This window comes from Poeciliopsis prolifica, unplaced genomic scaffold (assembly GCF_027474105.1).
Source record: "Poeciliopsis prolifica strain line A6 unplaced genomic scaffold, Auburn_PproV2 SCAFFOLD011, whole genome shotgun sequence".
Lineage (NCBI taxonomy): Eukaryota > Metazoa > Chordata > Actinopteri > Cyprinodontiformes > Poeciliidae > Poeciliopsis > Poeciliopsis prolifica.
The window spans coordinates 10576096-10648184 of NW_026562386.1; the positions used below are offsets into that span (position 1 = coordinate 10576096).

Genomic DNA, 72089 nt, shown 5'->3' on the forward strand with positions numbered 1-72089 from the left:
GTCTACACCAACAGTCTGAGTGTTCGCTCGTTTGGCCAAGTCTGTCACAAATTTGTTGATAAGCCAGGTATCCGCAAGCTCCAAACAGCATAAATCCTGTTATTATGAATAAATCCAGGGTGAATAACACCGAATGTGTTCCTGCAAGACAAGAGGGCTCTCCTAGGCCTAATCATCTCGATGAGAAAATTCGATAGATTGTATTGAGAGACCGGTTGACCAGATCCATAATTTGTAGATTTGGAGGCTGTGCAAAGAAAGGCTCCAGAAATATAAAAAAAGACAGGACAAAAACAGCATCCGCCTTTACCGAGAGCAAGAGAGGAAAATTATGTATTACAGAAATAGTGCAGATGAAGGATGACAACATGCATTAAAAGTAAAAAGCTTTTTTTAGGTTTTGGATAATTAGAAAGTTCATACTGTCAATATGAGCAGCTTTAGAGGCTTTGTAATACATAAATTATTATATTATCCACCACTTTTGCCTTTTTAAAAACCTTTTCACATTTACTTTTACAGTTTGTTGTTATAGCCAGTACGTTGACATCAGGAGGCCTGAAATATGATGACTACACCTTCCCTTATTGGGCCAACATTTTGGGCTGGGGAGTAGCCATGTCATCCATGCTGTTTGTTCCCTTTTACGCTATCTACAAATTCTTCAGTGTACCTGGAACTTTGAAAGAGGTTCGTATTTAAGCATATTTATGTAACGATAATGAGTGAACATTTACACTAACTAAAGATATTGAGAAAACATATGTAACTAAATACTCAAAACTTAACTATGTTTGTTGATATATGATCAGGGAAAGAACCTGGCTTAAACACATGGAAATAGCTTGTGGACATATACAGTGTCTCTCCTCAGGTCTCTTCAGAGCACTGAGAGTTTGTGGTCATATATAATATATACCGTTTATATATATATATATATATATATATATATATATATATATATATATATATATATATATATATATATATGTATGCGCACAGGTTTTTGGTCTGAAAGGTTACTGGGTTGTAAAGGGTCCAGTATATTTCAATTATTTTTATGTCTTTTAGAGACAATGCTTTAGGTTTCCGTATGATGTTTTCTTATCACCTGTTTTGCAGAAAATAGCCTACTGTATCACTCCAGAACATGAACATCACATGGTGGCCAATGGAAATGTGCGGCAATTCAGAGTAAGGGCAACTTCCTTAACTTTCTCCGTTATTTTTAGATGTAAAGTACTCCATAGGATCCCTGGAGAGGTCTCCTATGCTGCATTAAGAGACTGTTGGAGCAACTAGTAGATGTGTAGTGAAGTTACTCCAACTGTTTTGAGGTTGCACAAAATATCCTTTGTGGGAACATGGCTGTTAATCATAATTTTGACATCATATCCAGGCCCCAGGTGCAATTTGGTGGAAATGAGTAGGATCAGTGTTGTCTTACTATGTAGGGTGACAAACACCCCCTTGTGTGGTTTGGTTTTCAGAAAATTTGAGGTGGGATTGGGCACCTTTAAAGCAAAATCCGCAAACTCGTCACACCCATACTTGACTGGCGTTCCCCAAAGGAGCCCAATTTATTGAGCTATGGGGCCCTGTATCAACACGTGTCAACAAAAAAATCAACCACTCCCAAGAAATTTTTAAAACTGAAAAAATCATTCTATGCTCAGACTCCTTGTAAATCCATTTCAGCAAGGATTGTATTCCTGGCTCCTTGGGGTCCCAGCAGGAAAGAAGTGCACACCCCTCAGAATTATATGTAGATTTCTTGTTGGGACACGGAAGAGAAGCAAGTTCTCAATGCTGCAATTCAAATCCAAGATATATTCAGAAATAAAGCTGCAAAATTTAAAGGGAAACGTATCATTTGTAGCAACATATGTAATATCCTTGTCTTTAGATCCCTAAGAAATCAACAAAAAGGAAAACACACGGGGAGAGTACAAAGAACAATACATATATTCATATTTTCCTTCTTTCTAAAATTACAAATTGGTGGTGACCTAGTTATGTTTGAACTGTTTTAGAAATCCCATAGATCATAGGGGAGTCTTAATCTAGTGTGGATGGGTTTTAAGATTATTGTAATACATTTAGGCAGGAGTTCTTTAAAGATCAACTCTCAACAATACTGAAACAGACGGGGTTACATTCAGAATTATAAATGACTTTTTAGCCATAGGTTGCATGTAAACAAGAAAAAAAGAAAAGAAAAAGAAAACATAAAACAGTATGACATTATGTCATAAATTCAATAAAATCTTTGTTCTGTTTTCCAGCTCAGACACTGGTTGGCCATCTGATCACAAATACCCAGAACTCCATCATCCATCATTTGGATTTTCTGTGTGCCACCAGTGGTTGGACTAAAACGGGGAGCAGTTGGCTCCGGTATCTATCAGCAGCTTCTTTCTTCTCCCCATGCATTTGCCACACAATGCCTTCAAGGGTTTCAAGCACTTTGATTTCAGGGTTAAGCCTGTTAGCATTCTGAAAGATTTCTAGCACTACAAGTTTCAAAGTAGGGTAGCCACTGGGATAATTAACCGTTATCAATGTTAATTAATCATAGGTTTCTCTGCCGTTATGCACAGACTTAAATCTTGCTATTACTTCTTGGAAAGGGAACAAATGACAGCTTGACATCAAACAATCTAATCATCCCTTTGTAGTATTACAAAGGGAACCATAATTTTCTGTTTGATGTGTCTGGTTATTAACTACTAATTTACTATAGTAAGAAACAGTTTCTTCTTTCCTTTCTTTTAGAACAGAGGCTGAACTCTGTCAGTGCCTTATTAAGTGAGACACTCCATGTATTCTACAGTCTGTCCACAAACAAAAAGAGTCTACTGTGTTAACTCAGGAACACACAGAAATCATAACAGTTTGTTAATAGTAACTTCTTGGTTTTGACTTAGCTGTTTGACATTGACATCAAGGAGCTGCATCAAGTTTAACCCAAATAGGAAAGGATACAAAAACAGGACAGAAAAAATTTTATGCGTTAGAGTGAAAAAGGAAATAATAGATGCACCAGACCAAAGACTGTGTGGAATCATTGCAGGCTTTAGGGATTATTGGGAACTGAAAACAATCATACCAAGTCTTTGTTTCGAAGATTAAGCTGGGACTTTGTCAGTGCCAAACTGATAACTTAGGGTGCAGGAGGAAAATTCACCAAAACAAATGGAATTCCTTTTACTGATAGTTTTGTATTATGAAACTTGGGCTTTTTATTATTCTTTGTCTTTTATGTGCAAATGTGAGGTCTATGTGTGACTTATTCGCCAACTGAACAATGAGAGAAAGTAGAAATACAGAGTGTTGAAGAGAAAAAAACAGAGAGTACATGTGTATTATGACTGTTGATATTTTTTTACTCTTTCATGGCTTGCTTTGGGGAATCGTACATAAAATAGAGGACTGAAACCTTAAAAATGTATTAGATTTTATGACATTTGCATAGCAGCAACTTTTATGTTTTTGTTTGAAACATATAAACTTTTGTATTTTTCATCACTATTAAAGTTCCAACAACTTATTTTTAAAGTCATATTCTTGTATTGATTTGATTCTCCTGCTTATTTTTTAACTATGAGAATGAAGTAAAATTTTACGTTGATGAGAAAATATTATAACTGAAAAGGAATTAAGCCACACAAAAAAGCAAATATATGTGGAGTATGTGAGAATACATAGATATATAAATATATTCTTTTGTTATATCTAATCTTGTATTTATCAACTTGTTTATAGCAAATTGTGAAAGTAAAGTATTTTAAATGTAACTGTCTATAGTCCTAACATGTTGTTTGATGTATAACTGAGAGGAATTATTTAGAAAAAAAGAAAGATATTCTTCAGTGTACACTGGGCTACTTTGTCAAATGAATGTGATCAAATACACCCTGGATCTCCTGGACCATGTTTACAGAACTGTTGTGTACAATACCTATGTCCGGTTGAACGTGAGTGACAACTGTCTATGAAGAAGTCTAAAGTATTCACAATATAAAAATAAAAAAATTATTCTACACACTTGAATATTGGGCTTTGTGTTTTTATTTAACATTCTGAGAAAAACTTGAGCAGCATTTAGAAGTATCTACCTACCTCTCAACAGACAATGGTTAACACCGATTCAGTGTCTGACCGTAACACTGAATATGCTTTCATCTGAACCAGATAACCTTTGCTATTCCAATGTAACAAATTAATTATTCCATGAATTGAAGAAAAGTAACAAAAAAGCAACTACAAATCTTGGCTTCTGCAGCCGAAAATTTACTTTTCTCACTGGATCTAAGCAGTAAAAAGACACTGCTAAATGGTTGTAACTAGAAATTGTCAGTTTTTTTTAACACATAAGTGCAGAAAAGCAAGTAACTAAATGCACAAATAGAGATGATAATAGTCAGAATGGCTGGAAGCTATTAATCCTAATAACTCCCAGTTTTCCACAGACATTCTGTAAAACAGCTCTCTCAGCTATCAGTTATATCATAGAATTTCCTAGATGAAATATTTCAACTCCCTGCTCACAAAAATTGTGAGCAGGGAGTTGGGTGCAACCTTAACACTTGACGCAGAAACCCTTTGAGTAAAACAGGTGTTCCAATTCATAGCAAACCTCCTCCTTTTTTTCTCTTCCCCCTATTTTCTCTAAGTATTCGATGTGTTTCCTAATCTTGGTTCACTGCCTGAATTCATTACACCTGCATGATCCGCGCCTGATTTCAATCTATGACTCATAATAAGGTTTCTGTTGAGTTTTGATGGCAAACCTAATTCAAATGACAGTCATTCATTCATCAGGTGTGTTGAACTTATAGAGGCAGAAGTCCTGAGGAACAGCATTGTAGCCTTTTAGTGACATAAGGTACTTAATTCAAAACAGAAATTAATAATTGAATATTACAATTTTTGTGCATGTACTGTACATACAATTTTATGCCTGCTAAGCATAGAGAAAGTTGTTTCCTATATTTCAAATGACAGGACAGATATAACCAATTCTAAACTTTTTGCCTTCTTATAAAAGACATAACACCTGGAGCAACTTATCAAAATGAAATGAACATACCACAAAACACATGGCTGTGGCATCTTGGATGTTGTGAGGAAGTTTTTCTTAAGCAACCCAAGGAAGGTAGTAAGAGATGATGGTAAGAAGAATGGAGGTAAATAGAGGGCAATCCTGGCAGAAAACCAATTAGGAGCTGTAATAGTTTAGGTTGGGGTTTCCTTCCAGCAGAAAAACAACAGGGAAAATACAGCCAGAGCTGACTCACAATTGCAATGTTTCCATCCTTGAGCTCTTCCTTTATCAATGTTTATGTTGCTATTTTGCTAATTGCTCCTGAATCATTGCCCAAATTATTCCCTGGAAATGTTAATATACTTTTATTATCCATGTCAATTTTATTAAGGCAAAATTGCACAGGAGTCAACCCAACACATGATGGTTTAGAACACATCAGTCATGACACAGGACTCACTGTAGCATTTAACTTTACATCTTTGAACAATGCTCTGTCCAGATGGGCCAAACTGTCTGAATGTGGTGTAGCATTATGTGATACACAACATGTGACATTTTTACCTTTTTGTTATCTCCTTAGGACACCAGACTGACATTTCAAATGGCATTTTAGAGGGAATATTTTGTTACAGTGAGGCAAGCAGCTGAGGCTTTGAGTTGATAAAGATCACATCATAAAGAATAGTTAGTCGCTGCAATACCAAAGGAGAAGACTGTGTGCCTCTCTCTTCCTTTCTAATTGAGAAATCTTAATAGTTACATCCTTTCACATGATTATTGTGCAGCTCAGATTATAAATATTAATTATGTCACATTTTTAAATAAATAAGCTGTCCTTAAATAATTAAAATTCCATGCATAGAACAAGTTTAACTACTGCTATGGTTCTAACTGTAATTTCCATGATTTTTGTTCTGAAGTGTTTTGATTATGGTTATCAACCTTTTAGGGTTTTCTTGGGCTTTTGTGCGAATGCCAGCTTTATCCTGAATGTATCTTGATCCTACGCATAATTTTTTTTTTTTATGTTTATTTCTCATTGGAACAAACCTCCGATTTGGCAGCAAGTGATGGAAAGTAAAAAAACGCTTTAAAAATGTGAGCCTAAAAACAGGAGCCTCCTGTCTTGATCTACCATGATATTAAGCTAGAGGTAAGAAATATGCTATACAACTCATTTTATAGAAAGAAGCATTCAACAGAATGTCTTCTTAAAAATGACACAAGCATAAAAGCAAGAAATTATAACATAAGGACATTGACCTTGTGTATGTATGTGTGTGTTATTAACTGATTTTTCAAAAAAGAAAAAGATTTTACCCAATCGCCAACGTTTTCTCATGTGTAATGAACAAGCCCGATTGTGAAGGAAGTTATGCTAAGAAGCTTTAAACAATCATCCCCCTCTCTGAAAAGAGAACTGCCAAGCCTAACGAGCTGACTGTCAGTGAAAGGCACCACTACATCTCTGCCAGCATTAAAGTGTCTCGAAGATTTCTCTTGCTCTGACTTCAATTGCTCAATATTTGGAAGCGTGGCCAATGGGGACTGAATGACTTCATTCACTTCCTCGGCTATCATAATCAAAGTACAACCAGTGACAGACAGAAACAAACAAAGAAAGTCATTGTCATCATTAACGTCTTCTCTTCACTGATTTGCCCAGATGAAATTCATTCATAGTCTGTAGAACTAAAGCTCAATGGGAGAAATCCCAGACAGAGCACTGGAGGGAGTTGAGAATCAAGGATAATTGCATAGCAAGCACCAGGCTAGTATTACTCAACCCAAAAATAATAAAAAAAAAAAAAAAAAAAAACAAAACATTTTTTTGTCTTATTTTTCTTTGTTGTGTCTAATTGAATGTTTTATTGGATAATATATCTTCAACTATTATTCATTGTAGTGGAGAGACACAGGTAGATTGCACCAATGCGGAAATAGTTCTTCAGGAAGTAAGTTATTAATGCCCTGTTATCATGGCTATGCTACATAAAGCATCGTTAAATTATATCATAGCAACTAATAATAATCAGTCGCTATGCTTTGAATCTGAATATTAATTTTATGTGGGAGTAGAGTGACTTTACATGTGTTTTCTATTCTCAGTCCTCTTTGCATCTGTAAATTAACTAAAAGGTCAGGTCCACAATGTTTCATCAGATTTGTTTAGTCAATAAAAGCCAATCCAGATCCCCATGGACTCCTTTGTAATTGCCTGACTGTGATGCAACAATATAGTTGGATATGGGTAAAAAAAATATTTTAATGTATCCTTTTAGATTGACAGATTTTGTTAGACAACAAAAAAGCTTCAGACATTTTTTATTTTGGCATTACAATCATAATTTTTCTGTGATTACCATCTCATAACACATCTTACGGTATTGTCTATTAAATTAAAATATATATTCAGATGAGGCATGTTTGTAAGAGTGTATGTATATTGTGAAAATAGCCTTTAAGCAGGTATTTACTGTTAAGTAAGCCAACATTTTTGATTTTAAAAATAACATTTATTTGTCTGAGATAATGTTCAAAATTTATATTAAATGTTTTCTTTCACTGTAAATGAAAAATCATCCCAAATGACAGAAATGAAGGCTTTCAAACATCCATGTGTAATTAATCTGCATAATGTGTTTAATTTGTAGTGATACAATTCCTAAAAAATATATACTTCTCCATAGTATTCTAACTTACTGAATGGGTTTTTAGTGAAAACTATAAATACTGGAGAAAAAAAGGATCGAAGCCTTTGTACACCAAGAGAACAGCACATACTGACGAAGGGCAAAACAGTGGCATGTCTCCAAGTGCACAGCAAACCCAGTTCCTAAAGTATTACAGTAAGTTACATCACTTGTGAAGCTGTCAGAACGGAGTGGGTGCGATAAAGACTGAAGCTTTCTTACGAGTACAGCTCATGGGTATATATTTATATATCTTCTTATAATACTTTCATACATATAAAATAGCAACTTGAGCTTGGGACTCCAACACATTTAAGGCTCAAAAATGTACTATGTCAGTATCAACTTAGATTTCTGCTGTAGATGTTTTAAACTTGACTTGAAATTCATGTCTGATTCTCAAGTCTAATTAACAGTTTTTATCTCACGTAAGGAACAGTGAAAGGAAGCTAATGGGTGAGCTATGGATTTCAGCACTGAAGAATCATGGTGCCCTACATGTCGTGTGTGATGCATGTGAGCGGAGAGATGGCGCTGCTTAGAACACGTGCATATTTGTATTTCTCTTTGGGATAAATGCATCTGCAAATATTGCTTTTAAATAGTTTTGTGAAAAGTGAGGTTTTTCCAACACAATATGAAAATTAAGCGTAAAAATATTGGCTGTAATCATGCCATGATTGCTTTTTTTCCTGTAGAATCATTTCAGGCTCCATTACATGTTTTCCTTTACTGAAAGCCAAAAGAAACTTATTCCCAGCTGTTGGTGTATTATGCTACATTAATATAACACAAGTCTATCCATGTGTAAGCCATCACAGTTAACATGATCGTGTTAGAAAAGAGTTGCTGATTTGCTGCTTTTGTTGCTGTTTTATGTATATCACTCCTAATATGTTGCTTACACTCTTCACATGGAGCAGCTGTGCTATTACATGATTTCTAGGATTCCTGGGAGGCAGGAAACCCCTCCCATGGGCACATTCAGATGATATATATCCTGTTGATTTTAAAACCACCCCTAAAACTGTGAATACCATTAAGATGTTGGACGTAGTCCCAAAAGTCTTCACAAAAAGGAGATAACTCTAAAAATTATATGACCCCTTCTTCCATGTCTGTGGTTTAAGTGCATCCTTTGTGTTCACGGTCACAAGGTTGTCCATGAAGAACTGCCTGTTTCCTGTATCACAAGCCAAAGCAGACATGAATTGGATCGATGCCAAACCCAGATTCCAGCAAAAGATATGCTAACAATTTCTCAACTCCAGAGATGCATCTGTGAGTAATTATAATGCCAGGTACTTTACATGGAAACTGAAGCTAGAAGGAGGTGCATGACTTGTTTAACTTGTCGAAAGCATATTAATTTCTATCTCTCCAAAGCATATATGGGGCCATGGTATGTTGGGATTTCAAAACATTTATGAATGAAAAAGTTTCAGGTCAGTAACATAATAAAAACCAACATATAAGCTTAAAGATTAGTCAATAGGTGAAAGCACATTGTCAAATAAAAGGCACAGAAATATTTTGAAACTTAGAGAGTATTCATAATTACTGTGATATTCTCAATATGAATTTGTGATAAGAGAATTATGAAGGAAATTTTTTAGTTGTATTGTGTCACAAAGTCATGTGAGGACCTTTTTCTACAATTGTCTGGTGTTTTTATGGCTTGTGTCCCTGAAAGTATGTCACAAATTAAACCAATTAATAATCAATAGGTCATTTAAAGATAAGGAGATCTTTGTAGCAAAAATTTGTCTTTAAACTAAGAAAATGCTTAAAAAATATAATTTTTGTACTCCAGATAAAGATAGTACATCAAAGGGATATAGAATTTAGCCATTCTCAACATGTTATTTATCAGTCTCTAAAGACCCAGATTGTCATGTCCAGCACTGTCTTTTCTTGGTCACCACAATAAACAATTCAGAGTTCTGCTTTTGAAACTGTTGCTTAAAACATATTTAAAATTGGATGTATGTAAAACAGAAGAAAGTTGTGCCCCATTGATTTAATCATCAAAGTTAGTTTTATGACATTTCACTGAACTTTCCAGAAACTCTTTTGAGCAATCTTTTGAACAATTTTGAGCATTCCACATGACTAATAACTCATACATAGATAAAACTGACTTAGGGACCCTGATTTGCATACCACAGATGCAGACCACAGAAATCTGATAAACCTCCTTTAGGGAGCAATATAATTACACTTATGCTTAAAAATAGTTACAGTGTTTCCACAAATATTTTCAACAGAAACCCCTGTTGACAACTGTGGAGAATTAAACTCCATGCTGAGTTCTTGATGTGTTACAGAAGAGTCAGTCATTTGAATTCATGAATTCCATTTATTAATACTAAAACACAAGTGGTTCATTTCACGTGCCACCTTTAAGAGGTAGCAAGTCAAAATGGCTCCCCAGAAGTTGTGATCTCCTTTGTTTATCTACCTAAGTTACACCCCAAAGAGGGCATTCCCTAACGCAATCTTATCTGTAATCTTATCCAAGAGGGTGCTTCCTAACATATCATTTGTTTTAGCTTAGCAAGTAGCTAACAGAGATAGAAGAAAATCACAGAATTATTTATTCTCAACACAACTTAGCTTGAAAATGATTTAAGCAATTACATTAGCAGAGTGGAATTTGAACAATTGTTTCCATTCACGATTACTACATATTTCAATTTCTTACATTATGCTCATTGGTGACAGACTTGTTTTTTGTTATTTATTCAATAAAGATAGCTGTTCTTTGATTCTATGAGTTTGTGCTAAACATTTAGCCATGCTGTTTCCCAACTGAAGCTTAACTAAAGTTTAAATCAAATGGAGGATTGTTTGGGATTTCAGACCCCAAAGTTCAGCGAAGAGACATAGTGCTTATCAAAGGTAAGCATTTCATTTTATGTCCGTGAATATAGTACAGCACAACCAATTCCCTTCAGAAATCCACAAATAGGAGTTCATCTAGTGGTAAGTAATCTCTTAACCGTCTATCTTTTATAAGTTGTGTCTGAATTCAGGGTCTGCATCCTTCGAAGGACGGATTTGCAGGCCGATTACGTCATAGCGTGGCAACAAGGCCTGCCAAATTCGAAGACTCCTTCAGATGTGGCCTCCAAATGCGTCCTGCTTTTCCCCAGATTTGAAGGATGGGTCTGGTGTAACCTTCCCGGCCCACCATATCCCATAATTCATTGTGGGTCCAAACTGGGCGTTCAGGCAGAACGACAACGGAGGAGAAGCGCGGCAAATTATTTTGTTATATTACACTTTAAATGACACAATATGATTTTGTTGTTAGGCGAGAATGAAAGTGTGTAAGTCTCAAATATCTGCTCGGTTCTCAAAAACATAACCTGCTCTGACATTTTCGGAGATGTCTGCTCCCGCTGCATTACTAGGCAGCTCCCTCTTGCTTTAGGTTCGGTATACTGGAGGAGAATGCCTGACTTCTGGCACACTGTTATAAAATCTCCCGCTAGCTTTCCTCAATGAGTGGATGTTAAACACCGACATTATTCAGACAGGTAATATCTAGTCGTAAAATGTTTGTTTTACTAAAGTATTTAATTTATTCCTGAGTAAAAGTTAAGCCTTCAAATATACTAATTTTATTTAACTCTAATGGCTTATCCGAGATTTGGAGAGTATTTGCTTATATTTATTCCTGATAGAAATATGCAAAACTTTAGAGTCAAACTAACAAATGTCTTTTTTTTTTTTTTACTATGGAACATCCTTTGAAATAAAAGGTGAAAAATAACATAGGAATCAGTGATACATGACTGAAAAACAAACTTCGGCTCCATTGTTTTTTTTTCTTCGCAGCTGTAGACTGGTCCTTTGAAGGACGCAGACCTTGAATTTGGACACAGGTATAGTGTAAATCCAACTGGGTTTAGTGAATAATCAGATGATCAAGAAACACGTCACACAGATCAGGAATAAAAATTTGGAGAAGTTTCAAGCAGTGTTATGTTAGACATTGGTGACTTCCACTTTTGTTTATTTAATTTGCTGATTGAAATGTATTTTTGAGCAAACAACAGGACTGCTTTATATTCAAGACAGACATTTCCACCATTAGCTGAGTCACTATCTCTTCAAGCCCGCCTGCGCCAGTGCGTGACTTTGCAACCTTACATTAAATGACAGGAAGCTGAGTAAATGAGTGGTTTGTGCAAAAACGACAAACATCAGCTACAGTCTAAACCAACATGCTCTTAGATAAAACAGACTTTGAGGGCAATTAAACAACAGACAAAAACACGTCATGACAAATTCAACCAAAGTTCTAAACTTTGAGGATAAAAGTCATCGCAATTTCGGCCACTAACATATTCATGTGGCCAGCAAACAAATATCCTTGATCCTAAAATTGATCTTTTAACTATTTTCCCACATGAACTCTTTTTGATGTTGATGTCTGTTGCAGTATTTTTATTTAATATAGAGAGCCTATAGATATAGAAGTATACAATCATTTTGCAATAACCCATCAACATTATTTACTTACATTAACATGGTCTCTTTTTATTTTGTTTGAGTTCAAACTGTATGAAAAGATTTTTGCAAAATTGTGGAATAAGTTCATCATACTCCTTTCAATAATCTTTTAAACAAGTACAAAGTAAAATATAAAAAGGATATACAATTTACATTTATTATGTTTTTTGTCATTCCCCCAAAAAAAATCACAGTTAACTGGCTAGAAATATTATTTTGTGTAGAAGATCTGTTACATTTACATGGCACAAGTTATAAAAACCTAAGGTTAAACAACATGTTTAGTTAATCAAACAAAACAAATCTAAGGAATGCATTAAATTCTCTTAACTTTGCAAAAAAATATAATCTAAAAATATATATATAGCTGCCGCAGCTCCCTTTAGAGATGGGCCAAAAATGTAAATTATAAGAAAGAATTAAAACAGCCCTCACTTGTAATTTTATTTTTGTTGAATACGGTATAATTCTTAGAAATGTTACCTTTGCTCCTAGAAAACTCAGGGATGCTCAAAAGTCAGATGGCGTGCAATGGGTGCCTAGAGACACAAAGCAGAGCAGGACATGGCAAACATTAATACCCTGGCATGAGACAGAACAGTATGTTTGTTTTCTCCTAACCTCGGGTTAATGCCTCTGCGACTCCGGATATCTGGGCCATGATTTTTTCGCAGTTCACTTTCTCTCTTCCACACTCCAATATCCCATTTTTTTTTACTTCTTCCTGAGTCCATGTGCCTTTTACTCTCATTTAAAATCTTGTTTGAGCTGGTTCCTTTTTCAAGAAGGAGTACTGCCCTGATGTTGTCAAACATATCAGCAGCTGATATCTGCAAAAGATGGTTTGCATGTTTGGCTGAAATGTTTGGCTGTGCTTTTGCTTGTGTATTCCCCTAAGGAAAACAGATAATTGTAATAAGTTCTTTGTGCCATACACTAGCATCAAAACATTCCAAAACATCTGTTTATATTGAAAACATCTTAAGTTGCCAGCTATTGAAATATTGAATGTTCCTGTGGACAGAAAATACATTTATTGATCTGTATGAAATTCTTTCTAACAGTAAGACTAATTTTATTTGACATTGATTCTCTTTTGCAAATGTGATTAAATGTGTTGTCTATGGTGAATCGGTGTAACTTATTCTGGTCTGAGACTGTATCTCTGTGATAAGACACATAATGTGCATTTAGGTGTGTGAGAGGAGACACTGTGCTACATTATCTGAGCTGTTTTCTTATCAGAGAGATTTATAGTCTCAGCCAGGGCATCTGGTCTTAGAGATGCTGGTCTTAGAGATGTGATGTGCAGATGTTTTAGAGAAACTGAGTGGCACACAGAGGGACACAGATAGCTCAGTTGGTAGATAAGCACATTTGGCAAAATGATTCTTAAGAAAGAGGAAACTCCATTGGTACTATGCATTCTCTGCACTTGCTTTTTTGATAGCTTCAGCTGTCACTCATGTTTTATCTTTTATGTCAGTTGTGGACCTGCCTTTGCAAATTAGTCTCCAGTATCACTATAACCGTAGTTTCTAGAAATAATACAGTTCATCACAGGAGAAGGAATTCCTTCGTTACACACCATATCACTTTCACATTACCATGTAACTTATGTGATGGACTCCAAGTTTAGTCATTCTCTTTGATTTTCATCTTTTGCTTGTGTTCTGTTTATTTACTTTGTTATTAAAATTTTTATTTTGTATTTTATATTTAGTAGATTATTTGGTTGTTTAGCTATTTATGGGTTTATCCAGTGCCACTATTATTGATATAATTGCAGACATTTGTTTTCTGGGTGCCAATCTGTGTTGAAATACCACCAACCCCTCACTCTACAGTCTCTTGCTGCAGTATTAGATAAGGCAAAGAAAATAGAAGGTTCCCTCTAAGATCAGAGCAACATAGCAGAATGGCCCTGTCTCAAGAATCCAAGAATAATAATTTGGATTCAGGGAAGTTTACTATGTCAAAGGTTGCCGCTCCATCAAAAAACTGCTGCAAATCATTTGAAAGGAGTTTCTCAAATACCTCAAAAAGGGCAAAAAGGTTAAATAAAAGAAATTAAAGGCCATGTGGATTTCTCATAAAGGACAAGGCCTCTGTTTGGGTTATTTCCTGATCACCTGATGTTTGACCAAACTTTGAACCCTTACTTTTGGCAAATAATACCAGTCAATGCAAAAGGCCTCACAGGTCTGAAGATGAAGTATAAGAAACAACGTTCGAAGTAAAAACAAGAAAACTTTTTTCCAGCAATGTTTGGCTTGAGCAGCACTGAAATACGAGGGTTTGGAGAAACTAGTCTACTACTTCGATCAGACTAATTGATTATTTGCTCTGCAATGACTTTTACGTGTCACATTGACTAGTGGTAATTGTGTGACTAAACAGTTTTTTCCAAGATGAAATAGGAGGAACTGCCAGTTTTTCAAATAGTAGTATTGTATACAAATGTAAACTATTTTACCAAAGAGATACAGAAAACTCCAATTACATGCAAAACAGGTTAATTTTGTTTACAGAATTCAGTTAATTTTAGTTGATTTTATTTTCTTCAGTAGGAGGAAGTAATAGAAAATATTTGTTTAGAATTTCCTGACATTCGTCTACCTAATCAAAGCATTACTTAGTAAACAATGGGAGGATTATTTAGAGAACCTAACATTTGTTTACATTTTTAAGCTGCTCAAAGCATATGGAAAAAAGCCACAAATATCTAGAAAAACATTCTTCTGACTTGTTTTTTTATGCATATTTGTGGGGTTAGAGACCAGAGCCTTTCTCAGTCAGTTAGGTCTTGCTGTTGAAAACTAGTATGGCTCCTTTCAGTGGTTCTCTCAGTCTAGCAGTAAGCACAAAGGGCCGCTGTGTCTCAGTGATAGATTAGCCTACATGGAAAATAGGGAATGGTTCTCCACTCCCACCTGAAATTCATCCAGCTGATTTATTTATTCATAACACTCATTCCAAAAAGACAGACTCTTCATCTGAACTAAACTTAGCTGTGGTGCTGTGGAAAATAAAATAATAAACATCTGAATGCTTATTTCTTTTTGAGTCATGGACATTAATTGTTTTATTAATTTTGTCTTGTAAATAGCAGCTTTTGAAACATGCAAGTGAATAAACACTCAAGTTAAGGACCCAAAAAGGATTTCACCTAAATGACATTCAGCCATCTTAAATCCAATTAATTACAGCTGGTCTCAGTCATAGAAAAACATCTCAGTACCCTGAAGTAACTAATCAAAGGAAACTAGCTTCACATGGCTTTGCTGTTGCACAATGCAATCTTTTAGCGCAAAGACTGAGGGACAATATTGCAAAAGGAAAACCAGAGACTGATACACTGAAATAGTAGCATGCTTTCTTGACATTACTGTTGCATGTTTTTGTTTTCAGAGTGACAGGGCATCTGACTTTGCCTTTGAGAGAAAAGGTTTCTGCTAATGCAACATGTGGTCCATTTGAAACTCAGAGGACCAAAACCCTCCCTTTCAGTAACTTAAGCAAAACTCCATTCATTTACTCAGTAGCTTACCAATTAATATTTCTGTCATTATGAAACCATAAACAGGTCCTTTATGGTTTCATAATGACAGAAATGGATGGAAAGCATAGGTTTGCTCTGTAACACTGTGGAAATAAAGACTGGAGAGTGATCACCTTACAGATCAAAGAATTGCCTAAAATGCAATTTTCAGTATTGGATCAAATACCGCCTCACTGAATTTTTCCAAGTGCCCGAATGCTGTCAAGAGATTTTATAAAGAGAGAGAGAGATTTGCTGTGACAAAGACACTTGCTGTGTCTTTGTCACAGCAAGTGGAACTCTTTTTGTTTTTGTTACAAAAACAAAGAGAAACATTATCATCTGTCACGTTGTACATTGGTTCTGCATTTGAATTGGTTTCAAATGGAGAACCCAATTCTCCATTTGAATGACCCAAATGCAGAGAGGCAGAGGCAACGCTGAAGAATGTTTTAATAAAAAAAATATATGAAAAAACTTACAAAAACCACAAGGAAGAAAGGGAGCCAGAGCCAAGGCAAAAAACAGAAATCCAGAAAAAAAGGACTAATTAGCTAATTGACTGCAGGTATGAGGGGAGACATCTGAAGAGAGGGCGAGAGAGAAAAAGTGGCAAGGGGTCAAGGTACAATAGATGATGAAATGACTCTAATACTAAAGAATAATTAGACCTCAAAAAATAATGAAATTAGGATAACAAGGAATAATTAGAGGCAAGAAATAAATATAACTATAGCTAAGAAGAACTTAGCTAAAGTAAAACTGAAAAAAGATTGATCTAATCATAGAAAGAGACAAAGGAACAGAATAATTCAACCTCAAAAACAACTCAAACAACCAACTGTTTTAAGTAAAAATGTCCATTTTTAAATAAAAACAAAAAAACAAATGAGAACCCTCCGCCCCTAATCAAGATTGTCAGTTATAACTTTGGCTGCTGTTGATTAAAAAATAGTGATGACTGTAGCAATAACTGCTTTGGACTCTCACTGGATTTTTGGGAGGGTGAACTGTCCTCCGTGTCTGGGTACTATCTATTCTGCACAGACATCAGTCTATTTAAACCACTTATCATTTTGGCTTTGTCACCTTATTTTCTTTATATTACAGTTGTTTGCTTTACGTTCATCTTGCAAATACTTGATACCAAAGCTAATCTGAGTACATTTAAAGCAGTTCAAGTACAATAGGTTCAGTACCATGGGTCTGAACAGTACATTTCCTTTCAGAAGGAAACAATGTACCCATCCCATGACACATAAAAATTTTAAAATTTCTAACATTCAAAATTGTTTTTCTATGGTCCTCTTTTATACTAACTCAATGACAAAACTGTAACACTAATAAATGGTTTAAGCTTTGCTGGAGAAGGTTTGATGTTTTTTTCTGTCAAAGAATTAACATTGCCAAGGTTTTGCTTGACCAATCACACTTTGAAGTTTTTTTGTTTTTCTTCAAATCCAAATCTTTAGTCCCAGACACAAACTGAGAAGGCTCCTGGGTTTACGTTGAGCTAATCGTGGTATCCAAAGGTAATTGGATTGACTTAAATCCCCACAGGCAGAGTATTAGAAAATCCTAATCAGTGTCAGTGGTAGAAAGACAAAGGGGCTCTTGGCTTTCACATACAATTAGTTTGCAAACCCACTAAGAAGAACTCATTCATAATGCATAGATAGAAACCAATTCAGACAGTAGCTGTTAAAATGTATCATACAATATTTAAAAGACAGTTTAAAATGTGTGGAGTTTAGACATAATAAGGTTGCAAGACTGTAAAAAAGTCAATATTCTTTAATTGAGGTAGAGTGTTTGAAGAAATCCAATGCAAATCACATTGAATCGTTTTTTTTTTTAATCATTTATTTTTTTTGGTGCTTTTAAATAGTATCTTACCATTTTCTGTCTATGCCCATTTGGACACCAGCTCACCTTTCTCAGTAAAGTTATTCTCAACTGTACTGCAACTTAGAGCCAATCTCAGATATAATGTAAACACATCGTAATAACAATAATACAATCTGTCCAGCCCAATTGTTAGATATGAGACTAATTATGGAACAAAGTAGAATAAAGAATTGACTGCTATTGCCAAAGGCAATTTTAAAAAAAAATACTTACGGTATTAGAACTGCAAAAAATATTTTTAATATCCAATATATTATTATCTAATAACTAGAATGTTATTAAATAATTATTATGTTATTATGATTATTTGTTATTCATGGACTATTTGTGGATTAGTTCAGCCTGTAATGTGATATCTTACCGCTAGAGGGAGATGTGTTTGCAATCTTTCTTTAAAACTGAAAATCTAAGGCCTTCACAGTTTGTTTAACACATATTCAAATGCTGCCATCTAGTGGATGATATTTTTAATTGCAAGTCGGAAGGGTAAACTGGTTGCATCAAAGCTAAATTTTTGTCCTACTGCTAATTGTCATACAAGCGTAGGAAGAAAAAGAAAAGACCCATTAGATTTTCTGTCTTTGGAAAGAGGTTGTTAACCATCCTCCAGTTGACTTCTTTATATGATACCTTTGGACTGACAAGTTCTGAATTTTTTGATCCCTCAGTTGACCATTCTGGGTCTTCTGTTTCCATGGAGCTTCCCCTCCTGCCTATGCTCCTTTGTGCCTCACTGAGTAATCATGATGGAAGAAATGAGCTGACCTGCACAAAGCACCACACAGACTGACCTTGGTGGACAGCATTTCATCAATACTCCTTTTTAAAAGGTCATGGAAAGAAATCACTTTAGTCATTTGAAAGCATCAGGTTTCACATAAAGACAGCAAGTGAAGAGTCTTTTTTTTCTTTATGGGAACTAATCTAGATAACTTACATTTATTATCTCTGAAAATGTGCGTTTAATTTACCACCAAACTGACAAAGCAGTTTTACAACAGAATTGAAATTTAATACTTTTGTTGTGTTATGTCATAAAAAAAAGTCAAGTAACCAAGTCTGCACTTTTGAGTTCCAGTCAAGTGGTTGGTTCTTCTTTTTTCTGTGAAATAACATATTTAAATACAGGCCATCTCCTTTTGAAAGTTTAACATTAGGAAATGGTTATTACAGAAAAAATGAAATGGAAAGACTTTTTAATTAAAGGCAGCAAGATTGGTAGCTGCCAGCTTACTAACAACGGGTTTTCTAAAGCACGCCCTTGATTGGCTATTTTAATGTTTACAGGCAAGCTCCTATTTTTAGAAAGACTGCATTACACTCTGTGTTTCAACAGCTCTGCAAAACAACATTAAATAACATACAGCTAACATACAATCTCTCTCATTTTAGCACAGAATTTGGAAAATTTGTGTGAAGAAACAGAATAATCCAGAGTTCAAAGACTGCAATGACATCTAATTGTTTACATATTAAACATGGTTTTTTGTTTTCTCTATTGAATAGCTGTCTAAATATTCTTTTTAATTTTTATCCACCCTTCTTTGCAGCTTGTGTTTTGCAGAAAGAAAACAGAAAAATATCAATGTGCCGGTTTGAGCAGACAGAGGCCAGCCTATTAACTGTCATTATGACACAGAGACATCAGGAAGGGGTCACCCTACACTATTTCTCTGATAAGGGCATTGTCCTACATGACTCAGGAGTTAAAATGGATCCATGACCTCTCAGAGCAAACCTGAGGGCCATGTCACTCCTGGTTGAAGGGGTTTCTTTTAGCACGCACCTCTCCCCGGACCTCCAGAGCTGGTGAGCACAGACAAAAAAAAAAACCATCAGAGGCTGGCTCGGGGGCGGGGAGTATGATAATGCTCTTCAGAGGAAGTGAGCGCAGTGTAGTGGAATGTAGTTGCCATTAGTGGGAGTTGAAGTGTGGCTGGCTAACAGTTAGCCTAGGAAGTTGAGTTTGAGCTGAAAGTGCAAAGAAGAGGAATGAAAACATGCCTCACTTCACAGTCGTACCAGTAAAGGATCAGGCTCAGTCCAGCTATGACAGTTTGGAAGGAATTAACTGGGTTGATTACAGGGACACTGGACAGGACTGCCCTGACCATCAAGATGGTGCTGATGGTAAGTCTCATAACTTTTATAGTTTATTTTTAACCGAGATGGAAAGTCAGCTTGTAGATCTATCTTTAAATGGATACCTTTTTTACTTGCTCAAATCACAGCATAAGCAGGTCATTTATTTTCTTGGGAGCTTTGTGAACATCTGGTTGAATGGTTACCATGGCAATAGTTTATGACCGGAAAATGTTTTTCTAAAATAATCAGAGATATTTTGCACAACTTACCTTAAGTAAAGTTGGAAAGAACATTTTAAATGTTATGTTTTTCCTTTTTTTTCTCACATAGTGCTGGACTTAAACAGAAATGTAAGCCTATAGTTGTAACATAGGAAAAACAAAAGTGGTGAGAACTGTTGGGGAAAAGAAACACACACATTGGGGGTGGGCCTGAAGTAGATCTTCGCACAAAAGATGGGGCTTTCTTTGTGCCAGTAGAGGATCTCTTTTCACAAGAAAAGATTGGTTGCTCACAACACACAAGCAAATTTCTCCTCTCCTCACTTCTCTGCCTTTCGGCATGTCTCGACCCAGAAGAAGCAGGGCCAGCACATAAGTTATCAACAACAGATGAAAGTCGAGGAGAAAGAAGTGCAGACAACAGCTTCTGGAGACGGCTATTTTACTTTGCTTCATTTTTTGTGAAAGCAGCGTTTGTTTATGTGGGCTGAAACCAGAGAAACCACTTTTTTCTGTCGTTTTCCAAGTGAAAGACTCACAAAGGCGTAGCCTTTAAATAAGGCAACCAGTTACCCTCAGGATGGGCTGAACACAAGCTGTCTCACTGACTTGTAGCATAAAGTTGAAGTAATAGTAATGTGTTTTTGTTTGTGAACTGCTTGCCATTGAAAACATGAAATGGACCAGAATTGAAATTTAAATACATAACTAGTCACCTGTTTTTCTAAGCTTTTAATAAATATGTAGATTTGTAGATAAGTGAGTAGATTGGTTTTGAAGACCATAATGCTTTATTGATAAAATTACCCCTACTTTAGCTGGTATTTGAATTCTAAGACCTTAGCCTGTTAGGTCTTGTTCCTTCAGCTGTTAGCTTGTATATTCCTGGAATGCATGAAAGCCTCCCATTACAAGTAGCACAGAGAGACAAGTGCCTTTTAGTCTGTGTAAAACATTGTAGTACACCACTTTTTACTAAATGTGTGGAGAAATGGGTGGGAATATGGCAAGATGATTAAAATCAGTATAACGTAAGGGAACTTTCTGCATGAATCCCAACAGGAATAGGTGGCTGACTGTGTTACATGCTATGAGTCTTTGTCCAGAGTGTGACGTGTAATTCATGGAGGAAGTGACAGTGCAGAGTCTGTTTCAATATGCACTGAACCCAGCTCTGTGAGCAAAGGGCAGTACCGACATTGTGGTTATTGCACTACTGAACTGCATCCCTTGAAATAGCAGTAGGACTGGAAACTATTTGTATTTCTGCTGATCTTTCCTGCTGCGTTGTCATATGTAGAACGCAGAGCACACATAAAGACATGGATGGCAGGCCTTTAGAAATGTTGTCACTGTTTATAGTAAAGATGACAGAGGTAGATGAATTGATTATCAAAACAGCTTTGGAGTTTTTATCATTTAGTAGCATTTATGTTTTAAAATGTTTGAGTAGAATAGTTCTAGTTTCCTTTTAATTCTACTAGCAGGAAACAACTTTTTCAACTAAAAGTTTGTTATTTGTCCTGTATTTGTTATTTGTCATCAGTATTATTGTAAAATGTTAGATTTTGGTCAACATATTTTGGGAGTATATAAAAAGACTCATAAAAGAGCTCCATCAGTGAAGCTAATTAATTGATCAGTCATGCAGCTATTTCTGTAGGCAAAAATCTCAGTCTAATTAAAAAATGAATAGCTTCCACAACATAATTAATACAATATTTTAAATTTCTTGTTTACATAAGCTGTAGAGGTGGTAGGTGAAAGTTTAGGAAGAAGTCAGAGTACAGAAACAGTTACATATGATACATTATACAGCAGAAGAAAATAATCTAATGCAAAGACTGAACTAAATCTTTCAGTTTTTACTTCAATCAAGTCTTAATGTTCAGATTTGTAAACTAAAAGAAACAAAGTCTTTAAAAACTGATGGAATGAGTTTGAAGTTTAATTTAAGTTACATGTTTTCTATAAGGGATTTTCAAACATCTTGCTACAGCAGTGTTTGTTTTAAAAACTGTCTTCCCTCATTATGACTTATGGTGGTGTGACATTTTTTGTTAAATTTTTTTCTGTTGCAGCTACAGAATTGTCCAAAATTTTCTGTGGAGGTACATTTGTTTGCTTTGAAACTTTTCGGCATTATTTTCTTTTGCTTGTTTGTCTAATGTATTTGTATTGTACTTGATACACCAACACAAAGAGATGCACAATCCTGCGATGGAAGTGAATTGTGTTCTGTTTTACATTTTCTTTAACAGAAATCTGAACTGTGCAATATTCAGGCCTCTTTATTCTGATTACCCTACTCAATTGCTTTGAAAACTTGAATAAATATAGTCATCTTGTGTGCAATTTAATTTAATTATATACACCTCTTCTATGAAGACTTCAAATGTTTTTAGTGAACGTTAGTGAACAAATAACAGTACCAGGAACTGTTATTCTCACCTCCATCCATCCCTCCATGGATCCATGGATGGAGGGATGGATGGTACAACAGGGAACAACATTCTCCCACAGTCTAAAAACATCCATGTTATGCTAACTGAATGTTATACATTGATTCCATTCATTAGGATGTGTAGTTGATTCATTGTACCTACCTATAAATTAGATGATTAATTTTGTACCTACTGTCACCTGGACAAAGCTGGCATCATTGTCTGACTTATGATTATTGGTTTCTCCAATGCTTTTAACACAATTTAGCCTGCTTAGCAGGCTAAATTGGCCTCCTGTGTCTTCCACACAAGAGGCTTGTGTGGAAAACACAGGCCTCCACAATCACTTGAATTAAGGACTGCATGAAAAACAGAACACAATTTGTGAGACTAATGATGGTTAGGAACATAGGGGAACCTCAGGGTGCTGTCCTTTCACCATTATCTTTCAATTTGTTGCCTTTTTTCCATCATGAGAGAAACAGAAGTTGGAGTTGACGTTGCCTTTCTCCCATCTTCATTTCTTTCTTTCTTTATTTTCATGTCTGAAGTTTAAATTGATGACATACTTGAAAATTCTGATACTTGATCCATGTTTAGATATGTACTGTTTTTGCTGATTATTCAACAGAAATGTTGAATCTTTTTTTCTGTCACATCCAGTCAATAATTCCTGTCCATTTCTATGAATGTCAGGTTGGTTTTCAATCCCTGTTAGCTCCATTTTTCCAGGTTTTGAACCTCAAAATTTGAGCTTCTCTTGTACTGTTTTGTAGAATGTTCCATCTCATCAGATCATCCCATTCATTATTTGAAAGTAACATGAAGATTCATTTTGCAAATGGAAATTACGTGTCAACATGTACCCTATAGATTACATACCTACATTTTACGAAGGTATTTAAAGATGGCATGGACTGGCAGCCTCACTACAAAATTGGATTTTGGTTTTGATATATGTTTCGTAAAAAAGCATATTGAGCTATTTTAAATACATAATTAAATTTGAAGTTTGTTCACATTTGCATTATAATTTTGTTTTAGTTATATTAGTTTGAGACTGTAGCCACAGTCTATCTGTGAACAGTGTAGAATCCAACCATAAATTAAATGTTGCTTACTTCCGCCTTTTAAATCAAAGGTATAAACATAGTTTTAATGTATTCCTCGAGTAGATTGTGCTGTTTGCAGCAGTATTTGCAAATAAAATTCAAGTTAAGCATAAAATCTTAAACCTTGGGCAATTTCCAAATAAATTACATTTTCATGAACAGGCCACAATTTGTTTATCTGTTAAATCTACACACACTGGCATCCTCATTTAGTTCATTTTTGTCTTTTTAGAAGTCTGTGTAAGAGTGCCATGCTTCTCTTTCCACCCACCTTCACCCCCTGAGGTGATCAGATGGAGCTGCCATCCCTTTTTCATCATTAGAGCACATCAAAGCTGATATGATTTGCTTTAAGGCACAGCAGGTTAGCGTTCCTCTGTTCAGCTTAGGTTTTACACTGCATGAAACAGTGATTACAGCTAATATGGGTGTACCGCTGAAACAGAGTTATTTTGTTTTTTTGCCACAGGCCAAGGTGGGAAGAATACTAAAATCAATTCAAGAACAAAGCCATTTTTTTTCATTTTTGTTTTGAATATTAATGCACTTATAAAAAGAAGTGCATATTAATGCACACTGCAAACACACACTTTTGCGGTGTGTGTTTGAAAGTGATAGATCTCTGAGGTTTTGTTAAAATGAGGTTGATGTAATTTTTCATTCCAGACGTGTCACAGCTATTGTGTCGACCATATCCACATTAAAACTGGTATGAATCTGTGCATTTATTCATGTTAGTGATGTATGGTCTGGGGAGTGCAGCGATATATTTATAGTTTTCTCCTTGTACCACAGCAATCACGTATTAAAATCGCAAAATAAACATTAAGCCTAAAACCGAAGTTCTCATGCGTAAAAGTTCCTCATGTAAACAATAACATGTATTTGTAAATATTATTATGATTAATTCAGTGCCTCATCGGCTTTGAACCGCGCGTCACTGATTTATACATGAACAAACACACCTACATGCACACGCACACACAGTTGAACAAGAAAAAGAAAAAAGAAAACCTTGTAAAATAAATTTATATCAATCAATACATCTACTTTAACGGAATGCGCCCAAGAATAAATCTATAAATTAAGTATATGCCCAATGTGAACATCTGTATCCACATATACATACCTATCAACACACAACAATATACATTATACATAAATCCTATTTAACATATATATATATATATATATATATATATATATATATATATATATATATATATATATATATATATATATATATATATATATATATATATATATATATATATAAGCGAAAACATTGTGGACAGTGGCTATGTTCCTTATCAAAAGTAATAAATCAATGAGAATGGTTGATAATTGTTCCTCTATCTGGAATATTTTCCAAAATGTAATTAAAGGAACACACCCTTTGCAGATTTTGGCCTGGTATTCTCATGCAGCAGACCGCACACTCTCTAAAAAAGTGTACACATGTGTAAAAACCAATAACTGTTAGGTATGTTTTCTCAGTTCAATGTCATCGTCATATATTCCTCCTTACAGGTCATGTAGTATATTACTGTTACTGTTTTATTTCAAATAAATGAAAATAAAACAGTATGAGAACAAATTGATTTTTCTACCAGCCAGCCCTTTCTGCTCATTCTGTGTCTGTCACATTTATGTGAATATATAAGAAACCTTTTTCATGCTAAAATGTTTTGGAAGATCCCACCCTGAATATAACTGTGTTTAATTGGTTGCGGATTGAACACAAACATTAATTTGGATTTTCTAAATTTCAGTCTGATGCAAGTTTAATTTCCTTAAGGACTTTTTGCATGTCTTTTCAAGGCATTCCAATAAATGCATCTAATACTTAATTTCTTTACTTGTGATTAACATGATTATGAATATGTCATGTCATTTACAATTTCCCTTTATCATAACAAATGAGTGTTATATAAGTCTAAATGAGAGCTTTCTTTTCTTCAGAAACCTTTCAGTCAGAGCAAAGCGTGCTCACACATGTATGTGTGCACACTTACATAAATGTGCCTCTCCAAAGGGTGTGTAAGCATTACCATTCCACATCAAGTGTTCTGAGCTTTGACATTTTTGCCTCATGTTGTTAAAGTCTTGAATACCGCACAGAGAGAAGGTTTAGCAAACAGGATTCTATTTCTTTAACTCTTTGAGCTTATGAAAATGATATTGTTTTCCAATCCACTTTAAGCAGTGCCAACAGATGATTGTAAGATGAAGCTGTAATGTTCTTTGAAAGTTGCCATTCCCAGGTGGGTTTGATCTCCTTGTTAAATATTTTGGGCAAGCTGCATAATATATGTAGATGCAGATTGAGTAGAGATTGTTGTTCTGTGCACAGAGCAAAACTCCTATATGCATTCATAAAAGCGCACTTAATCTTTCCAATTAGACCATTAGCTGGAAAACCCTGCTGCCTCCTAAGCCCATGAAACATAAGGCTGGTTGAGTATTGAACAACGACATGTTTTCTAAAGTGGTGAATGGATAGGACGCTGTGGTAGGAAGGGGGTGGGCTGCTCCTTTTTTTCTTTTCTCTTTTATTCATTTGCATCTATTTCTGAACAGAAGAGGAAGAACATGCCCCATCCCATTTTTGTGTTCAATGCAATACCTTCAAACCTCACTAGAGGGCACTATTTGTTTATGTTTACACAACAGTACTTGTTATCCTCCCATATTGAAAGCAGACTAGAGTTCTAACTAAAAAAAAAAAAAAAACTTGGTTTCAGGAGAGAACTAAAAATTATGAGCAGAAAAACAGAAATTGCACATACTTTTTTATTTGTGAACTTTTATTTTGATTATGTATTCGTCTCTGACAACCATGAAGATAACTGCAACCTATTGCTGTATGAGATTACTCGAGTTGTAAATTTGATCATTATTGTAATTTTAGCTCAATAAAATGTTTTGGTTTGAGCAGATCTTGTAGAGGAGGAGAAAATTAGTGAACACATAGAGTCAAACATACCAGATATAGCAGAAAGTTCAGATGACGTTATGGAAAAGAATGATGACTGATAACATGATATCCAAAACTCTGTATATGTTAGGCGGTTTAATCTGTTGTCTAAAAACAAAGTGATTAATGGAAAATGACAAACCTACCAAGACATTTTACAGACAAGATAATGGATCAATCAAACATAAAAACCTTTAGTAACTTGAGGAGCTGCAGGACACAAATTTAAACAAAAATCTTGACTTTATGGGAGACCACAAATACTGTTAAAAAAAAACAAAAACAAAAAAACAATTAGAGTTTGGCATAAAAAATGTAGTCAACACTAAAACAACTTGTGAAAGAAGGTACTCTCATGAGTTAGTCTGATATTGTTTGCACGCATCTGTAAGACTGTAGTCTGCATTTTATTATTGTGTTTTCAAGAAACAAATATGGAAATAAGAGATAATGTTTCTCTTAAAAAGTAACTCAACCTCGTGGGAGCTGTTACTTTTTTTTACACAAAAAACTGCTTTAAATCTTCGGTTTATGCCCCATAACACAATTGTAAGCTGTGTATCTGTCGTGATGTGATTGTTTTTCTTTTTTTTGTTTTGCTTTGTTTAGCTTTTTTCGTAAACTGACATTTTTTTAATTGGAAGCATATAAATAAACTGAATTGAATGGAATGACTAAAATAACAATACACAACTATTTATGTTTGCCTGTTCCTGAACATTCATGTGAATTAGTACACATCTCTACCCCACTGCTCCCCACAGTCTGCACACCATGTGTTAGATCAAGCCTCTGAGTGAGTTTTCGCTTTGGGTGACCGGGTGTCCTGGATACAAATCGACAATTCCCCAGGCTAGAGCACAGGGTACTCTCCGGCACACTGCATACAGCACATAGCTATGCTTCCCCACAGCATTCTTGTCAGCAGTGGGACACGGAGCACAGGTGAGTGAGGACCGGCCTTGAGGGTCATGCATCACAGTTGAGAATACTTGTTTTTTCCCTTCCGTGCCCCCTTGGTAAGTTGGCCAGTTTTTAGTTGCAGTATTAATTCAGGTTCCAAGATGGAGCCTGTGGAAGTTTACATGCTCTAATAATTTAGAGGTTAGGTAATTTCTTGGTAATGAGGTGGATGCCTGTGAGTGTGAGTGTGTGGGTAAAGTTTGCCGTAATGCTTTGTGTGCAATAATTGGCCCAGCAGTGGTGATTATCTCTGTTTGATTCTTTCCTCAAAAGCTAAAATAAATGAAAGTGGAATCTAATTAGTTGCTTGTTTATCACCTGGACTTGCTGCGCTATTGGTCGCTATTTTCCATTTCGCTGAGTGAATTGTGTTTCTGCTACATGGACGTTGTTAAGATCTTTTCAATTAAAATGAACAGTGACAGTTAAAAGCTGGAAGAGAAGACTATAAAAAAATTGTTTTCAATTTTTAATTACCAATCAAAGAAACCTGCTTGTGTTTTTTAGCCTAATTTTTTTCCATTTGGATTTTATCTCTGTAATGCCATTTTTTTTTCAAAATCTGAACAATGAAATTTCAATAAGTGCCAGCTAAATATTTTTTCTTATTGTTTGTGATTTAGAGACAAAGTTGGAAAGCTGTCTTTCTGCTTTTTGAGCTCATGTTTTCAAAGCAAAATTGCTTAATTTTGCAATTTTTTAAAATTGTATGTCTGCCTTCAAACTGAATCAAACAAAACAGTTTAATGGCATCTGTCTTTTAGCATGCAAAAGCACACAGTACAGCTGTAGATAAAATGTGAGACTTTTGCCCCATTGGAGATGCAGAATTCAGAATTCAAGAAATGAATAGTAAAAGTTGTCATTTGATTAACTAGACTTTAAAATTTTAAGTGTTTATCATAAGAAGCTTCCTCTGTATTGAGTACCACATCATATTTGTATTTGTGCATCTTTTAAGCAATTGATTAAGTTTTCTTTTTAAGTGTTGCTGTATTTATGTCGATAATTGTTGTTATTCTTTGTTTGTGCTCCATCTAGCAAAATAATGTCTTTCCAGTCTAAAAGCTTCACTTTTTTCTTACACTCTGACAGGACATGGGAATCATAAAGAGGACAGCCCTTTCCTTAGCAGTGCTGATACCTCTGGCAGAAGGAATGACTTCTATGACAGAAACCTGGCATTATTTGAGGTCCATTGCCTTTTCCATACAATACGTCCATTGTTTAAAGATAAAAATCGAATCTACCAGAAAATTAGCTTCAGACAACCTCTCATTCCAGGAAGAGCTTGACATCCGGCCGAAGGTTTCCTCTCTGCTCAGCCGCTTGGTCAACTACACCAATGTCACACAGGGTGCCAAGGAGCATGAAGAGGAAGAAAGTGCAGAGGCCTCTCGGAGGAAGACCCCCAAGGTCAGGAGTCAGGAAGCAAGTTTTGTTTTTGCTTTACGTGTTCAGGGAGAACGTTTAGACTCTGAAACACTATACTTTCTAGTTGGCTCACTTTGTGCTTTCTCTTTCAAGTTATCAAATTTTGTTGATAGATTGCTTATGAAACAGGGCAGTCTGCAGTTAGACAAGGTCAATGTAAGACCTAAATACACACAAAGTGCTGATAACATGATTGAATGACCTTTAAAAGTGCATCAGTCAATATTAATGATCATTACACTTGTTTCCTGTAATGTCATGCTCAACACAGCCTTCCCTCCTCTCTGTCTCCTTGCTAGTCCCCCAACATGGGAACTCTGATGGGCGTCTACCTGCCGTGTCTCCAGAACATCTTTGGGGTCATTCTCTTCCTTCGACTCACTTGGATTGTGGGAATGGCCGGCATCATACAGTCCCTTCTGATTGTCCTGATGTGCTGCTCATGTGTTAGTATGAACATAATGCAATGTCTACACCCAGTTACCCTTACCTAAAAAGTAAACGTAAGCATTATTTCAAACTGAGAACCAGAATGTGGTCAAGGTTATGGATACAAACACAGACTATGACTTCAGTTCCATTTTGATTTCCGTATACAGACATTTTAAATGCAAATTCATGTATGTGAACTGAAAAAAATTCATTTTTAAGCAAATGCGCGTATGCTGTGTTATTACAAAATAATACTACAAGAATGAATCAGTGCAAATATGCATATTATTGAAAAACACTTTCAGTTAAATGTTTATCAGAGAAACATTTATACAGGATATCACAGGAAACTGCTTTGCTTCCAACATATTTGGGGATTGTAGAGATGACCACAGTCTAATGTTGCAGGTTGTACATCTTTAAAGGAGGAAGTATAATCTCTATAGGGCCTTTTTCTGAGCAATGTCTACAGTATATATGATGAGCACCTCTGGTATAGACTGAGGGTGGTTCTTAGAACCAGAAGGGATTCACGGTAGACATGTTGTTATGTAAGAAAGTTGAGGAGTGGACTGAAGGGGATTTCCCAGACATCCACTGTAATCATCATAGTCTTGGACCATTGGTCCTGCATCAACTTCCTGTGTATTCGCAGACTCATTAACCATCCAGTGACAATGGTGTCATCAAATACTGAAGATTTATGAATGCGCTGAAGCGCAATTATTTGTGTAAACAAACTGTCACTTTGACATTTCCTATACTTTTTTGACCATCATCCTCACTCTCAGTCCATAAGATATAAATGTGTTTTATGTTGGCCATTGCTGTCACCACTTTCATAAAAGTGTGTTTTCAACTTTTACATTTGCCTTGAAAAGCTATCAGGATTTGAAGTTCCACCAAATTTTGTTGAAATATGCTCTAATGTAACATTTTCTTCTTTCTCTTACAGACAATGCTAACAGCCATATCTATGAGTGCCATTGCTACTAATGGTGTTGTTCCAGGTAAAGAGTAGAACACAGACATTCCCAGTCTTTTAAAAGTCTATAGAAATAGATTTATACTATCCTAATGTTTTGCATATTTTGTAAGTGCAACTTTGCTTACTTCTTGTGAGCAAATGGAGATGGAAAACAGTTTGAAGTGATGTCCTAGTACAGCCTTAAAAATAACTAAACTCAGTTCAGCTAGGTTTAAATGTTTTGACTCATGGTCAAAGTTTGACACCTAAATATTTCGACTTGGACAAATTCTCATTTACTTCCCATAATTTGTATGAAAGAAAGTTTTAAAAAAATACATGTTGGTTATGACATCATTCACAATATGATATGGTCTATGCCAGTGCCTAGTATATTTTTCTTTTATCCCCTGCTAAAGTTTAAAGCGACAGCTTCTGTCCTCTCTCTTCAATCATTAAACAAGCAACAAGTAAAATAATGATAATAAATAAAAAAAAACACCACATAATTTGATTGTTTTGAGGGTTGTAGCTTCAGCCTTCAGTTATTATCCTTGCATATAGAGTGAAGATAAAGCCAATGTAGCTAAGAATAGCAGATGAATAAATCTAAATGTCCTGACAGTATGTTACGAGGCATAAATTCTGTGAAAAGATTGATATCTTCCACCCCCTCCCTGAGCTGCTGTGACCGTCTCAAGAAATGCACCACTCCAGATTTGTCCCTACCAAAAACAACCAATCACAGCCAGGAGGATTATCTTAGCACGGTTAATCAATCTCATACACTTGCTGCTAAATGTGCTAATGGTGGAGAAACAACTTACAGAATAATCCACTTATCTGCAGTTATTGATGGACATGTTAATTAGCCCAGCCTGAGCATTAATGACAGGCTGTGCCAGCTGTAGTTTAGGAGAAAACAAAGTAGAGGAAGAAATGGTGATGAACACAACTGCATAAAGGAGAGACTACTGAGTTCTGCCTCCTTTGATGCTATGGTGAACAATCAAATGCCAATTAAAATGTTTTTTGCATGTTCTGCTACTTTAGGACAAAAGACCTTCTATCAACAAAATCGGGTAAAATAGAAAGACTTTTGGAGACTGACAAGTTGTTCTTCTCTTTCATAGCTGGAGGGGCATATTTCATGATCTCACGCTCACTTGGCCCTGAGTTTGGAGGAGCTGTGGGGCTCTGTTTCTACTTGGGCACCACCTTTGCCTCTGCCATGTACATTCTTGGAGCCATTGAAATCTTCTTGGTTAGTTTGTTACAATATATTTCCTCCATTATATTTCTACTAATGTTTTATACTAAATTTTGTTCGAAATTAGCAATTAAATATCTTCCACCAGTTTATGTCTGCAAAAAAAAAAAAAAGGAATGGTAGAGAGTCTCTACACTAGAGATAAATATATTTTAAAAAAGTCTTCTATCAGGAGAGTGTTTGAAGCTGACATCTACAAAAGGAATGACTTTGTGTTGGGAAGAGATTGATAAAAAGGCTACTAACATAAGTTAGTTAGTGGTCAGAGAGTGGTTTGCTGCTAGCTGTTTGTTTACTTCCCTGAAAGTGAATGGCAAGAAATTTAAATTGTTGCCATATGCTTCCTCAATTGTTGCCTATGGCAATTGTTGCCATATGCTTCCCGGATGTATGCACGTGGCATACATCCGGGAGCTGAATCTGCCTTTTTGTTTTCAAAAACATCCAACAAGCGGTCAGGATAACATGTGGTGCAAATCATTCACCCCAAAACATCTAGAGTAAATATTGCAGAATTTTATACACTTGAATAAAGATGATTCGTGAGTTTTGTGTTTTGATTGAATAACTATAATTGTTAACACATACTTAAATCTGTTGCTGGAAATTTATTTAAGTGGGAAAAAGAGTTTTAATTTTAAAAAATACTGTGCAGTTTTTTTTGTTGTTGTCTACTTTCTATTATTAATTATAGAAATCCTGTGTAAGCTGTGTGTATTAACCTATGTGTTGCTATTTTGTTTCAGAAATATCTGGTTCCTCAGGCAGCTATTTTTCATTCCAGTGATCATCTTGGCCGTGACAGTGCCCTGCTAAACAACATGCGAGTTTATGGAACGCTGTGTCTCAGTCTCATGGCAGTGGTGGTTTTTGTGGGGGTCAAATATGTCAACAAGCTCGCATCTCTTTTCCTGGCTTGTGTTATTATCTCAATTGTCTCCATCTATGCTGGGGCAATAAAATCCATGACGCATCCACCAAAATTCCCGTAAGTGCTGTGAAAATAGAGATGTCTGAGAAGGAAGTTGAGGGATTTGTTAAGTGACTTAACATTTATTTAACATCATGTGTTTGTAATGAGAAAAACAAGTGCGTTTCTTTCACTTTTCTACATTTAACCATTAAATAGAATAACAATTTTATGTCTTTTAGTGTCAGTATTGTTCCCCCCCTTTTTTTAAATGTGTAAGTAATTATCCTCTGTATATTCTCTTGCTGCAGGATATGCATGTTGGGCAACAGGACTTTGGTGAGAGATGGCTTTGATGTATGTGCTAAAACTGAGGTAAAGGGGAACATCACAGAACCCAGTCAACTGTGGAATCGGTTCTGCGTTGGTGGGAACTTGAGCAGTGCTCAGTGTGATGACTATTTCATCCAAAACAATGTAACAGAGATACAGGGCATCCCTGGACTGGGAAGTGGGATAATCAGAGGTAAATCCAACATGCAATTGAGGCATATGTGGAGTTGCTGCTTTGAAGTGGTCCAGTTAATATTTCATTTAGAGATTTTGGTTTGGAATTGAATCAAGAACGGTGTTCCTCACAGTTCTGGATTTGGATGCAATGTTTTCATTCTTCATCTGAATCCTAAAGGAAATAGCATAGGATATTATCATATCTATCTGGAGGTTAAGATAACTCCTCTTTGTTCCTCAGGTTGATAACATTCTTCCTCTAAAAACCAATTGTAAAACATACTGTTTTGAAAAAGAATTGATTTAGCTTATTGAGTATTGTACAATTTAGTTTTTAAAATATCTTATATATTGTTTGGACATGCTTTTTATTTGTTATATTTTTTCCATTATTATATGACTTGTCTCATTGTTGAACTGTTTGCTTGTGTTATAGTAAAGCATTTTGAAATGTCCTAAAATACCTGAATTTGCTTTATAAATGCAACTGAGTTGAATTGCTTTTATATTAGGTGAAGTGGAATTTGAAGATCTAACCATGATATAATTTTTTCATTTTCTGCTGTACAAAAATATGGACTTTATTTGTTGATCTAATGTGACACCATTTTTCCCTAAAATATATTTTTGCTGTGATAGAAAACATGTGGAGCAACTACTTGCAGAAGGGAGAGATCTTGGAAAAGCAGGACTGCGGTCATTGGATGCTCATAGTCCCTTAGAGAACTTTGTCAACTATGTGTCAGCAGACATTGCTACATCCTTTACACTTTTGGTGGGGATCTTTTTCCCATCTGCTACTGGTAAGACAGACTATTTTCTTGTTTACAGTGTTCACTGAGAAGACACAGAAGTGTTGGCATCAGCCATTAGATGGCATTGTGTAGCATATTTTAAATGTCCTGAGGTTACATGTTCTTTTTCTGCAGGTATCATGGCAGGCTCTAACAGATCTGGTGATCTCCGGGACGCTCAGAAGTCCATTCCTGTGGGAACAATTTTAGCCATTACAACTACTTCTCTTGTTTGTATCCTTTAGGTTATCAGACACTTGACAATGTTTATTCTTAAGGATAATGTAAAAGCTGACTTGATAAAGCTGCAAAAAGACACGTCCCACTTTACACTCCTTGATCATGTTGTTTAGATTTAAGTTCTGTGGTCCTGTTTGGGTCCTGTATAGAAGGAGTAGTCCTGAGGGACAAGTAAGTTTGTTTAAGTACTTCTAGTTTCAGTACCATAGGTGATTGCTTACAATTAAATAGGAAAAAAGAAACAGCAGAAATAGCCGGGTCATTATTGGCAATCATACTCAGTTATCGCTTCCTTGCAGATTTGGAAATGCTGTAAAACAGAACCTTGTTGTTGGCACGCTCTCCTGGCCATCTCCTTGGGTTATTGTCATTGGCTCTTTCTTCTCTACTGTTGGAGCGGGCCTGCAGTCCCTCACTGGTGCTCCACGGCTTTTACAAGCTATTGCCAAGGACAACATTATTCCTTTCCTTAGGGTGCGGAAAAATATTCACTTCCTATTTTATATTCTACTAAACAAAATAATGTCTGTCAGCATGTTAAGGAACAAATATTTGCATTGGGAAAAGCTTATCGGTACATGTATTTGAATATGGTAAAGAACCAAACAAGAAGTGATTTGCATTACTGCATATAAATGTGTTGATTTTTTGCCTAGGTGTTTGGTCACGGGAAGGCAAATGGAGAGCCAACATGGGCTCTGCTGCTAACTGGGCTTATAGCTGAGTTGGGGATACTGATTGCCTCACTGGACATGGTCGCGCCCATCCTGTCCATGTAAGCAAACATGAAACATTTGACTGATTCCCCACAAACAAGCCCGTCATCAGTCACATTTTTCTATATTTTTAACCAGCTGCAACCACTCAGTGAATAAGAATATCATCAAAAACTTTGCTTTATTATCTTTATGTTTTAAAGTTAACACACACATTGATACATTTTGATGATATAGTTAGGTAACTTCGTCCATCTTTGCCATTGTGGCTTGCAGCAAATTTCTCAGAAAGTGTAATAATGACATAGCACACACACAAAAAAATTAAGACTGATATAAAGCTATGGTATGGCTTTGTTGCAGCATATGCCAGCAAGAGACTGTGTTGGCAGTTGTCCTTGACACCATCCTCAAAAAGGTTTAGTCACACAAGTTTTAACTGAGGAATGTAACTATTCCTACAGGGCTATGAAGTCACATTAATCCAACAGTGAATGGAAGGAAATGTAAAATACATACATTTTCAATTATATCCCAGTTTATTAAGATGGACCAGTCAATTAATTCATTCAAATGTTTATTTTGACAATGTTTTCTTTTTCTCCAGGTTTTTCTTGATGTGCTATCTCTTTGTAAACTTGGCTTGTGCAGTGCAAACTCTCTTACGGACACCCAACTGGAGGCCAAGATTCAAATATTACCACTGGTTAGTTTATTTAGATCAATGTTTTGATCTTTGTAACAGTCAGATTTTTTATTACAAGCAGAAGTTTCTTCACACCTTCAGTGAAGGACACCCATTATAATGCAACCAAATATGTATCACCCCTGCAGGGCGTTATCATTCCTTGGCATGAGTATGTGTCTGGCTCTCATGTTCATATCCTCCTGGTACTATGCCATAGTGGCCATGGGCATTGCAGGAATGATCTACAAATACATTGAATACCAAGGGTATGTATTGACTCAGTGTTCTACTAAATTGAATTCTTAAAATGGTTGTTTTTTCTGTTTGACTGCTACATATATCTAGCTGACAACTTATTTCCTCAATCTTTTTTTGTGTTTCAATTACTAAATAAAATTAGGGCAGAAAAGGAGTGGGGAGATGGAATAAGAGGACTGTCTCTCAGTGGTGCACGTTATGCCCTGCTGAGGTTGGAAGCTGGACCTCCCCACACCAAGAATTGGAGGTATTACCACAACAGCAGGAAAGAACAGAAGTGATTCATCATTAGAAACGGATATATACATATATCCGTTTCCAGTATGTTCTAGTGAAATAGTCTGCCAATTTTGTGTTCAGATTCTGGGAAACTACAGCATCAGTTTTATTGTGGTGCTTTTTGTTTTGCCTCTCTGTCTACTTTAAATACATAGGATAGTGTTAGTGAGAACTCAGATGCATACCCAAATTTTAAACAAGTTGGCACACAGAAGAACAAAAGCAGTCTCTCTAATTTTTGACCACAGCATGCGCCAGTAAACTGTGGATCAATGAGAAGACCTTTCATTTTGAAATTGTAAATTTGTGAGTTTTTCTTCAGCTTTTTAACTGATGTGTTCATGGACAACCCCCGAGATTAACGTTAAATACCAACCTGTGTGCCAGTATATGAATGTTTGTTTTGAGTACAGCTAGAAAAAGAGGATTTAAAACCACCGTTTGTAGAGAAAGTGCAACATAGGTTTAGTTTATCTATGCAAAAATTCAAGGGGAATAACATAATAAAAGCATGTTTGCAGAACAGCTTTACTCAGAAAAATTTACATCCCATCTCACAATAACCCCACAGAAGCAGTTCACTTCCATGAGGAACACAACAATCAGTTGTTTCTGGCATGCTTAAAAGCAAAGAAAGGGACAGAAAATGTGAATCAATGCAATCCAGCACTTGTTTTTTGAATCTGAAAATCTCATAACCTTGCCCTTTAATAGGGACTGATGCAAGATTGTCAGTGTGGTTTGGACTCAATGGCTACTCCTGCTCACCAGCCTTGTTTGTGGTGTTAATGGACAGGACCTCAAGGTGTAAGACAGAGAGGAGGGCTTTGATCTTCAGTGTGAAGTGGCACAATTTGCAGCAAAGTCTGAAGCGGCCAAAATTCAAATAAGTTCCTCCAGCTCTGAGGAAATGGTTCTCTACCTGGAAAGGGTGAGCTGTTTCCTTCAGGTCACAGGTCATTCTCCATCTTAAGTGGATGGATTCAAAGTATTTTGGTACTTTGAGTGGTGGTAGGATGAAGCGGAGATTAATAGAAGCTTCAGGGCTTTATCTATAGCACTGCTCCTCTCTGTTGTGGTGAAAAAAGAGTGGAATGATAAAGCCAAAGCTTTCAATTTACTGGCCTATCTGTAGTCCAGCCACAGAAAGGACATCATCCCGGGTACAAACGGCTGAAATGAGCTCCCGTTTTACAGTTCCTCTATCATCCAGAGAAGTCTGGAGTACAGCTGTTGCTGCTTCACATTAAAAAGAGTTGAAGTGGTTCAGGCAAAGGATCAGAATACTTCCTTTGCATCTCACTTTGGAAATGTGCTAGATTCAACAAAATATGTAGAAATGCCTATGTTGAAATCAGTCTGTCATATAAAACATTTATAAACATGTTGAATAACAACATATCACCTAAAACCTGTGATTCAGTAATCCAAACAGATTAACAAGCTTTCAGTATGTTGTCTCTCTCATAGCACTGACTGACTAATCATATTAGAATTAATATTTGTTAACTGGGGATGATATTGGTAAGTTGATTGAGCAACTGTGAGTGATTTGTGCTCTTTAGGCCACAGTTACTGGTTCTGCTGAAGCTAGATGAGGACCTCCATGTGAAATATCCACGAATGCTCACCTTCGCCTCACAGCTAAAGGCAGGAAAGGGTCTGACTATCGTTGGTTCTGTCATCCAGGGAAACTTTTTGGACAGCTATGGTGAAATGCAAGCAGCTGAACAGGTAAAAGGTGGAAAAGTTTCTCGATTGTATGTCACTGCTCTTGTGCAGTGGAAAGTTAACATTTTTTATTGTATAGGGCTAATTTTTCTTATATTGTTTATAATTATAAGCATGTATGCTAATGCAAGTTATTAATCACCTCAAATTACTGTTTTTGATTAGATTTTGTTGAAAATGTTACTTTTGAAAGATTTGAGCTTGGATGTCAATTTGAAAAAACTAAAATGAGCTAAAATTTAATAAAAGTGCAACTGTCCTTCTAGGCCATTAAGAACATGATGGAAATTGAGCGGGTCAAAGGTTTCTGTCAAGTTGTTGTAGCAACTAAGGTACGAGAAGGCATAGCCCACCTGATCCAGTCCTGTGGTCTGGGTGGGATGAAACACAACACCGTGGTTATGGGTTGGCCATACGGCTGGAGACAGAGCGAAGACCCCCGAGCCTGGAAAACCTTTATCAGTAAGAGTATTTCGACACTTTAGCAGTCTAATCTGTAAATCATTTAACTTTTTCTTCAGCATTGTAATATTTTGGACAAAAAGTTTTTGGTTTTCCTTTTATCCACCTTAAGCAATTTTGTGGGAATTTTAGCTTTGTCTTTTTGGCAATGTTATAATGAGAACAAACATTGATTTTGGTGTTTTTATTTCTTCTGAAGTCGTTAAAAGTATTTTTTCATCCCATATATATGAAAAGTCTTCTCCACCAAAGGTAAAGAGAAACAAACTTTTAAAAAAATTATCTGGAGCAGAATTGGATGTTCAGTTTTCAGTCAGTACAACATTCCTTTCACTTTTCTAATTTAACCTACCACACTAAATTATGATGCATTTCAGGACTTCCATGATACACTGTGGTGCGCAATGAGACAGCAGAGACTGTATTGCCCTATGTGTAGTAATGGTAATCACATATGTAAATATTACAGCCTGTGTGTTGCCTTCTCTGTTTCAGACACGGTCCGCTGCACAACAGCTGCCCACCTCGCCCTGATGGTCCCCAAAAATGTATCATTTTACCCGAGCAACCATGAACGCTTCACAGATGGGAACATTGATGTGTGGTGGATTGTTCATGACGGAGGAATGCTGATGCTGCTTCCTTTCCTGCTCAAACAGCACAAGGTCAGTGAACAACACTTCCTCTTCATTTAGTTGACTATTTAAATGTAGTTTTATGGGGAGATTTTTTTCAAAGCTCCCAAACCATTTTCATTTTGTGTGTGGGACATATATATGACCGGTATCTTTCTTAAATTGACTTTAATGCAGCTTTACTTTCAGTATTGCACTGAAAAGATCACAAGACTTTTGCATTTTAGGTGTGGAGAAAATGCAAAATGCGCATCTTCACTGTGGCCCAGATGGATGACAACAGCATCCAGATGAAGAAAGACCTGGCCACATTCCTGTACCAGCTGAGAATAGAAGCAGAGGTGGAGGTGGTGGAGATGGTGAGGGCTCCTCTCACACAGTAACTCATTAGTGATAGAAAATAGTCAAATGGAATACATTTTATGATAACGACAAACAGGACATCAGATCACATTGACTCAACAAAGCAGACATGCTTCAGACTAACACAGAGTGGTTGTTTTCAACAAGCCAAAAAATAATATAAATAATAGGCAAAATAAAATGACTTAAACATACAAATGTAATTCCACTGGGGGGAAAAAACTTGTAGCCATATATCTGAAAACAGGTGCAGATATATGGATCCATTTTTTGGGAAACTTGAGACTGTTTGAAGCAGTTTATGCAGTTTTCATGTTATCCACACCAAAAAATATGGAAAAATATAAACATTTGTAAGACATTATGTTTCATCTGCATTTCCAACTCATGTTTCTTAAATGGGATTTCAGCACGACAGTGATATCTCAGCTTACACTTATGAAAGAACACTAATGATGGAGCAGAGGTCCCAGATGTTACGGCAAATGAGGCTATCCAGTGCAGAAAGACAAAGAGAGGTATGTTGGGACTGAAAGAGAGATTTATACCTCTTCTAGAATCAGTTTCATATTTTTAACACTAACCTACAGGCCCAGCTGGTTAAAGACAGACACTCACTGGTGCGTATGGGCAGTCTGTACTCTGACGAAGAGGAGGATGTGATGGAGGTTCCCCCAGAGAAAGTCCAGATGACCTGGACCAAGGAGAAGTGTGAAGCTGAAAGGCGAAACCGAAATAATGCTCCTGAGAACTTCAGAGAACTCATGAGCCTCAAACCGTGAGACATTTGTATTTTCTAAACAGCTCTGGACAATTTATAACTATTAACACTACTTTTTTTTTTTTTTTTTTACTAGTTTTGTGCTGATTTTAATCATCTCAACATTTTTTCTGTGGCACTAATAAAACTCTCCCTTGCTGCGTTTTAGGGATCAGTCCAATGTGCGCCGCATGCATACAGCTGTGAAACTTAATGAAGTAATAGTTAACAGGTCTCATGATGCCCGATTAGTGCTGCTGAACATGCCAGGCCCACCACGCAATACAGATGGAGATGAAAACTGTATCCTTTGCCATTCCTATCAACAACCCATGGAGAGAGTAACAACGAGATGTGTGAAAATCCTATACTTTTCTTTTTAACTCCTTAATTTTACTGCTCAGATATGGAGTTTCTGGAGGTGCTAACCGAGGGTTTGGAAAGAGTCATGTTGGTGAGAGGAGGAGGGCGAGAGGTCATCACTATCTACTCATAACCTGCAAGGAGTTATTATGGGCAGTGACATACAAATACATTCCAACACGGGATAGAAAGTGACGCATGCTTTGCTTTTAAGCTATGAGTTGAGGGTTAGGCACAGAGAGGGGGCTGAGTTAAACTTTTGGGAGCAAAAGAGGTTGATTCTATTCTTGTAGAATATTTATAAATGCTGAAAACTGTCATCCTGTTCTTTCATTACGAATGAAAGCAGTCATTAGCTTCCTTAGAATTCAATTGTAATTGACAAGCCTTCATCATTTTCTTGGGCTGTAGATCAAACACAGGGTCTTGTCATGAACCTGTATTTTGCTGTTTGGCCTGTAAGTCAAACAGAAACAAGAGCAACCGGATCTCATGTCAGAGCTTGTTGTAGCAATATTTCTCTACTAGACAAAAAACTTCTCCAACTTCTCTACCCCATGATGCTATGTGTAAAGATTTGGATCTGTAGTATTTCACAGGAATAAATTCCTTCTCACAGACAAATACAGATTAAGAACACATGAGGATGCACAATTTTATACCTTAAGAGGGGTAATATAATTTCAGTCTATTCATCTTTCAACAGGTCTCAGATAACGCACATACACAAGCATAAGGGGAAGCGTTAAAAAACTAAAAAGGTTCTGAGGCCAATCATTATTTGCAGTAAAAAAATTCATTCTGCTTTTTTGATGAAGGCCAGGTAAATCCTAAGTTACCTGAAATCATCCTGGGTTCCAGGGGAAATAAAGATGGCACATTGTGTTTGTAAGACTGAGGTAATCTTGCAGTCATGCAGCTGTGACATTATAGAACCTAAAACTTTATCATATACCCAAATTCACACCTGATGCTCTTTCTGCAATAAGACAACTAGTGGAGGACTAAAGGTTCATGCCAGTAAGTGTGGTTATAGAAACCCTAAAAAACACCAAAAAGTATCTGTACTACACTGAATTTCTTCAAAAGTAGTTTGCTCCAACTTAACAGTTACCAAAACAAATATGCTTTTCTGTAACATCATATTGGATGTTGTTCCCACAATCCATACCAGCAACACTGCCAGGAACAAGGTGGAAAATATAAATTTTTAATTAGATTGTCAGAAGATCTTTTAGCAAATAGTTTTCTTAAAGGGTGTTGCAGACTTCAGGCAAGACTTCATGATAAGTTGACGTAATAAAAAATGTATATAAGTCATTTTTTACATGACTGATGGTTTGTAATTATTTGGAAATCCTTACAATATTTCAAATCTTAATATCTGTTTCACTTTAAGATGGGTGTCAGTGTATGTAGAACAACAGCTAGAAAAGCTAGCAGCAAAAACTTAAAAGTATTTTCTTTTGAAAGAATATTCTTATTTATTCTTTTCAAGAATAGAAGTATTTATATAATTTATTTTCTGAATATTTCCCCTCTATCCCTACAAATACGCTTTCTGAGACATTGCCTGATTTTGACTATAACCAAGGTTTTAAGAAATACGATTAATCTATCTGCAGTTATATTTCTGCTGTTGAACAGAAAACTTAAAACGCTGTCAATGTTTTATGAATGCTTTTATTTAGCAAACTTGGGAGACTTTAATGAGCTTAAAGATGATTATTTTCAAGAGTTTGCGTAATAGGTTTTCATTGTATTTATATTCCAATTTCTGTTTTGCAACTGAAATGAATTTGCTTTATATACATACCAACATGTTGTTCCTGTTTTACAGCAAGTATAGTCCAAAATACTGCAGTTCATTACAAATGAGAAACTCAAAGAAACTTAACGTGTGATATAAAGAAAAACATAATATAAAATGTTCATAACTGATAACAAATAAACCTAAAATTTGAAAATCACTTTTGGGATACTCAGTTATTCTCAGAAACACAATTTTGCTTATTAAAGAGTTTCTCTAACAATACTATTTTTTTTTCACTGTATGCATAACAGTTATTTCAATGATAAATAAACATTTCTTTTAAAGAAATCTTAGTTTGTTTCTTCATTTGCAATTGTCAAAATAAGAAAATATTTTTTCATAAAGCACACAAAGAGAGTTTGGTGTATTCTTCTGGGTAAATTGGGATTGCATGGATGTATGAATGCATGTGTGAGGTTATATAAAGGTGGATATCATCACTATAATTAATCTTACCAATGGATCTTTTCATCTGTTGATTCAAGTCCCGCCATAGTAACTACTTCAATTATTTGGTGTATTTCCCATATTTAAAGGAGCCAGGTAAGCTGTAAATGATCTGCTTTGATTTCACCTGACAACCTTCTCACTGGTCAACAACATTCATTAAATCAGAAGCTCCATTTTAAACTTTTTATTTTTTTATATACTGATTCTGAACTGCATACAGTAACAAAATGTTTTTATTAATACATTCATACATTAGTTATTAAAGTGCATCTTATAAAGCAGAATTTTAACAAATACATATAAGCTGTAGGGATGCACTGACTGCAATTTTTTTGGAAGATCACCAGTCTTAAAAAAGACGGATTTTTTTGTGGATATCCTTTTTTTTTTCTTTATGAATGGCACCATTGCCAAAGTTTCCAATAACTACATTTGTCTCAAGTTACTTTTTTGAAAAGAAAATTAGTATTTGGTTGACTATTGTTAACCAAATGCCAGCAGATGTGAGCTAATGAGTCGATCTGTGAGTCAGCCCTCTTGCACAGCACAGCAAAAGAGGTCAGTGACTGATTTTCAGACCTTTACAGAGGTAGATAAGATTCGTGGTTATGATCAGTTTCACCCGAAAGTATCAGCCAATCGTCAATCACCCAAAATTATGGAATTCAGGCCAATCAATCAGTGCACCCCTAGTTGTAAAAAATGTAAATAACTATTGTAATTATATGCTATAAGTGCATATGAAATATGACGGCATAATGGACGTTTGCACTCATATCTACATTAAACATTTGCACTCATCCTTCATATAGATAATAAAAAGCTGAACTAAAGAAGAGAACAGGATTTAGTCAGTCAAGGAAAGAATTAAAAAGCAGTGCTAAGGCCAGGAATAACAAATTTTGTCCTTTTGATTTTAAGGATGGGCTCTGGTTGGAGAGCAATTCTCGCAGGATAGGTTGTTTGAGTTCCATTCTACATTTGTTTGCCACCTCTGTTTGAGGTATCTCTTCTTCACTTGGCTTCTTCCAGCTTAGTTCATTGCGAACCTAAATAGAGTGGAACACAAGTAGAAAATATTACACAAATTTAATATGAAAACCCCAAATACTTGCAGCTCATCGGATTTTCAGGTAACTCATCAAAAACATAACTGGAAACATGCAAAAGGTTTGTAAATAATATCAAAAAGTATTTGACTGGGGCAAATAATGTGTTTTCACTGATTGTTGAGGCATGATGTTTTGCTCACCAAGAGAAATTGTTTAATTTAAGAGAGTATTTCCAGAAAGAAGAATGAAGAAATGCGTCAAATTGACATATTTTGAAAATGAAATATGTGGTATGTAATGAGAAAACAATAAAGTTAGGGCAGTTAATTTTACTGCTCAGCATTCAGAAGTACAGCTCTCTCACTCTGTTTTCCTTCACTGTACTGAACTGTTCTCAGCTGGGTTCAGATCAGGTGAGGAGTCATGTCATAAATTGGAATGGTTCTGTGATCATTCTCAAATATCTTAATTTCAAGAGTTCTGCATCCTATAATTAAATACACAATGTATTCAACTTTATCCAGCTTGCAGTTAGCTGGATAAAGCCCTAATAATGATAGTATGGTCAAAATACCAACTTGACTAATAATTATGTACGCATTCTATAGTGGGATTCCTTAGTTAGGAAGTGAGTTATTTTCACAGCTAACCTTTTCAACTTCATCAAACACTCGCAGAAAATTGTTTCTAAGGACATCGGCCAATTCCTCCTCTGTCCATTTCCTCTTCAGGAGCTCCTGGATTATTACAGGATACTTTGAGACATCTTCTAATCCCACAGGAAATCTGTTATTGAAACACATATGATCACTTTTATGTATTCTTTAAAACAAAAAGGTGGATGGATGGATTTTTTTGAAAAGAAAATTAGTATTTTTATTAATACTAATTTTGACCTTGGAGAGCAGGAAACGAGCCATCCATGGATGGATGGATGGATGGATGGATGGATGGATGGATGGATGGATGGATGGATGGATGGATGGATGGATGGATGGATGGGTGGATGGATGGATGGATGGATGGATGGATGGATGGATGGATGGATGGATGGATGGATGGATGGATGGATGGATGGATGGAGTGCATCCAGGTACATGTCTCACCTAATGCCACCATCAAAGTCTCCTCCAATTCCTATTGACTTAGCTCCAATGACCGCCTTAATGTGATCAAAGTGGTCTGATGAAACAGTGGAAAATACACATCAGACTCAGGTATTAAAAGATTCAATGCCACATTCAAATGAACTACTATTCAAGAAGAAAAATTTACCAGCCAAATGAGAAACATTAGCCTCGTTCTGGCAGGAAATAAAAGGGGTGTAGAAATTCACCATGATCAGCCCTCTGTTCACTTTCTGAAACACAACACAAACATGTAGTTTGTAGTTAAGCAAAGTTGCATATGTTTGTCAGGTTTCTTTTAGTCAAACTATGCTTATAGAGTGAAATAAGGTCACAAGTAGAAGTCTGTGTGTTGCACCAGACTATGATAAAGCAAACAGAGTCATGTGAAATGATGAGAAACATGCCAAATCAAGATGTGGAATAGCAGCAGTAAGGGTGGGATTACCCTGAGGTACTAGTCATGCTTGGTTCACGTTTTTCAGATCAAACTGTTACCAGATGCAGTTTTAAAGACTGGGAAAGAAAGGGCTAAACTGTTTAACTAATTTGCTTTGGCTCATTGTGTTTGTATAATGAACAGTCAAATGTTTCATTTAATAATAAGAATAATACACAGAACAAAAAGCAATCCATCAGTTTGAGAGAAAAATTTTAGTAACTCAAAAATGTGTGCTGAAAAATGGAGCTGTGTGCCCCGAGCACCAGGGTTGGGATATGCTGCAATAAATAATGAGATTCCTGTAAAAGATTGTGTAAATGTAAAATGCATGTACGGGTGTGTTTGCGTGTGTGGAGGTGGTGCGGGGTGTGAGTGCCAAAAGCACATGCGAGGCACATTTAGATGAGAGTTATTCATCAAAGATTGAACCTCCTATAAGTGTATGTTTGAGTTTATTATGGTACTAGTGAAAAAAGGATCAGAAATACTTTGTTAAAACAGTTAATGCTTTCAAAGTTTGCAAAGAATACAAAATTTTCAAATTACAAATTTCAGAAAGTTTGAACAAAAATTTCTCAAAGCTACTAAACATGGTCACTACTTACCTATACAAATTTGTCCTTATTATTCCTCAAATTAAGGCTCAATTTTCTTTACACAGTATAAGAATTCAACTTAATTTGTTTATGCTGGCTCGAAGTAGATCATTTTGGTTGATATACTTTGACATCTATTATTATTATGATTATCAGTAAGGACCTTTTTTTTTAAACACACATTTTATAATTTAGAAAAGTGATCATGGGATAACAGGCTTTCATTTCTAAGCTGAAAATTTGCTGATAGATTTTCCATTACATTGGCATGAAAACAACAACCCACAGATGATTCAGCAAGCAGATTTTCTCACCAGCTTATGTAGCAACCAGTCGGGTACATTACGACTGTTGTTACAGATCTTGTAGGAGGACGAATGACTGAAAATGACTGGAGCTTTAGAATGGTTCAGAACGGCTGAAGCTGTCTCAAAAGATGTGTGGGAAAGATCCACTATCATTCCCAGTCTGTTCATCTCATCCACAACAGCCTATTCAAAAAAGAAAGAAAAAAAATAAATGAATTAACCAGAAACAGCAGATCAGCAGATTGTGAGGCGTACACAAGTAAATACTCTGGTATTGATAACTATCAAGGAAGTCCAATAGACTTGCACTTAAAAGGTTCAAAAATAAAACTACCAACCATCTATGACTGGTTTCACTTTTTCTTGTTAATTTTAGACAGAATAAAATTTTAAAACCTAAATTTTAAATTGACAAATTACATTCCTCCTAAAATCCATGAACAGTTTGTGAGATGTGATGAAATGTGGCAGTAACTTCTGGGGTCATTGACCACCAAAGGTTAAAATTACCTTTCCAAATGTCGTAAGGCTGTTATTGGGCCTTACAAAGACTTTGTAATAGTTTGTAGAAGATTCAGCCCTGCACCAAAAAGTAAATATATATTAGTCAGAAGATGCGTAACAAAATGTTAAGCATAATCTTTATTCAAAATATGTTCAGACTGAACTTGTTTCTAATATGGAATTTACATCCTACAGACAAGAAACATGATGTTTAGAAACTGCATGCTCTTTAGAATACCAGGGAGTATTGCAGGAATGAGTGAGGGACATGGAGCGGACTCCAAGCTGATAAAACATGCGCAGCGCAGGGAGGCTGCTATCAATGGAGTGGCCTCCTTCAATACCTATCAGACAAGCAATTTTATCCCTCGTCAGGGAATCCCTCAGTTCTGCAAACACAGACATACTTTCATGATTCAAAAAGCTTCAGTTGCAACTATTTTCTTATTAATTTTGAAGCATAGCAGTCAATGCACTGTTCCCTGGGCTTGGTAACAAGACAATGAGTACCATACCCTGAGTGGACGTGACCAGTTCAAAGTCAGGGTATTCTGTGCATATTCGTCTGATTACATCTATTTGCTCCAAAGTCAGTCGCACCGCATCCATGTGCTGGGCCCCACACAAAACATACACTGAAAACATCTGACAAACAAAGATGGAAATAATAATAAGATTAAAAAATAAATAAAAGTCACATATATTCAGAACATATATAATATTGACTTATGTTGACATGATAGCTCTATTGAAGCTGCTCTACTGGGCTGAGACCAATTAATGATTTTAACAGTCAATGTTAAAATATTTTCACATCATTTGAAGTTAAAATCAACATCAAATGATGATTTTAACATTTGATATAATACATTATCCTGCTGCAACTAGGCTTCATAAGATGGGAAAGCTAATCATAAAGTGATGGACATCATTATTAATAATACTTCATTGATGCTTAATTGGTACTAAAGGTACTAATGTGTCCGAAAAATATCCTCCTCACCATAACACAACCTCTCAAATAAGGTGAACAATTGATTCAACAAAGTATAGACTCATTTCTTTATGTTGCTTAAAACAAATTCTCAACATGCCATTAGAATTTTTTTAGGGTGAGTCAGATCAGGCAAGGTTTTCTCAGTATGTTATCATGTAAATCTGCCGTGACTGTGTAAATTGTGGTCTCAATTTCCTGTTCTCAGCAGACAAAAGCACCCCCATTTGTAGACTTTTGCTGCCATAAATCATCTGCTTCAAGATTCTGCATTAACAAAAGATACTCTGCATGCTACCAACGAGTGGTCATTTTAGACACTGTTACCTTTGAACCAGTTTTCTTATTGTCTTTCTATCCCAACTTCAGAAAGCCATTTCTGTACATACAGTTGTAAATGTTGAAAATGACAGCCACAGAGCAGTTTCTGAAATATTCAGACCACTCTAAAAAATGTTGCCATGTTCAAAGTTATTTTGTAATTTGTGTTAACAAATACTTATAAAGGGGCCAGTAAATGTACATACCAAAACAGTGCCATTGCACTCATTCAGTCAGACTCTAAGGTACCTGTGCCTGCACATGACCTGCTCTGAGGCGAGAGATATCAGTGGCCACTCTGGTGAGCTGAGTCAGATTGATCTTGCTCAGCTGGTTGTTGTAATGGATCCTCAGTCTTAGAGCTAAATCGTTATGACTGCAGCAAGAAGAAGAAAGAGTGAGAAAAGCAACATTAACCATTTTGATCTTAACATTAACGTTAATATTAAGATGAATCTTAATGTTAAATCTTAATTTCAGAGAGTGTAAATTTATGTTTAGGAGTAAAGAATATGCATCCATTACCCATCTATGAGAGGATATCTGGATAATAAATCGTGTGCTCTGTCTCTTTCAGAGTTTCCAGATATGAAGCAGCACAGAGAGAAAGCCAGCAGAGCTCTGAGAGAGTGCACACAAAGGCTGCATGAAGCACCTGCTGAAGTTTTCCAATAAGACATTTCTGAAAATAGAAAACCAATAATAGAATGAAAGATACCAAAAAAGAGATTAAAACATCATCAGATAATTAACTCTAATCTATAACTCATAGCCTAAAACTGAATCCACATTTTAGTTTATGAAATGTAAATTTATGGATTTTATCAAAAACTAAGTAACACTTTAACTTATCCTTACGACATTCATCGCATAGCAATTACGATGGCAACCGTAAAGAGTGAAAAACTCATTTTTAATAGTAAGTTAATGCATATACATAATCAGTTAAATATAAGGAAAGTTTTAAACTACGCAAAGTATCTTACCAGACGGGCAGCAGGAAAACCGCGGGATCTCTGTATCTGTCAGCTCCGTAAGTGAAGAGGGCACAGCCAAAACCTAGCCCAGCTGTTAGTGCGGTGCGTTCAAATACAATCTGAAAAAGTGCAATACTGCAGGGTCCGGCTTTATTTGATCCCAGTAGAAACGTCTACGTTGTTTTTACGATTATTAGAAAGCACCGTTAGTTGGAGAAATGCTAGAAAACTTAAGTATGAAATTTTCGCAGTCGAAAATCGTTCACCAATTTTTATGAAATAGAGATTTAACACTGAATGATAGGACATTTAAGCGCCATCTGCTGCGAGAACCAAGAAAAGCGAACTTGACTCTCAACTCTTACCCAACTACCAGAAAGTCTGAGCTAAGAAACAAACAAACAAACAAAAGCAACTTTACGAAACATTTCGCATAAGCGCTCAAAATCCACTGTAAGGAGGCACTCCTGACTCTAGGACAAAAAACAAATGGCATCAAACGTAAAGTCTTCGGGAATCGACACAGACAGCCACAATGAAATGAAAACTCAGTTTAACGATAAAATACGAATGTTTAGGAAAAGTTTGCTATAAATATGTAAGGAATGTAAATAGTCCTGAGGAATGAAAGCTTTGCCCAAATCAGAATATTATCAAAACGTTACTTTGCTACAGTAATTAAAAGAACTTAGTTCTTTAATGTAACCCGTATATTATGTACAAAGACAATTTTTTTGGATAATTCAGTAAACAGTTCAGTAAATTTTGATCATTTTTGGCTTTATTGCAAAAAAATAAAAAAAATAAAAAAAAATAAATTCCGCTTCTCAGAACGACAGAATATTGAATAAAATCAATTGGAAGTATTTTTAGAACAGGAGTGTTATATACCATGCTATATAGCCTACAAAATCAATGTAAAAGTTCATTGTGATTGTGTAAGAGCTGTATCAAAACATACATGTCAAAGTGTAAGAAAATTGAACTTGAACTTGAACAGTAAGTGCATGATGGATAGTTGTGCAAATGTGAAAGAGTCTGGTGTTGATGGGGTAACATCAGAGTGCCAAAAATGAATTTCAATTATTTCAGAGAGAAAATGTGAAGTCTTACTCAGTGGTCCACCCACTGTGATTTGGCCTTGCAAACTGTAATAAGGAGAGGGATTCGGCTCTGATTGGAGCAACCCACTGCTTCAATGGAGTAATCACAACTGTGTTGATATTACTCGACCAGTCCACCTGCTGTGCAAAGTGGAAACCCAGCAGAGACTGTTTGAATTGAAATTAACTAAACCATTTAGTAATATTGTCGACCTTGGTGTGGGATTGTAACTAGAAACACGAGAGACGTATTCTTCATCCTATTACCTATGCCCTACATGTGTGATTTGAGACCCTAACATTTCTATAATCAATTTTTAAATTGTTTATCCAGTTAATTAAACTTTAAATTTTTAAAAGCAAACATCTTCTAACAAGAAGGCTAATACAATTTTAAAAGATGTAAATTCTAAGTGATAATTTTATTTATGTATTTATATTTTGAAAATAAATAAATAAATAAATAAATGGTGACTGCCCAAACTACATGATGACTTATTCACTGTATGAAATTTATTGTACATATGTATATGTTTCTTTATGGTTGACTTTGTTTCTGATATTGAAGAAAAACAACAAGGATTAAATGTTTCCTCTGATTGTGAGCATATTAGAGATGCACATTGCAAACAATTAACTTTTTCTCTAATGGGTACATGAGAATATTGTATAAATAGATTCAAACGAGACTCCTTTGCCTCTGTTACCAAACTGGTAAAAAAAAAAAAAAATGATTATAACAGAAAACAATGAACTGAATATTGAGACATTATATTATTACTTCTAGCATCCAATGTGTGTGTTTTCACTCCTCTTAGCCAAAATGAACGTGTTTTAACTGAATTAAAATACTGCCAGAGATCATTGCAGATTGGATGAGCTCCTATGAGAAGTACTATCTCAAAGATGAGAAATGAACTCTGACATCGCTTCATAAATTCACAATCAGAACACGATGGTTCCTGTAAATCTTGTATTTCAATACTGCTAACGTTCAAGGGAGAAAGAATACGACATATCTAATAAAACAGTCAGTTATGGCCATTGCAACATTTGATTGCAAATGTAGCAAATTATAGTAATTATACATTTACAATATTTGTAAAAGAAAAGAAAAAAAAAGTTTATATATTTTGACTTAAATTGGGCTTTTCTGTAAAGTAGCTTTAGATAGTTTGTTGTGAACTTGAAATGTATAAATATTGTTTAAATACTTTTTATAGGTGAAATCAAATTCTAAACTTATTTTTGTTGTTTTATAGCTACAGTACCTAAAGAAAATATGTGCACTACGTTGAAACTTACTGCAGTTTATGCTTTCAGAGATTTGCTTTGAATATGTTGTCGTTGAATTGTGCACGACTCTTAGTGTCTTTCTTCACTAGAGGGCAGCAACACTCAGCTCTTACATTTCATTTTCTTAGCATACCAAGAGTTTCAGATTCATGTACATATAAATTAGCCAAGCACCATGGCTTGATCGCAGAACAGGCACCTACAAAATATATTTTAAAAAATCTCAGATCATTTTAAAAGTTTGGAAAAAGCCTTAAAGCACAAGGACTTATTTTAAAGTTGTTGCATGTTGTAATAAGATGCATTTTTAGAACTACTGATCTCTTAATGCTTTTTTTAAATGATCATTATGTGTGTAAATATAGTGGACCTTTATATGCCTTCTGTTTAAATTATGCTGAAGACATTCTTATTGCCATTTTCTATTTTTTTGCCCTGGATTCTGGCAGCCATGGAGTTAGTGTTCATTATCTGTTCTTACAGCTTTCACTTCAGCACAGCAATTACATCCTCAGCTGCACTGATTAATCCAACATGGAGACATTTCGCAAAATGGTTTTGAAAAGACATTTCCAGACACTTACCAGGGAGTAGCTGTGGCACAGCTTGTTTATGCAGATAGACCACAGCCAGTCAAATGGCAATAAGAAGTTTTCAATGGCTGCTTAAGGGTTCTCTTATCCTCTTGTGTATGCTGTGCATGAAACAATGGACTGTTTAGAAAATGATTCATATATTTTATTTTGCCCCTGACATAAACTGAAGGTACCTGATGTCATGTTTGGGTAATGTACATTTCTCTATTGTTCCTCATTTTCCCTCTCTGGCTATTTGTTACAATGCCCCCCTCCAGCTCTCAGCCTAACTGCTTAACCTTCCATTTTCTTCCAGCAATCACATAATCAATCACTGTCCTATTGCTTGACAAAACGGACAATGGAAGTGTGTGAGCGAGAAAAACCTTTTGCCCTGTCTGAACAAGCAAAAGGAATGTCGACTTCTGAGGGCTAATGCCAGCAGAAAACACAGGCCCAGTAAATATTCAATTTAAAGGATTCCCAGATAAGGCGAGTTGAAAAATTGAGGCGGCACCCATTCTTCTAGATAAGAGAAGACGGAGCCATCTGGAGGCTGGGAGATAGCGAACTCCCACGCCATCCCAAAGACCTCACTCTCGTCTGCTGCAGAGGCAGAGAGGGAAGAAATGGAGTGCCAACACTTTCTTTATGTTAACTTCACAACAAATGTATTCACATTCAGGGCACGCAGTTACTTACTGACTTTGGTCAACAAAATGTTACTGCTGTGTCTACCAAAATTCTTTCATAATGCTATCTGTCATACAGTTTGGTGCATATTAAAGCTGCACAATATGTTTAACTTGAATTATACTCTTGAAAGTAAAGATAATGAAACACCACCTTTCTTCTGTGTTTCAGTAATAGTTTTATAAGAATTTTATTCAGTTTATTTAAATTCCTGAATTAAAGTGAATATCTGTCCAAACAGGTCAGATTTATAGGCAGCTGTATAATCTGGTTCAGTCTAAATTCAGTTTCAAAACAATTCAATAATTTACTTTCATTAATTTTCATTCAGTTTGTTTCAAAGTCAAAATGCTTGATGAAAGTATTTTCGCCTCTATGTTGAAATACTTTGCATTTTTAAGGTCGCACTGAATTGCATTTTCTTTTTCTATTAATGTCTGTATTGCCTTATACACACTTTTTAAAACAAACAATACCGGCAAACAGACTCACAGTCTGTGAATAACCTTGTCCACAATCCTATAATGTACCTATTTGACTCCTCCACCAACCTATTTCGCGGCAGCCACATTGGATTTAGCTCGAGGATAATGTTTTTGTCAGTATATTTTATCTGTTCTCTCACTCAGGTAACGCTCTGCTGTTATCCCTAATTACCCGTCTGCATTTCACACTTGGTCCTGAATCCTCAATGCATGATAACAAATGCAGGTCGATTTGAAATTTACTTGTAGGGATTATCTTTATTTATTTATTATTTATTTATTTATTTTTTACCCGGACTTCAGCTTTCACCCAAGGGCTCCTCGGTGAAAGCTGTTAAGTCTGTGATAACGGTGACCTAAAATGATAACCTTCCGACAGTCTTGAGGACACACAGTTTGCTTCATGTGAGCTGTTTTGCAGTCGCAGCATTTCTTCTTCAACCTTCGTCGTTCTGCTTTGCTGTGATTCATTTAATGGGATTGAATGGGCAAGTTATCACTTTTTTGCGACCAAAAACAGTTAAAGACTTTGTGGTCACTTTGATGTATTTTAGATTCTTTATTGTTTTGCTAAAAGAAATGTGATTCAAGAGTCCAAAGCTGTTTTTTTTTTTACATATTTAAAAAATACACCGTAGTATTGCCTCAAAAAACTTTTTTTTTTTACTACTGCATTGCTACTGCATTTGAAGAATATTGCCAAGGGAAAATATGAAAAATGTAGAAAAAGGTTATAAACTGACAATCAAAATGATCAAGAAGTTTAAGCAGCAAAAAAGCTACAATAAACACAATATAATGAATTTATTTTTATTTCCTTTTAGCTTTGTCTTTTTCTCTGCAGGCCATTCTCCGTCATTGCTGCAAATATCAGCACTTTCTGCTGAAACTTTTGCAATATCGCAGTTGCCACTGCAATAACATCAAAATAGAATAAAAGCAGAAAAGCGATGCATAAAAAAGCAACTTGAAAAGTCAGCATCTATTCCATTTATTTTCGTCTCAGAAGCTGCATGTCACTGTTTTAAAATTTGCCTCTGTCTAGACCTGAGTTTTCTGTGTGATATTTTCTTGAGAAATAGAAGATGATTGAGAGGAGAAAAAAAGATGACAAAAGATGCGCTGCTGTACAGGAAGGCCTGCAGGCCGAAACGAAAAGGAGTGTACCTTATTGCCTTGGTTTCATATTTTGCAGCAACAGTGCAGTGTAAAGCTGCGTCAAGCCTAGTTTAAATCCTTTTTCTCCTCTGTGTTGTGTGATGTTATATAGTTATCTTAATGATAATCTCTGCCTGTATTTCTCCCCCTGGCATTTCTGTCAGGCTGGGTTGGTTTGGTCCTTATCAACAGCTTTGTCATTAAATCAGCTTTTCTTCAGACAAATTTCACTGCTGGTACTCTTATCAAAACATCAGCACACTGTGATTTTTTGTTCCATTAGAGCTTTGCATAGTGATGAATGAATTAAAAGATAAAATGCAAAAGAAAACTTAATTTGGAAAGAAAATGTTTATTTTTGTGGGAAGATTGATAGTCAGACAAACTAAAATGGTACATTTTTTCATTTGTTTTACCACCAATATTTTCGGTTTATTTCTTTTACAAAATTGTATTTATTTATTTCTTCATTTGAAAAGCTCAATTTCAGAGTACTTATGAACAAAAGGTTTTCATACCAAGAAATAGTTTTATCCATAACTCAAACATAGTTCACTTGGGCAATCAATGGCTTCATTTTGATGTTGTTGTCATTGTGGGATATGATTTCATTCTGTTCTTCAGCACACAGTAAAAGCATACATTATCACAGTTGTGATGTCGGAGGCCATAAATCTGTTCTGTGAGTGCTCTTTGTACAGAAACAAGCTTTTCAATCTCAGTCAAACTGACCCACTGAGGCTTGAATTTGGGATTCAGTTCTTCTAAGAAAGCACTGTTCTGACTGAGTGAATGTTCTGATTGTCTCAGCATTGTGCTACACTGGAGTGCAGCGCCAAATGAACTTTGCTGATTCAATCCTCTCCACTGTGACAAGGGTTTAGCGAGTCAGTTAGGAGGAAGGACTGAGACTCCTTCCTCCAAGCACAGCTTTTTACAGAGAGGGAAGCCGCTGTATGGCAATTGTCCAAGAGGTCTCTTGTATGTTGTTTGTACTGAAGGCTCAGTCCCTGCTCTGTCCTCCCACAATGCACTTAGAGCCTCTGGAGGCTGATAGCCTGGCTCTTGTGGATCCAGAGGATCCTTAGAAAGAAGGATGCTGATGGAAGGTACAGTCCTGTGCACCGTCATCTCAGATGCCGCCCCATGGTTGCTCTCCCACACTTCTTTCATCACTTTGTACCTTAGCTTGGTCATCTGATGCAGGCAGCCCACTTTTCGTTTCATAATCTCAGCACAAGTGATTGTCTTTGTGACCGCACGACCTGACCCAGTAAATACAACCTGCCTGAGCCCGGTAACAGTTCCGCCCACCGCACTTCCAGTCTTTTCTCCTTGCATCCGAGCCATAGCAAATCCCATTAGGTTGCGAATCTTGCTACCCTCCTTGACACGCATCTCCAGCACCCCCGAAGCCAGACCTGGAAAGGGACAGGGGCTGTCCTCCTCAATGCGGCCAACTTTTTTGAAACCTTCCTGGCCTAGTTTAACTGCTGTTGGAGAAGCTGGCAACCCTGAAGGTTTTAGCGAATTAGAATCACTGTTGAACACTGCTGGCTGCATTACAGCGTTTGTGTAAGTTTGACCCTGATAAAAGGGGCACGTCCCCTGGTTTACTCCATTGGCAGTTTGGTTTGGTCTCTTTACCTCCAGTCCTGGTTGGGGTATGATATTGTTGTTAGCCAAGCACTGGTTATGGCCACTAACCATTCCACATCCCGTAAACATTTCTGCAGTCCCTTGTGCGTCAATGAATTGTTAGTCCAGACACACGCGTCTCCCTCATAGAGTACACCATAACATAATTTTCTTATGCACTTGGCAATTCTGTCTCCTTCCAGTCAACAGCTGTAAAGTTTTAAGACTTCAAATAAGAAATATTACTCACTCCCCAAGAGCTCTATCAACAAAGTCTTTAATGTCCCTTTTCAGAGAAAGCTGGAAAAATAAGATAAACGCCTGACTGATGAGTTAAAAGCACTGTTGGGACCTTTCAAGATGTTCTTTAAAGTGCTGCTCATTTTCAAACCATCAATGTCTTTTCGGAATGTGTTCCAGATCCCTATGAAAAGACAAAAAAAAAAAACACTGGAAGGTAAAATTAGCCTTTCCTTGTGCTACATGTATTATTAGCAATTATATCTTATTTTCTGCACATACTATAGTGTGCTTCGAGTCTTCTTTAACAAAACTTTTTAAAAGAGAAACTGAAAGCTCTTATCAGGACTCCACCTTTTTCTTTCGTGGTCCAATCCAGCGCTGCTGAGTCTGCTCTGCTGATCATCTTCTCTTCATTTCAGAAGTGACCTCTAGGATAGTTTGAATTTTTATTTTCCACTTATTCCTTAAGACTTCTGAATTATGTTCCTCCAGCTCAAGTTGGTCTGTCTTTCCTCTCCACGTACCCACTCTGGAATCTGCTGCAGCTGAGACCAGGGCTGCTCGGGTATAGTCCCCAGAGTTGTATCTTGTCTTCAGTGATGCTCTGGGAAGTCTGCTCTGTTCCCCACAAAGAGACATAAGGGACAGGAGCTGCCTCACAAATGCTCACAGGAGGAGTGTCTGTGTGGCTGAGGGGGAGCAAGAGGAAAAGGGGAGACAGCCCTCTTAAAGGCGCAGGTCTTTTCATCTTTTAGACGAACACCCTTTCCCTCCACAACTGAAGCCTGCCATCTGAGGGAAAAGAAAAGGGAAGGGCTACTGCGTCCCTTTAAAACCTGGAATGCAGATCCCCGGCAACTTTGTCAATCTCTTTAGAGGACGTTCCAGTGTTTAATGTACATGACTGATTAAACCTGAGTTCTGAAATAGAGAGTCAGTCAAGCTTTAAAAATGCATTTTCAGCTGCGAAACAATGAATTAAATTAGCTGTGTTATAATTGAAAACATCCTTCAAAGGGCTACTGAAAGTCAGCAGCATTAAATTGCACTGTACTTAGGCATTATCCTGTTAGATGTTTGTGGCCATTTCAATTTACATAATGCAACATTAATAGCTTCATTGTTGGGGCAATCAAGTGGTGCGGTAAAAATGTCTGTCTCTTAACGCATGGATTGTTATATTGTCACAAGCTGGGGGGAGCCCTTGTGATCAAGGACACAAGGACCACAAAAAGCATGGAAGCATGACTGCCATGCTCAAGGTGCTGTAATCGTAACCGTTATCATCAGGCTGGCTTATGGGTGCAAGTGAAAAGATAGCGCTGACAGGTGAAATAATAAGTGTCCTAATGGACTTTCTGTCACCAGTGGAGGGCGCTGGCTCGCACCCTACTGTTCCGAGGCGAGCTTCGACAGCTGTGCTGTTGCCCTGTTCAGCCCAGTCTCCCGGTCGACAGGTGGATTTGTTTTTGTGTGTGACTGACAGATAAAAGAATGAGTAAAGACAGCCCACTGAGGCTGAACCTATAAGGCTGAGAGAGAGAGAAACAGACAAGTCCTAACTACTCTGTTCTGTACATCCCCTGGTGTGCAGTAGTGCAAGCACAGTATAAACTCACTGTGACTTTCTCGGTCCATAATATGAGCCTAATTCACACTGGCATGTGTATTATATTGGATCTCTATGGTAATCAAGGAAAAAATAAGGAAACCCCCCAAGTCCCACCGCTAAAGTGGAAACCTATTTTATTAGCGGAGCCTGAATTTAACCAGAAGATGTGTAGATTTGTTAGATCTGTTTGAATGATTTACTGTTTTTTGTTGTTGGTAAATTCATTTATGCAAGACAGCGGTGCTATTCATCTCTGAAAGCATTCCAGGCTCTGCATGAGACAGGGTAACAAATGTCTGTCTTTTTCTTGCCTTTTTGTAAACTAAAAGGAAAGAGGGAGAAAGAAGACAAGAGGAGGAGGGGGTGTCTGTCGCACTCACCACTAAAGTGATCATTCTGTTGTTTGGGAGAAATTACCCTCATCAGTCATACAGAGATGCACAGCTGCCTAAGGGGATCTGGTAATGTTACTGCATAATAAACTGTGTTTATGTGTGCACACATATGTGTATGTTCAAAATGACAGAAAGAAGGCATGGAAGCTGTGGAAAAAGAAATCTAATTTAAACACAGAGAGGATCAAAAATTATGCCCTCTAATTATTGCTTTTTTTCTATTATATGACGTTTGGGTATTATTTCACGGATTACGCATGAAAACAGGAAACTGTTTTCTTGTGGGAATGGGATGAAACATATGGTGGTTTCTGCTGCAGAAAATATGTTTTCTTCCGTTTCGGTGAAATAATTGTGAAACTCTTCGAAGCCAAAACATGTGAAAGTGCAGCGTATCGACCTTTGTAAGAGGAGCCTTTTTCCTTTAAGTGCCTTCGTTTAATGATGGGTTGAGATGGTGCTCATGCTTGGTCACCCAAGTTTTTACACCTCCTCCACATTTCTGGCCTCTGCCCCCATAGCTCTCTAAGCACTTACTCTTCACTTTATCTGACCTTCGTTGGCATTTGTGACAATCTTGGAATTCTCTCCAGCACGCTGACTCCACTGTCGTCGTTCATCAACCACCCTCGGCTTTTTCCTTTTACCCCTCTAGGATTCAAGTAAAGAAAACCATTTGTTCGGAAAAGATTTGACAAATACGAATGGCTTTTTTCTCCCATCCTTCCCGACTTTGTATTTTGGGTGTCTGAAATGGATGATGTTGTAAATTATTAGGCTTCAAACTATTTGTAGCATCACTGCAGAGTCGAGTTGTAGCAGCTTGTTGTGCTGCACATAACCACAGTGTCTCACTGTGACAGCCGGTCTCTCACTTCACGTTAACTGCAAGTGTTTTCACGGTCATCAACCAACGGTGGCCTGGAGGCTGTCATTTCACTCTGTGTGGAGCTCGCCCGCAGCTCGGTTCTGCCCCACAAACTCACAGCCGGCCCTTGTGGGGGAGAGGGGGACTGTGGAACATCCACACACACGCATATGCACAAGCTCACACGCAAGCTCACGCATGCACGCGCTCTCACACAAACTTTATACTCAGCATAAGGCAAGCCGTTGGAGCAATTACAGAAACATGACAGAACACGATGAAGCAGGCCCCACTATCAAAAAGGAAATAGAGTGAGCAGAGAAAAAATGATGACGCCATTAATAACGGCACAGCTCAGAGGCTCGCGGGAAAGAGGGGGTGGATGACCCTCTCTTTGATTTCCCTGTGACAGCACTTTGAGGTGTAAATGGTTATATTTGTATTAGTCTGGTAACGTTTAAATTGGCATGTTTTTCACGTCAAAAGCAAGAACACTGGCAAACAAACAATGCATAAATTGGCATTTTCCTGTCACTCAGACTTCTGTTATTTGGGTAAATGACTGATAAGTCTCTCTAATCCTCCGTCTCAAGCCACTCATGCGTCTCCATCTCTTGTCCTCCAGCTGCTGCTACAGTCAGTGCTGCAATGCAGATGTGTCACACATAGGGCCAGGAAACTTTCACTGAAGATGTTTTTGGAAAAAACATGACAGACACAAGGGAGGGGCATGAAAGAGCCACAGGTAGGAGGCGGCAGAAAATGATGTGATTATGCTAAAAAATATATAAATTTATAAATAAATAGTACTACCTGAAAAAATAGATAGAAAGTAGCAAAAAAGAAGAAAAAGAAGGAAGCATTTGAAGTTAGTTGTAATAGAGTTTCAAAGCAGTCGCACCTTAAAGTAAATGTTTGGATTTCTTTTTATAGGCTCACTGATTTAAAATGGAGGATTTCTGCCTGCATATTTAATTGACATAGGAGAAGTTTAACCATATTAGCTCATGCTTTTAGGCTTGTTTGATTCACAGACATTTTTGATTAATTGTACTATCTTTAATTTCCGGTGGCAGTGGCATTTAAAAACAGCATGTGTTTATTGCTCGTATTTTGTCTGGCCTCAGGGTGAAAGTTAATGGACTTGATAAAAAATGTTTTGATCAATTACATTAAGAATTAATTTGCCGTGTTATAATGAATGCAAAACGCTAATGAAAGCCTCAGAGGTCTTCCTGAATTTTGCAGATTTAAACCCAATTTCTGTGCATTTATATATGAGCCACTGAGCCACTTATATATGAGCCACTACAATATGTAAAATGTGGGTTGCTCATAAGGACTCCATAGAAACCAGAACTGTTTGTGTTGTGTTTTCATTGGGGGTTTAAATCCATTCTCTAATCAAGAGTTCTCTATGTTATCAATGTATTATTTTTATTTTGATTAACCTTATTATTTTCATTCTAGAAAGCTCTGTTTGGAACATTGTCAATTTTATTGTATTTGAGGTAAATAAAATGATCTAAGTTGTAATAATTAAGTCTATTTAACTTGACAGATTGGCTGGTTTAATATTGCACATTGGTTGGCAGGAAATACAGTTTCATTAGTTATGACTATTGAAATAGCTCACTCTATTGAGATCTTATGAGATCTCATATCTAAATCTTTCTTCTTCATAAAATATTTATTTTACAGCAAAATAATTACAGTCAAATTTGTTTTAGAATAAGATGAAACTGTGAAATTGCACCCAATTATGAAAAATACCTGAGCTTTGCGAACATATAAATTGTTTTCTCCTTCATCTGTGTTGTAAATTTGTCCGTAAACACGTTGAGAGCCAAGAGGTTTCGTCTTGATTATTACAACTGATCATTTTAAGCTTCTCTTACTCACATCAGGACTCAGGTTTGCTCATGGCAATTCAGATTGATTCATTACCAACAATAGATTGATTATGTCTTTGGGTAAAGGTTGTTGAAGGCTTCCATACCAAGCGTGGCACCAAATCCACTTAACTTTGAAATAAACAAATTTCCTTTGCATGGTTCGAAGAACATTGGAATCTGTCTAACTCAAAGACAAAATTAGTTGAAATTTGTGATGTTACAGATAACAATGGAGCTCAAAATATCTATTAAATTGTTCCGGTCTGAACAAAGAAAAATCAGTGTGGAAGAAGAGTTTCTTTACAACCTCTATGTTGCTCTCTGATATATTTAATTTCATTATAAATTTTTCTTCATGTTCTTTTCCCTTCACCTTTGTTTCACTATAACAAATTTGCATTTATTGTTAGCTTTAGCACAGTAAAAACACTACCTTCCAGATAAAACAAAGCAATTATTTTCTTGTAGCTTTGAAAATGCTGTTTTGTTTTTTTTAATTATCCTGAGAACATATTCTGAACGCTGTTGTTAGCTAAGCAAACATGATTTGCATTAAAGAAATTTCAGCACCTACCTTAACTTCAAATAGTTTGGATATTTTACCTTTTGTGCTTATTATCTCTTGTCTCTTTCCAGCACAGTTAATGTAAACACAACTATGTTGTGCAACTATAAACATATCTTGTGAATATGTTTATCCACAACATATGTGGATAAAGATCATATTTGCCACAAGATTGTTTATCTATATCCACATGTGGCAAATGTTTTCGGCAATTGAAGATTTTTAAAATGTGTAATATTTTGAGTCACTTGGAAATTAGTCCAATCCATAAACATGTTTGAAATTTTGATACTGCAGTCAAGAAATATATTTTAGCTTAAATGATAGTTTGGTGACGTTTTGATGTACATCTTGAATAAATTATGAAACATATTGAAAAAAAAAAAAACTTTTTTTTTTTTGGTTTGTTTTTATTTATTTGTTTCTTTCATTATGAGTTCTTCCCCATAAACTCTGGATTCCTGAGATCTGAATTTTGAGACTTTGGGAATGACCAAAGTCATGAATGACCTTCAAGTTTAGACTGGATTGTTTTCTGCATTTTATGCATTGCCAAATCAATGCAGATTTTGTATCAGTCACATTTGTGCAGTATATATATGTTGCCTATAAGTTTTAATGCTCATGCAATATTTTAGCATGTCTAAAAATGTAAGGCAGCCTGGCTTAACTAGAAAGCCAGGATTCTGTTTCTTCACACAGTTTTAGGTGTGAAGAAAGAAAATTAGAAAGTATTTTTTTCTTAAAGTAATGTATCTTTATAAACTATTGAAATGCAAGGCAGATACGCATATTCTGAAGGCAATGATATAAGCTTGTGTCTATTCTGTTTGCTACATTTTTAGCTAATCTCAATAAGACCAACACTGTCCCAACCGTAAAGTAATTAAAAATTTTCTTATCTATCCAATTGGTGCAGACCCAATACTAAAGCTAGAGATTAAGTTGATAGTTTTTTTTTCTCGTTAGTGAGCGCAATAACATTGCTTTCATTAAGTCTGCAGGATAAGATAATCGTGTCAAATGCTTTAATTGAAACTGCCCTGGAAGATCTAAAAAAAAAAGTTCAATCAGAAGAGCCTTTGTTTCCAAAGCTTTCAGTTTGTATCCAAAAAGTAGTTCATTTGCTTTTCAGAAAAACATAAGTGAGATTTATGTCGAACGGCAGTCTGTAAGGCCAGGTTGTATTCAAGGTCTGAATACAAGATAAGCTTACATGACTCATGTAAACTATTTAGGTTCGATTCTTTGTATTTTTGTTGTTTGTTTCTTTTAAAATGAACACCATGTAATGTTTTCCAGACTGATGAATATCAATGAATTTGTGCCTTGTCTGTTTTTAAATGTATTTAGATTTTGCTTTTTGAGATTGTTCAAGATATTAGCTGACAGATTACATTGAAGTCATTTACTGATTGGAGAAAAGTAGACAGATAGCCAGTAAAAGGCCACAAAAATTTTGGTAAATTATAGTTAAATCACCTTTAATTTAACAAGGGAGGCAAGTTGTTTTGGGTAACTTATTCCCTTAATAAACTACATTATAATGTAAAAAACAACAACAATACTTCCATTTAGTCAGCCTTTCTTACACAGATTTAAATTTTGCTTGATGGTGAATCATTAAAGTATTGACAAAAAGCATATGCCAAAAAAAAAATAAAATAAAAATCTGTGATTGAGCAAACACTTTTGAATACTTATTCATTCCAAATTAACAAGTCAGCAGAATCTTGACTTAACTTCTTGTGAGCGTTCATCTGATTACTACGGATGTTTGTTTATATCAAGCATAAAAAAGATGCAAAAGGAATATGTCATAAATTTCATCAATATTTACCCAGTGTGAAAGAAATTTAAAAACTCCGATAGTTGGCTAATGGTAACGTTTTGACTGTTACCTTTTAGTGTGTTTTTTCTTTAATGTTGTGCCCTAACCCAACCCTATTGACAACGGTGAACTGAATCATTGACTTTTCAACAGGAACATGAGGAAAGAGTGTGTCTGTTTTTTTTTCCCCTGGTACTTTCCAGATGGCTATGCTCCTTTCTATTCAACTGTTCATTGCCCTAAACTTCCTAGTGCACACATTTGCATCAGGTCAAAGCACAATCTGACACACTAGGGGAGGAGGAACTAATCCAAACCAGCATGCCATGAAAATATTCTATTCAAATTCCTGTTTTTACTTTATCTCCTAATTTATTTTTATGAAGAAAAAACAAGTGGGTGATTTGGCTAAGAGAACATAGTAGATGCAGATTAGGTATTGTGTGTCACAGTGTCACTTGTTGAGTCGACCTCTGTAAAGACCCTGTTCAGGTCTCTTGCTTGATGACTGATGTTAGAAAACACAGCGGTTAACTTTACACGATATGTTCAGAGGTCTGTGGAAGTTTTATTCTGCATTTAATTGCATCAGTGAGCAATCATTCTCTGCCCTACAAATCTTTGGTAAAGCTCTGCTTTACAATAGAACCATAATTGCAGGAGTTTAATTGCCTGCCAATGCTCTGCTCCCACTGCCTGCTTGCATTGAAGAGCCCAATAATTAGAAACAGGGAGGAATTACGTGGCAATTTTGTCTTGGCAATTATCATAATGCAAAAGAAGTGCCATTAGTATTGTTAGTCCCACAGTACATAATCCTTTGACACTGTCAAGTTCCTCTTCTGGCTGCTGGGTACAACAACTCTTGATTTCCCTGTAGCCTTTGCACTCCCCCAGTCTTAATTTTATTCATCAGCTATTCGGGCCAGTTGGTACATTTTGAGTCAAACTAGCAGACAGAACACATCCGTGCCTGGAGGGCTGGGAGGATTAGAAGTTAAGCATTAACACTTTCGTTTAAAGGTATATAAATTGGGTGTTAATCCTCTTCTGCCTTGTCAACCATGAAATTGTGTTTGATTTAACTGAAAAAATAACACAGTTGACAGGAACTTTATTTGCCCCACACTGGTCTTACATTGTGATTGAGCAGAGCATAATGTAGTTCAGTTTTTGCTAATTTAGAAGTACTGTTTTATATAGCTTTGTGTATCTTATAGCCAGGTTCATTTACATAAATTAATCACTCATGTCTAAGATAAATTACATGAAATTCTAACAGTATCAGAGGCTAAAATTCAACCCAAAACATATTTGTGATTGAAATACTGTTTCTTCACAGTAATTTCTGGAATCTCAAAAGTTCAATCTTATTTATTCATTTATTTTTGTTCTTGAAGCTGCTTTAAATAGGGTTATTAAGATTACAGTTACTGTAATTTTTATGGAAAAGAAATTACAGTAACCTTACTGTAATTTTTTACAGTAGACTTACTGTAATTCTATTACAGTTTTACTGTGATCTTGTTACAATTTTACTGTAATTTTATTGCAGGATTATTGCAATTTTATTGCAATTTTATTGCAATAATCCAACCCTATTGACAACCGGGCTTTTTAAAACTTTTGCTTGCAAGCTAAATTGCAGTTTTGCAAAACTTTTCTATGGTTAGCAGCATGTTTTGTATATGAGTTCAACATATTCAGCACTGTCATAAAACGTTTGGGCTTGTTACCAAAATTTGCAGGGATTTCTTGCACGCCAGTGTACAAATGTTGAAACTTGTCACACATGCCTTGATTAAACAGACAGTAGAGCAAATTGAGTTATAAAATCGACATTAATAAAACTGATTTGCTGAAAGTCTTTCATTTTGCAGTATAAAACTTTGACATATGAAAGAAGACAGAAAAGAGGCAAAAAAAAAACAAAACTCACGAGAGCAATTTTTACCATCCTCAACTGCACAAAGCACAATTTTAAATCTCTCATGGAAGCACCAGAGTGATGCAGATCGTAGAGGGTTTGCATGACCTGTTTGTTTACTGAGCTAACTGCATTAGATGAGGCAGTTTAGTAGCAGGGTATTATCTCTGAGTGGAAAACAAAAAGGGGCTAATACTCAGCTGAATAATGAAGAGAAAATGACTTTGAGAATCAGGAAGTCCTTCGCCATTAAGGGTGAACAAGTCTCTGTGGCTCTCAGGCAATCAAGCAATGGGGTTTACAAAAGATTTTAATTTGAATGCATTATCCAGAGTCCTTACCGACCAAACGGCAGGCAATTGCTTTGACAAAAGATACGCACTGATAAGTTTGAAGGTCAGCAAGCTGCTCCAGCTGAGATATCAGCAGCTGGTGTGTTGCACTACACTTTGCTTACAATAAAATATGTTCTGAAGTAAAATGCATATACAGATTAGGGAGTGACTAAGTGATACAAACACTTTTAAACATTCTAAATGAGTGTGCTATAACTGTTTTTACACTCCAGGAAAGTTTGTAATAGGTAAAATGGTTCTACTCCATCATACAGTCAAAACTCTCACAGCTTAAAAATTCCAAATCCCAAGAACCGGAAGAGCTAATGAGGCCCTATGTTGAGAATAAAAGGGGGATTAATGAACAACACAGTCTGAAGAGACAGGGCTCGTCCAAACCCCCTGAACTGTATGCATATACTAGGTGAGAATATTCTGAGCCTTTCACACGTCACCGCAGTATTGAATGGACGGTGCTGCGCTCAGAGGAGCATTCTGCTGATGGAATCAAAACCCCTTTCACAGATTCAAATGAGGTGCACTCAGCTGTGATTGGTATTGGAAAAGCATTTGTCGGAACAGAGGCTCACAGAAGGCTTCTTAAATACAAGGCAATCACAGTGTCTAACGTGGAGATGAGGCAAGAGGTGTGCCTGGACTGCAGAGTGGAAAACAGGACAAAGGATTATGATGGTAATAAGCAGTAAACCAAAACAAAGTCATCCCCCGATCCCTCATTCTCTCTCTCTTGCCCGTACTGTCTCTGTATCTCTCTCAGCCCTAAATCCTCTCACTCACTCTCACAGTCCTTTTCTCTCTCTTTTTCTACATCACACTCACCACATATTGACGGAGCCCATTTTTCCACTGCGCCCAAACTAAAATTTAAAACTCATTTCTCATTATTTGTGGTGGATCCTTACACATACAATTTCTAATCTGTCGAATGCTGTGATGGAAGCCAGCAGAAGCACGGGGTTTTTTATGCGGGGGTCTGACTCGTACACCTACACGCAATGTCAACTCTTCCACACCCGGCTGGCCACATTTTATTATGGGCGTCAGCAAATCTGCATGCTGTCATCTACAAACCCTTGTGGTTATGTCCCCCGCTACCCCCACCCCAACTCCCACCCAGCCCAATTTCAGCAAAGCTTGTGGCGTACAGAGTAAAAGTATTTTACATTTCAGTGAAAATGCAGAAGTGCAAATCAGAAACTTTCTATCGCACAAGGTTTTAGAGATACCTTCATGTGACAGACCTGAGAAATGGGATCCATGGGCCTACATATAAAAGATAAAATGGTGGAGGATGTGCTTGAGTGGCTTAGTAGGGAGACATTTTACAAACCTCTAATTTGTCCTCTTTAATGAAAGGTTGTCAGGACTATATTATATGCCAAAATAACTTTGCTCTTACATTTTCTAAAATCCTACACAAGTGTTTGTATGTGTGAGCATACATGTGTGAGAGGAGAGACAGAAAGGGGCAAAGGATAGAAGAAGCCATTATTATGCCTGCAACAACAGTAGTTGGCAGCAGAGAAAAGAGAAGAAAGGAGCAAGGAAGATTGTGTCTGGAATTGTCCAAGTGTAGCAGTAGTGGTCCTCACTCACTTTATCAGTGCCACAGCAGAGCATTTTCCTCCCATCTATCTGCCCAGTGACTACTCTTCCGCCCTCTCAGAGCAGGCAAAAACACTTGGTCTCCTACCATGCCTGGCTCAACACAATCAACAACTTTTTTTTTTTTTTTTTACCCCTTGCACCCACCCAACTTACGCTATCACTTCACTTAAGATCACTCTTTGTCTAAATGCTTTTTCTCCTCTTTTCCATTGCTCAATGCTTTCATATTTGTGCACAGTGCTGAAAAATTGCTACGCTTCACCTCCTCCATGCACTCCATTTCCAACTTTTCACTTAACACCCAGTCTCGGTGTAAACACCATACCATGCCTAGTTGCTTAAAGGACTTAATACACAGAGTGCTAGAATTTTAAACTCGAGTGTATGGATTTTTTTCAGGATGAGATTCACCACTTTTGTAGCTTTTGTCATAACTGACTGAAGACCTGACTTGTGTTTGCTTTTACGTGACATAATATTTAGACCACATTCTTCATCTAAAAATGTTACTTTGTGTCACATCTTCAGGCCTGAGTGCAGATCTAATAGTTGCCGACTCTCACACCTCTGAAGGAACAGTAGGCAGGTGTGTTTACCCACAGCTGCAGCTCATCAGCGCTCATCAGGAGGAAGCTCAGAAGCCAAATTACATGTGGTAAATTGGCTCTATAGCTCCTGAGATATTTATTTTCTCTTCTAGTCTTCTCTTGTTGCTCCTTTCTCTTTAATTCTAGATCTTCCTTGTGTCTACATTGAGTTGGTCCTCTGGTCCATTCCTTGTTCTAGTTCCTTTCAAGAGCTGGATAAACCTTTGCTCCAAGGTGCCTGATATAAATGGCTGAATTCCCTCATCGACAGGCATTAAACTCTGCAGCAACCTGACAATGATTGGACATGATGTGCCTTGGACCAGGGTTGATTGGACAACAGTGATGTGTTGGATGCACCGGTTGGCTGATGCAGTTGGGGCTAGGAAGAGTCTTCCAGTTGAGTTTGTGCCTTGGCTTCATAATACAAGACCAAACTGAGCAACAAAACAGAAGAATTCTTATATCACCACTTTTAACAGGAATAATATTTTGCTCAGTGGGAATGCTTATATTCAAAGTTAATTAACTTTTCCTAGTTCTTAATCTGATCTATTGATTGCTTCACAACAAAAGATATAAACAATTGATTACCTTTTAATTACTTGCTATTTAATTACAATTTTAAACAACCTGTTTTTAGCCTATACTGATTTTCTCTTTTTCTCATTGCTTGCCACTGAAGCAGAACTTAACTCTTGATCATTAAAATACATATTAGCAGAGAAAACTGATCCGTAATCATTATAGTAAATACCTAAATTTAATTTTAAACAAATTTGATTCAGATACACTCACTTGTGTTTTCTTCCTGTGCATCTGTGGCATTTATCAAAAATAATAAATGCAGGTAAAAATTTATCAAATGTTAAAATTTTAGCAGCAGGAAGAATAATTGTTGGGGTTCTCAATTAATTAAAATTAAGAAGGTGGTATTTAAAAGAGAAGCTGCAAATTACTATAACAGTAGAACAGATTTTGTTTTAAGTATTAATGTTAATGATGTTGTGCTATTTTTCCCAGGTTTATTACACAATGACAATGTTCTCCCTGCTCTTGCCTTGAAATAAATAAATACACATTTGTCCCAATCCCCAGACAGAGAAATAGACATTATATTATGTATTTTAAAACTAGATTGGTGAAAGTATGAAAATAGAAAAAGAAATCAATTTGTTGTTGGAGAACATTAAATCCAGCCTCACCTTGAAAGAAACTCAAAGAATTTACCTCCTGATAAGACACATACTCTAAATTAAAATCTTACTGAGGAAATTTCAAAGTCAGAAGTTGTAGGGTTTTTTTTCTTTACCCCTCTTCAAAAACATTTTTCTTAAATTTTCTGTAAAGCAATTACTCAGCAAAAAGTAATTGACAGAAAAATGTTCAACATTTAAGTGACATATTCAAAACGGTGGAAAATGTAAAAAGAAGGAGCATTTGTAAAAGTTTCCTTAGCTGCATATTATCAATGCTGCACACACAGCTGCAGACTAAAACAAACAAAATTGAGAATGTGATGAGCTTGGGTGGATAATTGATCAAGTTTAAATTACCAATGGATTTGTGTAGAACTCTTACCTGAAAATCCATTGTGCTCCGGGTCATCGGCAAGGAATCGTAGATGTATGAAGCATGGTGAAATGGGTTAGAGAACATAGTGTTAATAATATATTTACACTCCAACCCCCTTCCATTGATTTCCATTCATACCTTGAAAAAAACGGGCACACAGCACCTTCCAGAGGACTTCTGAGAGTTTGCATCAGTAAAGGCATTTGAACAATGACAGATAACTGCGTATGAAGTGTATTGGTGCATTTTATGTGTTTAAGTCTGGCATTTATAGAGACCTAACAGCACATAAAAAACTTAATAAAGAGTCAAACATATGCAATCCAGGGACACACATGTAAGACTGTGCCTGGTGCATTTCCACTCATGGGCTAAAAGGTAATTTGAGTTATGTTCAGTATCTTAAATATGGCTTCTGAAAAAATAATTATAATCAATGCTCAATTAAAAAAATTACCTACAAACTACAAAAACCAAACCTTGAGGCTCTTTATCTTGAGAAGGCAGCAATATGACATAGTGATTACCTTTTGCTAAAGCTTTTACTAAGCCTTTTCTGACACGTGTAATCCATCTTGTTCAAATAAACATGATTTACTTAAATTGCTATTAAATTATTCAGTTCTTAATGTCTTTTGTGCAATAATTTTGTGTGTGTGTTCATTGTGGCTCCCTTTCAACTGCATCTTCTTCTCACCATACGTTTGTGTGTGTTTATCACTGCCGCACTGTCTGCCTGCCCTTAAAGAGGCTGTGAATGATCTTATTTAGTGCACGCTGATTGCCGCTTTAACCTGGCGGCCACGCTGGCTGCTGCTGCATTAATAATCGGGGGAGTCGGGAGAGCTGCCGTGGCCCCGCACCTTGTTCGCTGCTCGCTCTCTCCCCTTTCTATCTCCATGGTACCAAGAAAAGAGCCAGCAAACAGCAGGGGAAGTGTGGCGGAAAATTACAGTCTTCACATGCCAGCCAGTAAGACAGCCTCTGCTGCTGTTCGGTGGGGGCCAGTGTTGTGAAGAAAACGGTGGGAATAGGAGGACGTTGTGTATAATGCCTGTGTGTGTGGTAGAGTGATGTTGTGTGACTTGACATGTGCTTTCCACTACTTTCGTCCAATGTTTGAGTTAAGGATCTGTGAGCCTTTCTTGTTAGAGAGGCTCGTATTTTAGACTTCCAGGTTTGGAGGAAAAGTCTACAATCCACCCCAACCTTCAAAGGTTTACAGATGAATAATTTATCATAAAATGGATTGATAGTTTGAAGTATCTGCCAGTGTATTTCTTTGTCTTTGGATTGGATTTTCAAAAGGGAAAGGGCAAGGTGAAAAAAGAAGCAAAGAAAAACATTTCAAACAACACACAGACAAACCACCTTTTTAAGTAGATGGGTTAAAGTGTGCCCCTTTTTTAACTGTAGCCAACAGTTCCCCCTTGCAGTTCCCATCCACATAACATTTTGATTGGTTGTTTGAAGATTAAAGCTTTTTCACTCTCTGCCAGGGAGAACAGTATAATTGATATTTCAGCTCTGGGCAAACTCACTCTCATAGGCCAGTGGCTGTTTCAGCAGAAAATTAATGTTAGCACAGCTTGGCGGCAGAACGGTCGGCATGTTTTAGGAAATATACTCTGAGTTGGGTCTCTCTGGTCTGCTGGTTTCTGCTTTAACTCACTCTCTGTGTAAAATGAATATGCTCCTCTGTCGCCTTATTGCTTGGATGCAAGCACACATGACAAAGTAAATGATTGCATAAATTTGAAGCTGAGTGTAGTTGAGTTGCATTTTGTGATGAGAACAACCTCACGCACACTTTATATGTAGTTACTGTTACTGAGCACGCTTCAAAAGAGATTGCCTTGAGAAAAGATCTCATATTTGATCAGTTCCATTGCCTCTCTGCAAAACCAAGTTGCTCAACATCTCTTGTCTACTTCATTAACAAGTGTTATTCAGCTAGTTTGAAGATCATAAAAATCGACCTAGTATGAACCAACGGCAGAGTCATCGCTCTGACTGCTCCCTCGTGGTGCACTTGTCCTGAATGGGCCATTTACAGGGACACAGGGGATTAGCCAGATGACGGCAGTCGAGGTCCTCATATTGGTGCAATGTGACTCGGACCACATTAACACAACATTAGTCTCATTTCCATTCTGACTGCGTGCGCTTTCACACAACAGTAGAGAGTGCCACCAAAATCATTGTGACCCTCACACTCCAGTCTTTCATTTCCTGTGGCCATTCAAGCCTCTCCTTATCTTTTTCTTTCTCCATTCTCTCTTTTTTATTCTTGCCCTTTTCTCCACCGCGTTTCATTTTTTTTCTTGTCCTTGCCCCTGCACACCCCTTTTTCTCCCCGTCATCCTCTCCTTTTTCTTTCTTCCCCTCTTGTTCCACATCAGCAGCTGGGTGAAGCCTCTTCCTATCACGCTTGGCTGCACTCCCCTTAATTACCATGTATTCTTCTTTAGCTAATAAAAAGTGCTGATGAAACTGATTATATGGAAGCAGAGCTTTGTATAAAGTTGGATTTAAGGTTGAAATGGAGAGAGAGAAGAGTGGTGCAGAGAAGAATGCAAAAAACAATAGATAAAAGGGGAGTATAAAAGAGAAAACAGAAGACAAAGAGGTTAAATCACATGGGGAAAGGAGAGTGAAAAGAAATAAATTTTGTGTAAAAAAAAAAGAGAAAAAAATTGATATTTGGGCTTTAACCCATTTGTTGTCTTTGTTGTTGTTTGGGTCAAAGATGTTTCAGGCCCTGAGGG

At 36.5% G+C, this 72089-nt stretch overlaps 4 protein-coding genes across 4 annotated transcripts in view; 2 read left to right on the forward strand and 2 right to left on the reverse strand.

The window, feature by feature from the left end:
- slc6a2 (solute carrier family 6 member 2) overlaps positions 1 to 4053 on the forward strand; it is a 23314-nt gene extending 19261 nt beyond the window's left edge. Inside the window, exons 13-15 of the mRNA XM_055036596.1 lie at positions 523 to 690; positions 1123 to 1194; positions 2286 to 4053. Coding sequence (XP_054892571.1) covers positions 523 to 690; positions 1123 to 1194; positions 2286 to 2309 — 264 coding nt within the window. The 3' untranslated portion in view covers positions 2310 to 4053. The remainder of the gene's footprint in view (positions 1 to 522; positions 691 to 1122; positions 1195 to 2285) is intronic.
- Positions 4054 to 19563: 15510 nt separating this feature from the next.
- slc12a4 (solute carrier family 12 member 4) lies at positions 19564 to 42428 on the forward strand. Its single transcript, XM_055036594.1, is given in 25 exon segments — positions 19564 to 19843; positions 28611 to 28708; positions 28800 to 28931; positions 29249 to 29395; positions 30337 to 30391; positions 31482 to 31612; positions 32365 to 32606; positions 32840 to 33054; positions 33678 to 33722; positions 33725 to 33841; positions 33968 to 34066; positions 34186 to 34243; positions 34372 to 34546; positions 34729 to 34847; positions 35396 to 35494; positions 35623 to 35742; positions 35877 to 35981; positions 37579 to 37747; positions 38011 to 38206; positions 38702 to 38871; positions 39069 to 39200; positions 39615 to 39722; positions 39795 to 39982; positions 40134 to 40267; positions 40369 to 42428. Coding segments are annotated over 25 exon segments (3276 nt in total). The 5' UTR covers positions 19564 to 19713; the 3' UTR covers positions 40461 to 42428.
- Positions 42429 to 42759: 331 nt separating this feature from the next.
- dpep2 (dipeptidase 2) lies at positions 42760 to 49027 on the reverse strand. The gene is made up of 11 exons (XM_055036607.1): positions 48921 to 49027; positions 48460 to 48616; positions 48184 to 48310; positions 47135 to 47264; positions 46858 to 47008; positions 46626 to 46695; positions 46122 to 46298; positions 44918 to 45002; positions 44749 to 44824; positions 44293 to 44428; positions 42760 to 43639 (listed from the first exon to the last, which is right to left on the reverse strand). Exons 2-11 carry the CDS (start codon positions 48612 to 48614, stop codon positions 43442 to 43444), a joined length of 1305 nt encoding a protein of 434 aa, XP_054892582.1. The 5' UTR covers positions 48615 to 48616; positions 48921 to 49027; the 3' UTR covers positions 42760 to 43441.
- A 5526-nt stretch (positions 49028 to 54553) lies between these two features.
- LOC129364154 (ribonuclease P protein subunit p25-like) lies at positions 54554 to 56762 on the reverse strand. Its single transcript, XM_055036608.1, has 2 exons — positions 56454 to 56762; positions 54554 to 56283 (listed from the first exon to the last, which is right to left on the reverse strand). The coding sequence occupies exon 2, from the start codon at positions 55947 to 55949 to the stop codon at positions 55110 to 55112; it is 840 nt and encodes a 279-aa protein (XP_054892583.1). The 5' UTR covers positions 55950 to 56283; positions 56454 to 56762; the 3' UTR covers positions 54554 to 55109.
- Positions 56763 to 72089: the final 15327 nt, after the last annotated feature.

Coding starts and splice junctions, on each gene's coding strand:
- LOC129364154 (XM_055036608.1), bottom strand. CDS start 55,949: ATGTTTACGGGATGTGGAATGGTTAGTGGCCATAACCAGTGCTTGGCT.
- dpep2 (XM_055036607.1), bottom strand. CDS start 48,614: ATGTCTTATTGGAAAACTTCAGCAGGTGCTTCATGCAGCCTTTGTGTG. Junction 47,009..47,134: donor ACTGGTCACGTCCACTCAGG/GTATGGTACTCA, acceptor CTGTGTTTGCAG/AACTGAGGGATTCCCTGACG. Junction 46,299..46,625: donor GCCTTACGACATTTGGAAAG/GTAATTTTAACC, acceptor TTTTTTGAATAG/GCTGTTGTGGATGAGATGAA.